This window comes from Hyalella azteca, unplaced genomic scaffold (assembly GCF_000764305.2).
Source record: "Hyalella azteca isolate HAZT.00-mixed unplaced genomic scaffold, Hazt_2.0.2 contig11290, whole genome shotgun sequence".
In the NCBI taxonomy this organism is placed as follows: domain Eukaryota; kingdom Metazoa; phylum Arthropoda; class Malacostraca; order Amphipoda; family Hyalellidae; genus Hyalella; species Hyalella azteca.
The window spans coordinates 1,115-73,203 of NW_025941291.1; the positions used below are offsets into that span (position 1 = coordinate 1,115).

The 72,089-nt window shown below is 36.8% G+C and overlaps 4 protein-coding genes and 1 long non-coding RNA gene across 5 annotated transcripts; 1 reads left to right on the forward strand and 4 right to left on the reverse strand.

The window, feature by feature from the left end:
• Positions 1-3,560: 3,560 nt before the first annotated feature.
• On the forward strand, positions 3,561-38,279 carry LOC108667468 (the record flags this gene model as incomplete). The annotated part of the gene is given in 3 exon segments (XM_018154491.1): positions 3,561-3,617; positions 35,348-35,426; positions 36,808-38,279. Coding segments are annotated over 3 exon segments (302 nt in total), but the record flags the coding sequence as incomplete, so codon positions are not given.
• On the reverse strand, positions 38,271-43,256 carry LOC108667467 (adhesion G-protein coupled receptor D1-like). Its single transcript, XM_018154490.1, has 5 exons — positions 43,018-43,256; positions 42,591-42,814; positions 42,194-42,315; positions 41,660-41,859; positions 38,271-40,727 (listed from the first exon to the last, which is right to left on the reverse strand). Exons 1-5 carry the CDS (start codon positions 43,219-43,221, stop codon positions 40,677-40,679), a joined length of 801 nt encoding a protein of 266 aa, XP_018009979.1. The 5' UTR covers positions 43,222-43,256; the 3' UTR covers positions 38,271-40,676.
• Positions 43,257-45,052: 1,796 nt separating this feature from the next.
• On the reverse strand, positions 45,053-46,407 carry LOC108667466. Its single transcript, XR_001930556.2, has 3 exons — positions 46,377-46,407; positions 45,550-45,712; positions 45,053-45,137 (listed from the first exon to the last, which is right to left on the reverse strand). It is a non-coding gene; the product is annotated as an uncharacterized LOC108667466 (long non-coding RNA).
• A 1,928-nt stretch (positions 46,408-48,335) lies between these two features.
• LOC108667465 (adhesion G-protein coupled receptor D1-like) lies at positions 48,336-49,841 on the reverse strand. The gene is made up of 2 exons (XM_018154489.2): positions 49,618-49,841; positions 48,336-49,386 (listed from the first exon to the last, which is right to left on the reverse strand). Exons 1-2 carry the CDS (start codon positions 49,837-49,839, stop codon positions 49,291-49,293), a joined length of 318 nt encoding a protein of 105 aa, XP_018009978.1. The 5' UTR covers positions 49,840-49,841; the 3' UTR covers positions 48,336-49,290.
• A 1,138-nt stretch (positions 49,842-50,979) lies between these two features.
• Positions 50,980-54,315, reverse strand: LOC108667464 (adhesion G-protein coupled receptor D1). Its single transcript, XM_018154488.2, has 4 exons — positions 54,087-54,315; positions 53,373-53,494; positions 52,022-52,221; positions 50,980-51,790 (listed from the first exon to the last, which is right to left on the reverse strand). Exons 1-4 carry the CDS (start codon positions 54,254-54,256, stop codon positions 51,695-51,697), a joined length of 588 nt encoding a protein of 195 aa, XP_018009977.1. The 5' UTR covers positions 54,257-54,315; the 3' UTR covers positions 50,980-51,694.
• Positions 54,316-72,089: the final 17,774 nt, after the last annotated feature.

The window sequence follows — 72,089 nt, forward strand, 5'->3', positions numbered from 1 at the left end:
TATTTTTACGTTGCCTTTAGATTACTTCGATTAGAAACGCTTACATCCTGAGACATGAGGCAGAATGTTACACTTCGATAGTTGCAGTTCGATCAAGTTGACGAAATCGCCTCGTACTTCGAAGAGTCTAGACTGAGTTAAACGGGATTGGACGTTCGCTGCTGTTCACTGCACTCGCCCTCTGCTGAAGCGGCATTCACACTAAGCCAATTAGTGGCCACACTCTGATGAAGCGACACTCGAACAAGGCCACAAATTAAATAAGGAGTTAGAAGGAGAATAATAAATTAGAAGAAGTGGTTGGCACCCTGTCTCGTTATTCATCCCACCAACCAAATCACGTTGCAACAATGTTTAATTAACAATGAGCCAACGTCAAATGTCTGATGGGATGCTTTTTTACCAGGTGCTTTCCCCTCAGACCGGAAGGTCATCAGGCCTATAGTGCAAACCAGGGCCGTCAAGAGGGACAACAAGGGAGAGAAGAAAAGAGGACGGGTGGGTACTAGGAACTTAGGTATCTAAATTTAGCATAAACTGAATAACTAATATCCACAACAAACCTTGACTCCAAACACCCCCGCAAAATCAAAATCACCTCAGACGTACTTCACTTTCTAAACGAAGGCAGATACTACCTGCGTGGGTCCACTAGGATGACGTGCGACGATTGACGGCCGAAATGATGGCAGATGTGCGTAAGTTGCGGTCCACTTAGCCCCGGGACCCAGGCTGAGAATACGACCAGGATCCCCGCCCTTAGGGTTGACGGAAGACTGAGGTGCACCAACCGCCAGAGCAGGATAAATATGCACAAACACGAAATGCGGATTAAAATGAACACTATTGAAATGGAGAAAACTCTACACACGTTACAAACCCACGAAAATCATGCAAACAAGCCCGAGATAAGCATGCAGAGGCTCATATAAAAACGCAATAAGAGAACAATAACATTTCAGTATTAATAAAGTCTATAAATGACAGGGTAATCACGTTAAAAAAAGGCAACGCTGCTGTTATTTGGGATTATGACGAAGGGAAGAAGAGGATGCCCAAAACGAAGCATACAAAAGCAGAGTCTCATTTCCCCAACGAAAGTCATCACCGAATAACGCACATAAAACGGAACAAGCAAGCGATAAGCACGCATAAAAACAGACGTACTTCACTTACTAATCGGAAGCAAGTACTGCTTGCGTGGGTCCACTAACACTGAGATCCTGAGCAACGATTGATGACGGCCCACGTGAGGGCAGATGTGCGGTAGTTGCGGTCCACTGCCCTTCGGGACCCAAGCTGCGAGGACGACCATGCTCCCCGCCCTCATGGTCGACGCTCAGATACGACGGAAGCGTGGTCTGGGTCTGCAGCGTCTTGAACAACAGCAAGGGTCGTACAGAATCAGTCTGCTAGTCATGAGCCAGCTCGATCCTGGGGAGAACAGCTCTTCATAATGCAACTTGATCACTTTAATCGACAGACGCACCTGCACTAACCCGGAATTGTTATGCGCCTTTAACCATTTAATTAACATCTTTTTTTGCAGGCATCTGGAAATAATTAGCGCTTCTAAAATTTATGTCGACAGGTGTTCTTGTGCGCAGCTGGAAGCAACTGCGCTTTGATCACTTTTACCGAGACCATTTCTTGCCCTCAGCAGTTCTCTGGTATTCTTCGCCCCACGGTATCAACATCCAGCGAGACAACAAATAAGGTTTGCCCATCTTTGAACAAGTCTTGGTGCGGCCAAATGGTGGCTTCAAACTTCAGACTTCTTACAAATTCCTCATTGGGACGTCATTGATAAGTTGTCTCCATTGTCGGTTTCTGAAAATTAAGAAAAGTTTTCCTGTAAAAAAAAAGAAATTTGTTCACGGCTATCGTATTTTAGATATTTCGGTATTTCAGATGTGGTTCAATATTTTATCTTAACCTAAGTAAGGTGCCCCCAACTCCATGTTTAACGGCGGCATGTTACTCGGACAGCATTGGGGGCAAGAAATATTCGACGCCTCCCCGTACAATGGACTGCACAAATGCAGCCACGGTAATTAAAGAGAAATTCTTCAACGACGCAGTTCCCGAATAGCTCATTGGCACGTAGAACTGTTGGTCGGCTAGCTACTTTGTTCGTAGCAAAGCGAGTCGTCCGATCTCTTCCAAGCCCCCACCGCGAGCAACAGCCAACCGAAGAGAACAGAAATTGGGGAGCGAGGGACTCGCAGCGTCGGTTTACGTGGCGTACTGAAGTATCATGAATTCCAGGAAATATCGTGGTGAGGTTCCAGGAAACGTTTTATTCATGATATTTTGTATCTAGATAAATGAGATTCTTTCAATTTCATATGGAATATTTTCAACTGTCAAGTATTGCACAGTGGATACACAAAAAAAATTCAATTCCATTCGACATAAGAAACGAATATGTACCATATGCTCCTGATTAGTTGCATCAAGCGTATACTACCTGAATTAATTTGACAAAGATGTTCACGCTGCTAAATGAACTCGTTATCAATGAAGATCACGAGCATGACGAGAGATGTTTAATTTGGGAATTAAAGCAGGTTAGCTCAATATTCTATTCTATCAGATTTGCTGGCGCAAATCATTACTTGCCTTCGGCAGAATGCGAACTTCCGGAACCTCGTTAACAAGTTTTAACATTCGAGAATACAAATTTGTTCACAAATGAATTGGTGCAGCCGTTTTGGTAATTATTCAATTTCTAATTGTTGCATGGTGACTTTAAGCTGTCACCATCAGTTGGCTGCAATCACGGATTTTATATACACCCAAAATTAAATAGTCATCCTCAAATTTTGATCTAGGAGGTGCGTCTCGGCTGTCACCATTACTTGATTTAACCACGGATTTTATGTACACCCAATCATTGCCGCCATCTAATTTTGAGTACGCCTCTCGCCTGCCACCTTCTGTTGATTTAACCACGAATTTTATGTACACACGTCATTGCCGCCATCTAATTTTGAGGATTTGCCTCTTGGCTGCCACCATCTGTTGATTTTAACCAAGGATTTTATGTACACCCCGTCATTGGTTTCATCTAATTTTGAGGAATTGCCTCTCGTCTGCCACCATCTGTTGGGGACGCGCGGTGCAGCAGCAGGAGTGGGCGCAATTGCGGTGCAGAAAAGAGAGCGTGGGAGAGGGCGAGAGAGTTCGGCAAGTGTCGCGGGCACAGTCGGTCTCCAGTCACGTTGCCCTCAGGCCAGTCTTAGGAGTCGCTCGAGTCTTCTAGTCTCACTGTACTCGCAAAGGTCATTACAGATCAGCAGAACTGTTATTGCTTAGCGTCATTCCAATGTTTACATCTGAATAGTGTGTGTTTAGGTTCTTTGTCGAAAATAATAGACAAATAAATTGTTGGTAAAATAGTAGAAGTATGTTCTGAGAGCCCTAAATTCAATTCTCATTTTTTTTGGCCCCACAGATTATAGGAATTAGTTTCTAAATTTCGCACTCATCTGGAACGTAAAACGAATTGTATTCTCTAACAATGGAGGCAGCAAAGATCGTGGCCCTTCTGAATCTGATGGTTCTCGGTCTGGTGATTGCTTCGGTTGTGCACGCGCAGCCGCTCAGCGATGAAGGTTTGTGACTAAAATTAAGATAATTTTAGCTATTTTAAAATCCTATAATAAAATTTGCACTTCAATCATAGTACCTCACTGATTTCATGGTAGTTTTAAGCTACATAAATAAGTTAGATAATACACCGAACATATTTTTATATGTTGATAATATAATATTTTTCTTTACATGTTAGAAATACTGACATCCCAACCATTGGAATAACAAGAGGAAAATTAAGAAATTAAAGCTCAATACAGACTGTCAACTGTTTATTATTTTCTGCACTAGTTTAAATTTTGGATTAATTTTTTACAACCTTCATTATATTGTTGTTTGAAGACTAGCAAATGATAGCAGCCTCTTCGCTCCGGCATCCATGTAAACTATTTTCAACTTGGCTACAGATGTTCCGCTGTTTCCATAGGTTCAGCCCTCAATATTGTTAAAATTTAACAATAATTCTAGAAATAGTATCAGTTTCATTGATTATCCCGAATTTAATCCATCGCTGCTAATGTTTGAAACATGATTTATATTTTTCAAAAATTATATAGGCGATGGAATCGTCCGTGTGTTTATTGAGCAGGGTCGCTAATCAACGTGACTTTTACTACCCAACGTCGTTGTAAATGTTTCGCTAATTACGACACCTTTCAACAGCTAAAATGTACGTTTTTTTCTTGCAGGTATAATTTATCGCATTATAGAAATTTTACTGCTCAATAATGAACGCAATCGATCATTTGACTCCAGATTGCTAAGTCGGATTTGAGGGAATATTACACTTGAATGAAATAGCTTTGAAATCAACTATTTGCATTGTGAGTGCTTATTTTTTATTTCAGTTAATTTCTTATTTCACTTAATAAATGTATAGGTAAATTATCGATTATCGTAAAATCATTCATTATACAGAAATTAATTTTGACAATGAGTCAGAAAAGTCAAGTTTTGGGTCCATTCTGAAAGATAAGCCGACTTACTTAGCCACCGGTTGCGTATCACAAGGTTACCAAAAAATAATCGTTTCATGCTCTTATTTTTAGCGCATTTTCTCATTTATGGAAAAAATGCACTATTGTGCTCGCAATGCCCGTCCGTCCGTCCGTCTGTCCGTCTGTCCGTCCGTGACTTCACGTTTTCGTCGCCGAGAAAATGCGCTCTCTGTCACTTACTGCAGTGAGTACTGAGTTTTATTCTTTCCATTTTCACTTCATTTCCTTCCTTTCTGTTAAGTTCCGAATCATCTCGCGCCACAAAAGAATTGCGGTATCTCACTCCCATTTAAAAACCTAACGGGTTATAACTTTCTAGCTTATCTGGGAGGCGAAGACCAGAAAACCAACGGGTAACATTTGCCAGGATATCTGATCTACTAACGATCCCTGAGGAAAATAATGCCTAAGATATATTTTCCCAGCGAGCGAGATTCCCGAGAAAAATTAACAATTTATGAATCACAGACCGACATGTTGCGAGCGGTTCAGTTGTCACCCATGCCGCTGTAATATTTTTATATATAGTTTATTCTTCTGCATGCAATCGATTCCTAATAACTTATTTAATTTATTGTTGAGGTTTTGGCAGAGATATATAATAGTTACCGTCATAGAAGAACTTAAATATGCTTTAACAAATTTGTTTCGGCGAGAATAAACAAAATCTGAATAAATTCATAACGGACGCAGGGGGCTCAATTTAGCATTATTTTTAATTAAAAACTACGTTTTCAAAAGTCACGGTGTTCTGAGAAAAAAAAATATTGGTCTGGGTCGTTTGTCATATCTATTTAATTATACGATCCTCTCTAAACTTTGTTATAAATTTGATTTTCTTCGCATGTGGCCTTTTAATTTACATTGTTTTTATTGTACGGAAATAACATTAGATTAAACTATAACATGCATAATCCATTTCAAATTATTACTGGATAGAGACTCTCCAGAGTTAATTGAAATGTCTTAACTACACACTCCATCTACTTGCACCTTTCGACCCATACTTCACTGAGTGAGTCGCACTTCAACTATGACAAAAGGATACGTTGCTTTGACCGCGTCTGTTTAGAGTCACACTTCAGTTATACAAGAAGGATACATTACTAATTTAATAAATAACGAATACTTTAGCATGAAATAATATTTTTTAAATTTGGGAACGGTGAATTTATATGCTTCCACAAGAAGCAAATTTTTATGCTTCCTCAGAACGAAGGAATTTCGTCTTCTAGAATGATCTTCGCAATAATCTTAAAATCTAAACCAAACTCTAAACTAACGTCAAATATCTACGTTGAACGGGATCACTTTTAGAATAATAAACTTCTGCCAAACAATATAATTGATGCTCTTCCGTTGTTTCCGAAGATTTACCTTAAATGCACGATCTCAATCCAAAGTGCGTTATGCACGGTCACGTCACGTCTGCTGGGCACAGAATGTCGCTGTCTGGGGACGAGCTAATCCCACTTCGATATTCCATCAAATTTGCATGAGACTTCAATCCAAGATCCTCTGCAAGCCATCGCCAGATTCTGCTAGTAGAGAAACTCGTAAAAACTGTGGAAGGTTTATTGTTTCGTAATGGAAACAACAGGTGGTTTTATAATGTAGATAGTCACGCAGCAATAGATGGTGGGATTATAATAAATGCTCTTGTTGCTTCAAAAAGACTTGTTATGACAGAAAATCTCTAGGTAACAGATAGTGTAGTGGCACCTATTATCTGGCTGCAACAGATGGTTGGATTGTGGCAGCAACAGAAGGTCAGGAGGAAACAGATCTCACTGAAACAGATTGTTTGGCTTCAGCAACAGGTCGGGTAAACAGAACTCGTTAAATCAAATGATCTGACTCTAACATAAGGACTTGTTAAAACTGATCTCAAAGGCCCTGATCTTGCTTAGTGAAGATGAAAATTTGTAGAAATCCGATTATTTCCAAAATCTGTTCTAGATTTAATCCGATTGAAGCCGGAGCTCAGACAACAAGTTCGACTCAGACTTTGGCTCGACAATACCCGAGAGAGACCTCTCGGATTCAGCTAAACCTGAAGCAACCACATTTCTATTGCATTATAAAAGAGCAGTTTCCTTAAAAGATCGATTAGTGTTTTTGAAATTGAGGAGGCAAATGGCTAAAAAAATAACAAAGAAGTTTATTCAAAATTAATTATACACAGAATTATACACAGAATTATACTTGACCCGACATCTTGATTGAATTTTACAATCTATTAGGGCGGACACAAAGTTACTGAGTTAGTTCCTCTGTCTGGCTAAACTCTTTTTTAAAATGCAAGCAAAACTAGAATCGAAATAATCTGGTCTATTTAGGGGCAAAATTTCTTTCCTTTGGCAAGACTTTCATTAAAATAATTGGCGAGATTTCGATTATTTTGGCAAGATTTGTTCCAAATATATTGGTGGAATTTCGATCCCTTAGGCGAAAGTTTGGTCCTCTTGCTAGATTTCTCTCTAAGTTATTGACAAGATTTCAATCCTTTTAAGCCGGATTATCTTAATTATTGTGGAGGCTTAAGAATTTAAACTCGAGATTTTATACGCAATCAGCGCAGGCGCTCAAGCTGAAGCGAATTTTAGCAAATTGTCCTTAAAGCGTTCTTGATAATGGTTTAACAGATAATTGTCATCATCGGTGTCTTATGCCATAGTATTACTCCGATAGTTCGATTTATGAAAAAAGGTAAAAAAATTCATTTATGGAAAAAAGTGCGCTGTTGTGCTCGTCATGTCCGTCCGTTTGTCCGTCCGTCCGTCCGTGACTTCACGTTTTCGTTGACCATAAAATGCGCTCTCTGTCACTCACTGCAGTGAGTACTGAGTTATATTTTTATATCTACTGCCTCTCAACATTGATAATAAAAAAAACATTTTTTCATTCGTTTACGGGTTCATAAAAAACATATTTATTGTTTTTAAGGAATTTTGATATTAAATTGATAATAAAGAAATGATGTCACTTGTTTGCTTAAATCGCAAGTTTACTAAAAATTAAAACGCAATTTAAACAAGTTTTTGTTCCCTTTTGAAATGGTATCTTTTGAAATAAATTATAGACATGAATTGAAAAAAACTATATTTAAAATTACAACTTTCCTTATAGTAAGATAATTCAAAAGATAAAATTGTAAAATTGTTATGTTATATCTCTGAAAGTTAGGTATTTGAAAATTTCTCAATACAGTAGGCTAACATGCATCTATTGAATTTGCCAAAAAATTTTATTTATGGTACGAAATGACTCTTGTTTCTAGACCTACCAACTTTTGTTATCTGTTGATCAATCTACGTCAGTTTCTCCAGTCTATTACTATTAACTAACATTCTGATTTAAGACAGCAATAAGAGAATGTAGTTTAAAAACTGCTCATATTATATATTAAAGACAATTTTTCTCTTGCAAGATACACAAAACAAAAATGTTTGTGTTTGTTAGACAAAAACAAGTCAGGTGTTGAACTTGCAGCAATTCCCATGGTGCCGAGTTAGTTAAATATTGGTTCAGTTGTCCGTGGAGTTTTTGGAAAGTGAGTCGCACAGTCAAACGGCCAGTTTTCTTCAAAAACTCTCACCTGATTCGGCTGCAAAATTAATGAGAAATGTCATGAGGGGATTACGGGTCACATTTAACGACTATTTATATGTTCTTGATGCATGCTTGCATATATATCGTTAAATGCTAAATGAGTTCTACTAGGATAAATTATTAACAATTCGACAATGTGCTGAAATTAATTTATCCGTTATTGGCTGACTTCAAGAATCACGCAAAATGATTTTCCCCGTGACAGTAATTTTCAACTGTGTTAATTCCATTTTCTTTCTTCCCTGTAGAATGCAAAAAAATTCAAATTATTTAATTACCATGAATATCGAGTTGACTACCAGAATTTTGAATCAATACAACCAGGCGTGACATCAGAAACTTGAAGAATTACGAAAGATTTCGGACGGAAGGAACCGACAAATAAAAGCGGCAGAGAGAAGCACCGTGACCTACGATTATAATTGTACGGCGCGATCACGTCAATGCATAGCAAATCTTTACGGTAAATCCGGTACGACCATATTAAGTATACCGCTCGATCACGTCAGTGTATTGCAAATCTTCACGGTAAATCCGGTACGACCACAAGCATACAGTGAGTTCACCTCAATATACTGCAAATCTCTACAGTAATTACTATACGACCATAAGTATACGGTGAGTTCACGTCAATATACTGCAAATCTCTTCAGTAATTCCTATACGAGAGCCGACAGTTGTGCGTGGCCCTCAGCGTGCTTGTTCATCAGACATCTGCCCTTCAGGGCTTGCCTGGTAACTTAGTTAGTCCGAACTTAGATCGTCCGAACAACGAATGAACGAAGAAATAACAAAGATTCCTGCAGTGGCACAACTAGGAAGTCTTTCTCGACTCAGAGATTTTTTCAAATAAAAAATGTGCTGTCAAACAAAATGCAAAATGACATTTCCCTAAATTGCTTAGATTTACTCACAGTGGCATCCAAATGACCTAGAAGCGCATTTTTTTAATGAATTGAATTGTGGGGGCCATCTGCTGTAGGGTCATGGAATTACATACGAAGGCACTAGAGTTCTGTCATTACAAGAATTATTTTGTGATGGTATAATTTGTATAGCTACGCTTCCCTGCCTCAGCTCCGTGCGTCGAACAGCAAAGAGCGTATTCACCTCACAATAAAAATTCTCGCACATTGAGAGAAACAGTGTATAGTGTGCTCCCCTCCAACACAATAATATTTCCCCCAATATCCCAATAATATTATCTCGATATTTTTTGATAAAGCCGAGCTCGTCGATTTCCCCAATAAATATGGCGGAATATTATTTTTATTGTCGATGTTTTTCTGGTGTCAGGAATTTACGACCCGAAGACAGGAGATCAGATGGAGCGCCGTAAATCATGGAAAGTCTCAGGGATGCACCGAATAGCAATCGGGGCAGGCAACGGGAATATCACGGATCCTACGAATACATATTATTATTATTATTTATATTATATTTATTTATTATTAGTGTATTTTTACGAATGGATGAATCGCATGGGATGCATGAATGGCAACGCTTCATCGGAGATCTTTGCCACATTTCATGAATAATTAAGTGGATAAATATTTCTAGAGGCATTTCAATAATAAAAGAGCTAACAATGCGAGATATACAGTGTTGATACACTTACATATATCACGAGGGATTGATTTTAATAGCAAACGGATATCAGCGGAATAAAAAAATGGCTGAGAAGATCTTTCGTCTGTTTACAAACATTTCAGTAACTTCCAAAGATAGCGTTTTTTGCGGTTTCTCTTGCTCTCTCCTAGATTACACGCTCTTCGGTGACTATGCTCAGATACTCTGAGATTATACGCTGTTTAAAGGTCATTTATATCATGTGCAGCCGAGTACATTGACGCACGAAAATCACAACTGAAAGAAAAAATATAATTTGTAGAAAATTCTTTCTGTAAAATAGTTTCTGAAATTCTCAAAATTTATAATTTACTTTGAATTTTTCTTCCCCCTTCTGAGATTGCACTGTGCATTCCCTTCATAGGTCATACTCCGCCCTTAGATTGCCACGAGAGGCCTAAGGGTTGTGGTAGCTTGCTAAAAAATGACAGCGATTTGCATCCTGGTGCCTAACAATACCTAGGTCGATGTGAAAACAGGCCTGCAGGATGAGAACGCTCAGCTTTCAGTGTTTATTTTTATGCCTTCCTAACTTAGCGTTAAAAAATCCATATTTAGATTTTTAGGGCATTTAAATGAGCATTTTCTCGTCACAGGGGCTGGTTGAAAGCTTCGCTTATAGTCTTTGATGACTGGCTATCCTGTTCAAATATCTGGTAATATAACTGCGGTCAAGTAATTTATTTATGAACACATATATGCATAAATTTGTGCTTGTGCTGTGGAGAGCCAAATTGGAAAATAATTGGGCGTATTAGGATTACTCTTATCAAAACCTCGTTCTTTTAAACGTCACGAATGCCTCTAAATCATCTAAAATCATTCACAAAAAACATCTAACATCATTCAAGAATAATCGAGTGAGATATCGAACTTTATTAAATTACAGCTTCGTAAATAAGCCTATCACTCTTCAGAATTCATTTTCAGCCCCAAAAATGAACATATAATTCTTCGAATTGACGAAAAATTTACATTATTAGGCGTAAAAATTCCTAAATACCATGTTGTACATAAATTAAAACCTCAACACGAATGCTATCAAGCTATTCCATGACGACAAACTTTACATAGTTTTCCATAAAAAACAACGGGTATGTTTGGACGCGGCCTGAGTGCGGCGATATGAGCTTCAATTACACGTTGATGACACCGCGCCCGCGAGATGAAGACTTGCTATTGTGTGTGTGTCTGGCACCGCAAACACGACAGTGCTACATTCTGTCCAGTCAGAGTGTGCCAAGCTGTCGATATCGACCCAGGAGGGCAGATTGGTGTTTACATGAGATAAATTTATGTGTATTGGAAGTAAAAATATAATTAATAACTAGAAATGAAAGTATACGCTTCTTCGGATAATTTTGCCCGATTGTGAAATCATTAGAGAGTCAAAAATTTCGCTAAATAATCCACTGAAGAGTGTTCTTAATATTGAGCGGGACTTATTACCTAGGAAATGATAGTAAAATTCAAACATCATTATGATATAACAATAAGATGGTAAAAATCCCTATTTATTTGCAGAAGGAGATGCAAATCCGCAATTCACGATTTTACCATGATCCCCACAAGTAAATTACGCCACTCTCTGTATGTCATCGCAGCCCCGCGCTTATTAAAGCCAGGCTGCCTCACAGCCACTAACTGCATTACGACCAGCCTCGCTGAGGTGCATATGTATTATAAATACGCATCCAAAGACTGGTCGCATACGCGGTCCAAAGACACGTTGCATACGCGGATCAAAGACAAATCGCATACGCGGTCCTAAGACTCGTCGCATACGCGGTCCTAAGACTCGTCAAGGCTGCCTAACAGCCACTAACTGCATTACGACCAGCCTCGCTGAGGTGCATATGTATTATAAATACGCATCCAAAGACTGGTCGCATACGCGGTTCAAAGACACGTTGCATACGCGGTCCAAAGACACGTCGCATACGCGGTCCAGAGACACGTTGCATACGCGGTCCAGAGACACAGGCCGTTCCCCTATATGAGGGGCGATACAAAAAAAAAAACGGACTGCCTGTGTGGTGGGTGAAGTTTTGGTAGTGCCGCATTCTCACTCAATGTCAGTAGCACATGCTACTGACATTCCTATGTTAGTGTTGCTGCCCTAGAAGACCTTGTTCTATTCACGCAATTTTTTTGCAACACTTGTTTTGCGCGCTCCTCATTTTTTGATGATGTCGATTTTCTTGAGCTGTCAAATTTTGTTTTCTGCTGTGAGAAACTGGTAAGAAAATGCTAAAGACAGCCTATACAAAGATGATGCTATTTAGAGAATGCAGGTTTTTTGTATTGGTTTTCTCCCTTCAAGAAAAGGGGAAATGTCTCATGTCCAACCTCGCTCAGGTCGTCTTTCCACTTCCCGCCCTTAAGAAAATTTTGAAAAAAATATGACATAATCCATGGAGTATGGCGTAGAAGTATTGGCAAACTGGCGTAACGGTCCCTAGTGACTTGGAGTTCACTCCAGCGAATTCTGACAAAAGTCTTTGGATTGGCAAATAAAAGTTTAAAAAATCAGCCCGGTTTCTTTCAAGTCCTTCCTCTTACACAACGGCTTGTGACTGCATCCCTGCGTAAAAATCAAACAAAATTTCGTTCAGTTATCAATTTCATCCAAGATATCAATAATCAATTTGGAAATTTGCTAAGTGAGTAACGCAATGTCATCTTCAGTGATGTATTCTTGCCTCTCATAAAAATGAGTGGGCCGGCCGTGCTTTCCGAAAAGTGACCCACTTTTTCCCCCCCAGCAAAAGCAGAGAAAGCACGTAGCACCTTTTGCCGGGTCAAACTGGGTCAGGATGACGCAAACAAGGGCACAAAGTGCATCATTATTCGGACAAAGTCTAACTCATTTCTCCAGTTAGCGTCCCACACGTCGGCTCGTCGCTGCCAAGCAATCGTGTTCAGCAAATCACGGCATTTGTGGAGCTGATAACTCTGCTGCCTACGCCTAGACAAGACATAATTAAACAGCCTTCTGCGGAGGCTGGTTAGTGAATGTGTGCACTCATTGAAGTAAAGAACATCTGTCCGAAAAGTGATGAAATTCTTGCCTTTGTGTAGGTCATCTTGACCTAGTTTGACCCCGTTAGGTCAAATTTAACCTGGGAGTTATATAGTGCTACGTGGAGAAAAGTGCCCTGCTATTAGACAATATAACCTATGAATTTTCTCGCCTGTTGTGTTCGAGGATACATTTCAAATATGAAGGGCTGCTGAGCAGACTACAGGCCCCTCCATTTTGTATCAAGAGGCACAAGACGTGACTCAGCAAATTAAAAGTGGCCGCCGAGCAGTGGCAGATGGGAAATATTTGTGATTGTATTAATCAGAGGATGTTAGTGGGTAATTTAGGTTTCGTGGCAGTCGCTGGTAATTCTAGTAACCTTTCAACTTTTTCCACATTGTAACTCAATTTAATTTAAATTTTCTCGAATCCGCCGATTTAAATGCCGTTGCATTATCAGGTAAAGAGTTTTAAGTATACTTTTGTTTGCGTACTACTATTAAACAATTAATGATTATAAAAAGACGAGATTGAGAATTATTCCTTGGTAGCGGTATTACAAATGTAATGCAGTTGACTAACATGAAAATTCAAAGCGAATTTCACGTTAAATTAGCTTTCTTCCCGAAATAAACAAGATAATTTGAACAAACTCGAACCTTGTAACGGAAACCAGTGTTGACGTCGCTAACGAGCTCGGCGAATGTTCCTGCAGAGCCTGGAGGCTGTCATCACCTCCTGCAGAGTCTGGAGGCTGTCATTACCTCATCCTCGAAGTTGAGCTCGTAAATTGGGTCCCAGACGCGCTCAAGATTATACGTCGCTGTTTGTGCGTATTGGTTCAACGCTTTGTTAACGAAATCATTCGTAATTCAACCTTCTGTTTATGGACTTATTACCCGTAGAAGATTCTATGCGTATAACAAAATTATATTCACCTCATGCGCTCTGAGATTATTGGCACATCCCTTTGTTAACGAAATCATTCGTAATTCAACCTTCTGTTTATGGACTTATTATCCATAGAAGATGCTATGCGTACAGCGAAATTATATACACCTTATGCGCTCTGAGATTATTGGCACATCCCTTTGTTAACGAGATCATTCGTAACTCTAAGCATTTTATATGGATTCATTAACCGTCATCAATGCTATCTGCATAGCTAAATTATAATTCACCGTTTGTGCTTAGAGATTATTAGTTCAACCTACAGACTACGGAATCATTAACCGTCGTCAGTGCTATTCCTATCGTGAAATTATGCTGAAACGTTTTTACTTAGTGATTATTAGTTCAACCATATGTATACGGGTTCATTGATCGTTGTCAATGCTATGCGTATCAAAGAGAAGTTACATCAGTAACCGCAGCGGTAAAAGCTAGTCGTTAGACAATTTAGTAAGGCTGAAATAAATAATTGAACAACACTTCTGGAAACGCAGAATTTATGAAGTCGATTCTAAAATTGACTAGTGATGACAATGTATATTCTTAATCGTTTATGCTGAGCTTGCTAAATTAAAGAGAAAAAAAATCTACTCGTATCATGTACGTGCACGGCGACCGCAACTCGTATCCTGTACGAGCACGGCGACCGCAACTCGTCTCCTGTACGTGCACGGCGACTGCAACTCGTATAGTGTACGTACACGGCGACCGCAACTCGTATCCTGTACGTGCACGGCGACAGCAACTCGTCTCCTGTACGTGCACGGCGACCGCAACTCGTATCCTGTACGTGCACGGCGACCGCAACTCGTATCCTGTACGAGCACGGCGACCGCAACTCGTATCCTGTACGAGCACGGCGACCGCAACTCGTATCCTGTACGTGGTCGACCGCTTCGCGTGCTCGCATCCGGCGCTGAATGTCACGGGGTCGTTGGCAGTAAAGGGCCGACGAATTGCTCTGCCATAGGAGTCAAGATCTCGAGTTACCGCCGTTCCCGAGCTCTGGTTGCTGCAGGTCTCCAGAAACAGTTCAGCGGGATCCGTTTCTCCAAACGGATTTACTTTATCCCCCGTTTCTCGAAATGATACCACCATCACCATCGAAAAACGAATGTTCATTATCCCCCGTTTCTCACAACAGAGCCGCTTTATCCTCCGTTTCTCAAAATGAATCCGTCTTATCTTATTCTCCTTTTCTCAAAATGAATCCGTGTGATCTTCCGTTTCCCTGAACGAATCTAGTTTATCCTCCGTTCCTGCACACGTATTCCCTTTGTCATCCGTTCCTCTAAAAAAATTCGTTTTATCCCTCATTTCTCAAAACTGATCTGCTTTATCCTCCGTTTATCTAAATGGATCCTCCTCATCCTCCGTTTCACTAAAAAGATCCCTTATATCCTCTGTTCCTATAAAGGCCATTACTGAATAAGTGAAAGAAGCATGGAACTTGAGACTCAAGACTCTCAAGTTCCTAAGAAGCTCCCTTGTTCTTTGCTAATGTCCTTCACGCGCGCCGGCGTTTTATCCAACAACATGTTATTCAGCTGCCTAAATTGTGGTAGCTACATAGTATCTTCTCTTGTATGAGCTACAACTATAAATCGATTGTAATATCAATGTACGTAATGCAACATCTCATATAATTATAGTAATTTAAATAGTATTGTTATGCAACTTCTCACATAAGAGCTGCAACTTCTCATGATTGTAAACGAGTAAGAAAATGAAGTTATTGCGCAGTTTCTTATCAAACTTTAAATGCAGTTAATTACATATTTTTTCCTTTGCTTTCTTGGTCGGCGGAGCAAATAGTTTACTAGTTATTACACTGAAAATTGAACGTAAACTTTGATTATTAATGCATTTAGATAATGCAAGATATGAAATTTATATATAATGTAAATTATATTATCCGCAAATAAAATAATATGGCCTAATGCGTCCAGAGGTGAAGCCTGTTACTGGCACAGGCTTCTCATCCGAACACATCAAAGGCTTCTAATTCTCTGACTTTGACCTCCGATAATGCGGACATTCCTTCACAGCACGAGATGTAGGCCTTCACTCATCCTCTACAAGACGAGATGTAGGCCTTCACTCATCCTCTACAAGACGAGATGTAGGCCTCCACTCATCCTCCTCAGAATGCCGCCTTGGATCAGTTGATCCGCTAGCCCGCCTCACTGCCACAGATCTTAGTAATATTGAGAAATTATTACTATAATTAAATAATTATAATCATTATTATTAATTACTGAGAAATTAAACAAAATAATAAATGAGAATTTCATTATAACTATGGTCCAGAGGTGTCCGTTCAACAATACTTGCTAAGTATCATTGACGAGTAGTAAATAGAACGATTTGAAATGCATTCGTGCCCTTTATGTAATACACATTAGCATTAATTCCACAATTTATGACCTCTAAAAAGGAATTGTGTAAACTGCTCTGTATTCAGAGGTGCACGACTGGGGCAATTTTTTCACAGTAGAAAACGTACCCATAGATGCATAGTTGGACGTAACAAATTATTATTGCATGATAACAAAAGGAACTATGAAGCGAGTAAGATAACTAAATCTATCTGGCAATAAATCCGGCACGAGATCCTAACTGGGCAATTAGATACGGTAATGTATTAGGGAGTGAGTCCAAGGTATGGCTTGGGATTCATTAATGTATATCAATGCCATTAATCCTGTGAAAAATCTGCTTCTAATTTATCGCTTATTTTGGATTATTTTGGATAACAAAAAATTTGTTCGTGCATTTTGGACTGAATATTACAGCCATTAATTTATTTTTCTTCTTTTTTATTTTGGGTTCTTAGAGAATCGTATTATGGTAAACAAATGGTTGAGGAACTCATGCAGAATCAACAATTAAACCATGATAATAAGAAAGTATTAGAATAATATTATGAATCGGTTTCGATTGATATCACTGGTGCCAAATNTATTTTGGATTATTTTGGATAACAAAAAATTTGTTCGTGCATTTTGGACTGAATATTACAGCCATTAATTTATTTTTCTTCTTTTTTATTTTGGGTTCTTAGAGAATCGTATAGGCTAATGGTCAAAAAGTAAGGAACTCATGCAGAATCAGCAATTAAATCATGATAATAAGAAAGTATTTGAATAATATTATCAATCTGTTGCGATTGGTATCACTGCCAAATTTCACAATTTATAATCGCCCAACCTTCAAAAAAAATCCGCGTTAGTAGTTGAATTTGAAAATGTCTTTCTTCATTGGTTCATAATATCTTCATTGAAAAAATTTGGAGACCAGCACCAACATCATTTCAGATGCCAAAAATACATGTACAATACATGTAAAAATACATACATGTATATAATTAAAAAAGAAAATTGATAGTATTATATTTTTGATGATACATGTTAAGTTTAGAAACTGCTAATGATGCTTATCTTCTGCAAGTGTTTACAATAAAAAGATGGTGAAATACAGCTGCGTTTTCTGTAATTTTAGGGCCATTTTGAGTCCCTTTCGAGACCCTGTCGATTTCGAGGCTGTGCGTACTGAATTTTTACCTGCTTGTTAATACGAAATTCAGCAATTATAAACTTTATAAAACTCAAAATGGCGACAGTGGAATCAACTCCTTGATTTAGCCCGTTTCTGTAAAGCATAAAAATTCCATCCGAGCTTGATTTTTGTTTGATTCATCTTAGTTTAATTGAAACGTTTTAAATCCCTAAGGTAAGCCTAGCCAGAATGTTATCAGTATTATACAGACGCGTCAATTTATATGGTAATGTCGTGGCTGAAGCCTGCCGAAGCAGATGGAGTTGATTGACGCCGCACGCACATCGGCTTTGTATTAACATTACTAATGCAGGAGCTGCCGCTCGCTCCTCTAAGAACGAAAAGCACCGGCCAGGAATGAAGTCACAGTTTGAAGTTCAAACCTTAATGAAAGTTAAGTCGAACCTTAGGTAGCACCTAAGACCGATTAGTGACAGTGCGGGCTACTACGGCCCATAATTGACAGTGCGTGCCACTGTGACCTATTAGTGGTGGAGCACGGCACTACGGTCCATTAGTGACCATGGTATCATTATGGCATCTCGCCTATCATCTCGCTTTTATGTTAGCATATAAGCTGCCTTGCGCATCCTTAAGTAATGTAAAGCGGCTCAGCTCAGTAGCTTTCTTGAAGCAACGCTGGGGCTTTCTTTGCCGAAAATAATGAAGGAACTACAATGGGTGCAGGTGCGTCTGAGCTGAAGATCTGGTTTACAGTTTGAAGCCCGCATCGTGGAAAGGGGAGACGGGAAGTTTCAGAAGTTTAGAAACTTTGTTCAAGGTTTTTTCTGACCACTGATTGCGCTTGCGGTGTTCCCATCACTTGTAATTCAAAGTGAAATACGAAGCTTTGAGTAAAATTAAAAGATTTTGAAAGAGAAGATGATGATCTGTAAATGGAGTGTTTCATTGCTATATCCAGCCCATAATTCCTGCCGGATAGGAATAAGCAAACGCTTCTAGTATTAGATAGTCGTGCTCCGGAAAAGTGACCAATTCAAGTAATTAAAGATTACCAATACTCCAACGGCGAAATATTTCTTTTTCTGTCAGTGCTTGGAATAAGTGAAATTGGGAGTACCATATCTGCTGTCTCTGAACAAAATGTCAGGTATATAACTATTGTATAAGCGATAATATACCTCTGAGTATTAATGTTAACATAAAAAATTACGACAACGATGTTACTTTTAGTAAGGCGCCATGCAAATTTGAAACATTCCAGTGCTCTGTCGAAATATCCAAGCGGCATTTCCAAAGCGTAATTTTATTCGAGAAGCTTGCTTGGAATGTTGGGCAGAAGAATTCTCTTACATCCCACAAAGAATGTTTGAGGAACGGTTTTGAAATGTTACCTTAAATATTTATGATATCTCACCTGAAGATGATTTCATATCTTATGACAAAAATTTTGATACCATGTACAAATCTTGAAGAAATGCGTCAAAATAATTCTTTCCTGATCACGGCTCGTTGAACGTGCAGGACACACTATGTACATGTCTCTCGGTCTCGCGCTGTCGCGTCCTTTTTACCGGAGACTGTTTTAAAATAAGGTAATTCCATGGCGTCGTTTGCGGACCTTCTTTATGAAGTCTGGCGAAGACGTTATGCCAGTTTATGGCTTCTTGGCACCGAAGGCAAATTTATATTCTTTTTATCTCAGTTGTCAGCGGGCACTGGCCACCCGAGCGCGAAGAAAGCGGACCGTGATTGATAGAATGTGAAATAGGAGGCTTGGAACTATTGGCGAACCTGGATAGTTTGGAAAGTAAATCGCACTAAACGAAGTTTGCCATGTGAGATTTAGAACAAATATACCCAACGAGTGATTTTCTTATCATAAGTAAGTTTTTGAATTTTGATGTTAATACAAGTGAGTTATTTTGTTATTGTGGTGTGTTATTAGTGCTGATTAGGATTACAACACAAGTTTGTGATTGAGAGTTTCGGCACGATTACTCATTGCGTTAGCCAATATTGTACTTAAATAGTGATTATATTTTGTGAAGCCTATGATCGAATATTTTGTTTCATGACGCTGGAGCGAACGAACTACAAGTATTGTAAGAAGGTGAAGCAAGAATTTCATAGTATAGAAAAGTTTTCACTGGATTAAACGGAAGACCTCGTGAAGTATTTGGCATCATTGAATATCGATTGCCTGTCACAGCACTTTTGTTCTTTGAAGAGTTTTCCCATTGATAAAACAGTTTTCCAATCGTACCTTTTACGCAACAAAGAATATCGAAAGCCCGAAATTTCACGAAATTTTGGTCGAAGTGGTCGAAAGTTTTGACAATATTACAAAAGTTGAGCGGTTTAAGATGTTTATGCAGAGTTGATATATTATAAAGTTAGCTCTGAGCAGTGCGGCCTGACTTGCTTAGCTGAAGTTATTTGCAAAGCAAACTTGTGCCTGAAGCACGTAAAAGGTCAATAAAAGTTATAGTTATGTGATGATGTTAACAGCCACAAGATGCGTTAACATATATATTGAGTAGGAATATCGTTACATAACAAGGCGTTACATAACAGCGTGTACATAATTTCACATTGTACCTTATTTCGGCAAAAAAGAGTTCATTAAAATGATAGCAAAGTCACCATTAGCTATATGTTATACTAGTCATAATTTTATCTGTAACATACATCTTGCTTTTATGAAACACCAAGCAAAATAAAATTGGCATGACTTGAAGCCTTATTGATTCAAAGCTTCACGATTTAAAACATTCGTGATTGAATGCCTTCTTTATATAAGGCCTACTTGAATAAAATCCTCCCCGATTTTATGACTTCTTGATTCAAAATCTCTCTTTAGCGAAAAAAAAAACATTTTAAAAATCATTTCTCGCTTTAAAGTCATCTTTTACAGACTCGTCGTCGCAGTCGTCAACAAGTCACTGGGGCAGCTTTTATAAGCTTTTATAGAGAAGGGCGGCCTCAATATTTCACAATATCTTTGACGCGACCAACTTCCCTTGTGAAATTTAAACGAACTGCTCTGACATCAAGCGCTCCAATGTCATGACCGCTGCCATCAAGCTCTGCATTATTTTAGCCTCTCACTTTATAACATAAAATTACTCCCTTTGATTTTATGACCTTCAACGACATGATATCTGGCATAAGAACCTCCAATATCATGACCTCCGATGTCGTGAACTTGAACATCAGTACATCTAATAACATGGTTTCTGACATTTTGACCTCCGATTTCATGACCTTTGACTTCATGACCTCTGACTTCATGACCTCTAGCCTTCATGACCTCTGAATTCACGACCTCTAACTTCATGACCTCCGACATCATGACCTCTGACTCTAATATCATGACCTCTGTCTTCATGACCTTTGACTTCATGACCTCTGACTTCATGACCTCTGACTTCATGACCTCTGACTTCATGACCTCTGACTTCATGACGTCTGACTTCATGACCTCTGACTTCATGACCTCTGACTTCATGACCTCCGACTTCATGACCTCTGACTTCATGACCTCTGATGTCATGAACTTCAGCATCAAGACCTTCAAAATCCTGATCTCTTTCGTCACCGGTGACAGGCCAGACGTAGCCCAATTTACTACGTCAATGCTCCTATGCTGAAATATGAGCTCAGACTTCATTAAAGTTTCCGTCAATTTTACAATAGCGGATGAGTTGATGCAACCAACAGTCGGGAGTCATGAAATTCTGTTGAAGAATTTGTTTTGATACTTTTCATGTTTACCGGCTATCTGATGTCAGATTATGAAATTAAAAATTATTTCATCTAAAGTGCTGCTAACAACGTAAAAGTTGCAAAAAACTTAAATTGATGTATTATCAATATATTATTTCATTGTAATGTTTAGAATTAGCGTTTCGAAAAAACGTGTTCAAGTAGTTTGCAAATGTGATCACACGTACATCATTAGATAGAGCATTAAATAATTGGCTGGAAATTCCGAAGTGCACTCAGCTCATTTGCTGAGGCAGAATGGAGAAGTGATTTTCAACTACAACAAGAAAAAACTTTAATTATTTTTTGTTCAAATTGATTGTGTAAATCCAATTTCGTAGCGAATTCAATATCAAAATTGAATTTCAAATTTAAATCTGAAATTCTGTATTCTCCACCGAAATGATTTACTTTATTCTAAGATAGAAAGCAATTTAAGTTTTTTAATATTATTCCACGAAGAATTCCTTTTATGAATTTTCCCCCAAATTTGAGTGTTTGCTATAAATTACACATCGTATTTTCATGAATTAGTTTTTTATTCAAATCAGTATCGCGTCAAAATTTATTTTTATAGTTTGATTTCAGTGCTGATGAAGTTTTTCTATTTTTTTTCCACTGATATTTTTAGATTATTTGTTTACAGAGATGTTTTCAACAGGTAAAAGACACAATGGAAACGTTGGTTCTGTAACTTCATTACACTTTCTACAAATTTGTTAAAAATTTGCTGAAACTGCATTTATCTTCTTCAATTTTCATAATTAATTTCAAGAAATACTTGAGTTGCATGAGACAATTTAGGAAGCTGAGAACTATTCTGGATATAAATTATTTAAATTAAAAATATCGCAGTGAAACCAGTAGATATTTTTAAATAATTACCGACCCCGTATAAATTCTCATGAATTTCTCAAGTATTTCTTACGATTTGCACACTAATTAAAGAGGCAAAAATAATATCAAAAGATTTGGATTCTATAGGGACTTTGTGGAGTCACTATATTTTTATTTTTAGGTGTGATTCCTATGTAAATATAACAATGGAATCCTCATAAAATATAAAATCGTAATTTACTTATGTTATCGAGAAGGATTCTTCGTGAAATATCCATTTGAAATACTACCAAGAAATCTTCAGTAAATATCATATACATATTAGGCTCCGTAATAGGTTAGGCTAATATTTTATTTGGTCTTGTGAAAGGCACTATCGTATTTCTTTTCCGAGATATGAAAATGGGAGGGATTTAAAGGCTGAATAAATAAATTGGCCAGGGCCACGAAAGCAGCCGGCATAATTATGAGGCTTTGTGGCCTTTATAATATAAGGCGAACTCTCAAGCTCTGACCTGACCGAATGTAAAATTTTACATTTATAAAAGTCCAATGATATTTAATTTAAGAGGGATGAGTGCAATGGATAGTAAGATAATACAAATTATGGATATTCGCTGAAATTTTTTCTGAATAGAACCACGTGACCTATTTATAATTAAACAAAAGTTACACTTCACCAATTTTTGTTATTTGTAATTATTTAGAATAGTCTTTACAAAGATTTCTTTCAATTTGTATTTTGAATTTATTTTGCTTTTTTTCGGTAGACTATACCAATATAATAATTTTTGTCTAGAGCCACGAATTTTAATAGTTAATTATGGCACCAGAATTAGTGCTCTAGAATTACTGGTATAACAGTTCTAGAATCGAGCGATATTGCAATGCTGATATCAACCATTCTCTCGTAAAGGTTCAGTGGCCATCGATGCACCGCCCAAGATATATTCATGACGCAGTCATTCTCAAGCAATGCGGCGGTGAAGACAATACGGTATTGTATGATCTTCTCCAGTTATGTTAACCCTAGCAATCACGCTACAATGCCAGAAATGTTCTTACTGGCAATAACAAATACCAATAGCCTTTGGGAAGTGGCATTGCATTCAGATGGTCCCTTCAGTTGGTTTCCTCTAATGGTTCTTTCAGATGGTTCGCGCAGATGGTTCCCTTAGATGGTTCATTCAGAGGGTCCCCTCAGTAGGTTTCCTCTAATGGTTCCCTCAGATGGTCCCTCTTTAGTTTCCCTCATATGGTTCCCTCAGTAGGTTTCCTCTAATGGTTCTTTCAGATGGTTCGCGCAGATGGTTCCCTCAGATGGTTCATTCAGATGGTCCCCTCAGTAGGTTTCCTCTAATGGTTCCCTCAGATGGTCCCTCAGTAGGTTCCCTCAGATGGTTCCTCAGTAGGTTCCCTCTTATGGTTCCCTCAGTAGGTTTCCTCTAATGGTTCTTTCAGATGGTCCCTCAGTAAGTTCCCTCTTATGGTTCTCTCAGTAGGTTTCCTCTAATGGTTCTTTCAGATGGTTCGCGCAGATGGTTCTCTCAGATGGTTCCCTCAGATGGTCCCTCAGTAGGTTTCCTCTAATGGTTCCTTCAGATGGTTCCCTCAGATGGTCCCTCAATAGGTTTCCTCTAATGGTCCCCTCAGATGGTTCATTCAGATGGCCCCCTCAGATGGTTCCCTCAGATGTCATCCGGCCATGTGACGTCAATATTAACAGACGACCGCCTCTGACATGTGAGGGGATTTGAAGGGGCTTGCTGACCAAATCCTGAGTGGGCGTTCAAGAGGAGGGCAAAATCAGTCAACTTCTGCTGTTCGCACTCGGTAATGCATTTATTATTGTAATAAAAATAAAGGTGTGATCAAAAAATATCTGGAAGTTACATAAAAATTAATTTTGAACTTAAAGTTATTTTGCGAAAAAAAATTAGAAGCATTCAGTTTAATTATTTTAAAATGCTTGTATGGCACCAAAAGTTATTTTTCTAAACAGTTTGGGTACCCATACGAGTAAAATCTTCTCCCTATGTGTACGAAGCTCCTGTTTTTTTTTCTATGGGATCTTCTTAGCGTTTAATATGCCTGAGCCTGGGAAGCATGTGGACGGTAGCACATATTGATATTCCAGAAGGTGGCGCAACGTGGCTTATGAAAGAAAAATATACGTGGGGCTTGGGGAGCTTTCAGTGCAGAACGTGATGAGAATCTGCTACTGCATCATCCATGTACATGATAATAATAATAATATTAATAATAATAATAATAATAAAATAACCGTATTAGTGCTGTTATATGTCTTCTAAATGACGCAGTATCAATGATAAAAACTCCTACAACGTCATCAGCTCGCAATCCTTTTGAGTGAGGATGCAACCAGGATGATATCTAAATAATATGAACGTCTTTCCTAAGCTTCTTCATGCGAGATTAATGGCATTATGATATGATTGTGGCGTCAGTGTACCAGCTCTTGTGGCTCCTGTAATACCAAAATATTTCGAACACCAGAGACATATTAGAAAAAAAATTGTAATCCACAGTACAGATTAATGCAGTTGTGTTGTGTTTGAGGCAAAATCCTGCAACGAGAAGAAATGAAGTTTGCAAACATTAAATTTCCCCAGACTAAATTTCCAATTAATTGCTCGATTATTATTGTTAATTCGATTTTAAGACGAAGAGAAGGTGAAAATATAAAATGAAAAGTCAATAAAACGCTTTCAAAAAATCCAAAAAAGTAAAAATAAAGAAGCAATTTGGGCAAGTGTGCGGAGTTTAGCGTGCAGATACAAGCTGCTGTGTCGAGTCGCGTCACGTTTTGTTAGCAAAATAAAAGTTTGTTATCACATTTTAAATGATTATTTAAGACTTTTTGACTTCGTGTGAGCAGGCTCAAAGATTGCTCATTTTTAAATAGAAAATTGCATTTGAATTTGGAATTCGATGCATTTCTATTCAGGAATAATACGTTATATTGAAATAAATAAGAATAACTGAACTTTTTCACTTCATTCGATTTGACATGTTGGCAATCCATAGATAAAGTTCCTAATCATGAGCCAATCCATCCAATCAAAAGCTCACGTTCAAAACTAATCCTGTCAGGTAAGGAAGTGAAAACAAAATTATTGGCAACTTCCAAGACGTGAGCTTGTGGATCATTCTTGAGTGTCCAACCCCATTACGGAGAAATTCCTGTAAAGTCTATCCTTTTATCGAGTAAATCATCATATTGAATATAACTCACTTATTATATAGAGCATATTATCTTATCATGTAATAGCAATCAAAAATCCATCAAAGGTCCTTTTTCCGATAACGTCTCGTTTCGGCTCGATGGATGTCTTCGTTTGCGATTATGAGAGAGTGTAATTGCGGTTATGATGCCTTCAACGTCATGAACAAATCTTCGATAAGGAACTGAGGCGGACCAATATTCTACCCCAACATCTGCGGAAGATCGAGGAAAACCTTCGCTCGGGTGTCTAGATTTCCTCACGTTGGATATTTTGTCGATCGGAATGAATTAGTAAGACCTTTTACTAGGGGATATTTGAACTCGTTTGATCTCTCGTCTATGGAAAATTATTTAGGATGACCTCCTCTCAATTAACTATTTTCGTAGTTTTCATATTTGATTAATCGTGATGGTTTATTAGGGTTAGTTTAAGAGTGTATACTCTTGTCGTAAATGATCAGTCTCGCAAAAAATTACACTGGGTAGTCGCGAACAATTTTTGCAACTGCTAATTTTTTTTTATTTCGTGTGCACGTGAACATAAGCAAAAGTTAACTTTAGAAATTAATTTGTTATAGAACAGACATATCTGGATATTAATAATGGAATAATTGATGTTACAGGGCAAACCAAGGAAACATAAAATTATGATTTATATTGTATCATTTATTAATTGAAAAAGATTTGATTAAAGTACTTATGACAAACTAGCCGACTTAGTAAATAAATTATAGCTAGTTACTATTACAACGCAATTTACTTCGTAACTTTCTCATTGCAGACGAACATTTCCCTTCTGTAGATGCTTGTTTAAATATATTTCATTCTTTACGGGGCAACTGATACAATTTTGTTGATTTTTGTTTCTAAACTGAGCACAAAACTTCGCTCCCACGCCAATTGCTCAAAAAAACGTTTCCTTGTTTCAATTCCGAGCATTTTGTCGCCGCTCCATTTTGTGTAACTTTTTGTCGAGGACTTCACGGGCTGTGACACGCAATCCCCAGTTCTTGTCGAGCAGTCCACTAAAATTTGTCCAATTTAGGTGACACATCTGCCGAGATCTGGCTAGGACTTAAAAATAATTTAGAATCAGCGAAAGTTGTGGCTTTTAAAAAAATTTATTCATCAGAAAAAGAAATATTTTTTAAAAACCGTGTGGCGATGAGGCTTTTAATGGAGTTGCTTTTTGCGCGGAGGTAAATTTGCATGCGGAGTGCCTACTTCAAAGCGCTCTAAGAATTAAGGTTGTGCGTTAAGGTGACATCACTTATGCTCTCCGAAACATGAGCCTTGTTTACACATACTCTTTCTGTCGAAAAACCCATCGGGACTTTTAAATAAAAAATTATTGGAGTAACTCCTGACTGCTAATAACCCTTGTAATCAGATGACTTAATATAAATACAGACAGAGGTTCCGATGGTATCAGGCAAAATCTTGAGGCTTTGAAAATATATTTTTTCTTTATGATAGTCTAACTTGCCTGTATTTTTCAAAGGAAGCTTATATCTTGCTTAGCTTAATGCACGTTAGTAATTTCGAGTAGAACATTGCTCAGTCAGTAATTTAAAAAAAAAAAATAATTTAGTATCATGCTCGCAGAAAAGTTTCCACCGAAACAATAGGGTAAGATAAAATATATTCTTTAAAAGTCTCGTTAATAGTACCACTATAAATGCACGATCTTTAACAGCAAACGTTCATAATCCCTCTGAATGAAATAATCAGCTTAAATTTTCAGGAATATGCAAACATTTTCACGGCTTCATTATGGGAGGAAGATTCAGAAATCGATTGAGCGGTTCAAAGGATTCAGCGATCTGCTCAGAATTCTGATCCAGGATTTAATCTCCTTGCCGATCCAGGGCTGGTCTGTTTGCCTGCAGGTCCTCCCCAGATTGCTTCAAATTACTGAAGCAAACTCTAGAATCTGCTAGGGTATTTTTCGCATGCCCTCTTTGGAATTATTGGAACATTAAAATTTTTGCGTGTATACCGAGGACGATTATTTATTCAGGGTTGTTGATGGAGATTTGAGGAGTTTGATAGGAGTTTGATTGATCGTTTTCATTTAATGATGCCGAACTCCTACATCTCAAGATAACTTGCTTGCTTACTTGCCTTCGGCCTGAGATAATGACAAGATTAAAATAAATCTACCTCTTAATGGGAGTTTCCGCGGCCTAATGATGTTTTCGGAACATAAATTCTCTAACAAGATGGGTTGCTCATATCTGCAAAACAACAAGATGAAGCTTTCGATAAATTGCAAAGCCATTAATTAAAGTTTCAAATACTCGTAACTCCTAAGATTATTTCTGATAGTTTAAGCTGCGCTAGGTTATAAAGTCAAAAGCAAACCGTGAACTGAACTGATTGTGTGAACTGAGAGAAGAATGGCAGATGAGAAAGTCTGTTGAATATGAATGCGAGCAATGAATCACTATGAATTATTAGCTGTATTATTTATACCGCCACTTTTGATAGTCATGCAGCTACCTACTTGTGATTTCAGCTTCTTAGTAATTCATGCATCGGTAATATAATGGTACGTCAGCGTAATTTTCATGCAAAATAAACGTATTACGTCATTAGTTTGATGTTAATGTTATAATAATATTTGGCAAAAAACGTCGCTACATTTAAGACGCATTGTTGTCGTACACTGATGCAGTATTTTCTACTGAGCTGCGACGGAAGTAAACAATTATTGTACTTCAATATATTCAGTGCAATTAATTATATCTTTGATTATTGCAACAGTATTTTGCTTTGTTGATGCAGAGTGAAGTATTTTCATGTAGGTCTTCCTACAATTATTAATTGCTTCGGAAGATTATTAGTCAAATGATTTACCATTTTTTCTCGTCACCTTAATTCGATTCGTTCCTGATAATAGAAATAAATTTTTAGTTATTCTAATGGTAGTTGAACGATAATAAACCACAACGAGTGTATTTCATGATTTTAAGAATGAATTTCAAAAAGAACTATTTCACACAAGACAATTATTTGGAGACAAAATTGAATATGACTGAATGTTAGAGAATGACTTCCTGAAAGACGCTTTCCCTTTTTCCGCACAACTTGCGCTGCCTTGTCCATCAAATTAGGCAAAAAATATCGAAATATCGTATCATTTGGCTTAAATTCCCATCTTAATCATGTTCGAATTAAGAAATAGATCATTAATTTCTACGCGAAAAAATATACGTTGTTTATTTGGACTTATTTATTGATTTTTCTGTCATATTTTGATGAAAGCTGCATTACTCCAACCTTGAATTATATTCCGAAAGTTTGTGAAGCTCTCAGAAGAAGCAACTTTCATTGATGCACGGCGCATCACCTTATCATTCTCCTCAACATCTTCAAAGACCACACGCTTGGAACTCCCTGCACGGCAGCAAAACTTACTGAAGTACTGCGGAGACCTCGCTAGCAGTTAGAAAAGTTCAAGATGGTTCCAGGTGTCGGGCTTCCCATTACAAAGAAAAGCATCATGTGAATTTTGAGAGGAAACTTGAGCTGAGCTCTAAAAATAATTATTGCTTTCAAAGCACTTCATGACTTTAACTCGATATTCACTCATCATTTTGAACTCGTTGCTGACAATAGCGAATGATTCTCGCCACTCAAAAAAATTCAAGGTGCAAATTCATTCATGCATTCACATACCACGTGATTCATTAGGAGAATTCATCTGGCTAATGAATTGTAGTTATAATAACAGATAATTTTTCACGTGTAAACGAAACTTATTATCGTTTATTTTATTTTAATGGTCGAGAAATTACCTATATATCATGAATAAATAATGAGCGACCTTCATTTCATTTAACTAGCGAGATAGCAGGAAATGAAAACCTCCAAAACATTTTGAACATTTCTTTATTCATAAAAAATTAGCTTTAATATTAGTCGCTGGTTTTGAACGAAGCTCAGGCCTAGTCGAGAGCAAATGAATTAATATTGACAATTATTGCATTGCGCGTCAAAGAAGTTTTTGGCGAACTCCATATTGCCTTATAACAGGCAAATAATCATGAGATGAGTATTTAAATTACATGCCCTTGCCTAACAACAGATAAATAGTCATAACCTTAGTCTATAGTAAACTCTCTATTGCCTTACAAAAGTGAATTAATCATGAGATGAGTATTTAAATTACCTGCCCTTGCCTCGCAACAGGCAAATAGTCACAAGCTCAATCTTCAGAGAACTCCTTATGGCCTGTAAACAGATCAGAAGCTTAGTCTTTAAGTAAACCATCCTTGCCTGATATCAGATAAATAATCATAAGTTGGTCTCTAATGAACCTGTTTCTGTCTCACAAGTGAATAATCTTACACTTACCCATATAAATAACCTGCTCCTGCCTCACAACATGGTGAATAATCTTACAATTATTCCATATAAATAACCTGCTCTTGTCTCACAACATGTGAATAATCTTACAATTATTCCATATAAATAACCTGCTCCTGCCTCACAACAGGTGAATAATCTTACAATTATTCAATATAAATAACCTGCTCCTGTTTCACAACAGGTGAATAATCTCACGCTTATTCCATAAAAACCTGCTCCTGCCTGACAAAAGGGATATATTTTTTCTCGTTTTTTTAATTTTCTTCTTTATTTCTGCCACTAATTTGCCGGGATTAGGCGAGACTGCCACAACTTCGACCAGCCAAAAGCCGTACATTTTACGGCCAAACTCCGACAGATTAGAGCAGTTTTACGAGCATGACTTGCGCGGGTATGAAGCGTGACTGTCGGAGACGCAGCGACAAATATCAATACGGTAAATAAGTTTGAGTTAGAAAAGAATTATCACCAGCAGACTATGAGATTTCTCTCACCACATGTCATTATGTTAGGCTAAATTAATCGTATTTTGAAAGTAAATCTACTCAAGGTATAGCATGTAATTCTTTAATAACTACAAATCTATATATGTAAATAGCTGCTTTCATTATAAAGTAGTTTCCTAATCTATGGAGATACTTTTGATATTCCGGTTTATTAACTAGTCACTCAGAACTGAAGGTGGGCGACTTCTTCACGGGATATCAAATAAGGGAGCAGATATTAACGTAACAAATGAAGTCGTTAGTAGCAGAATTTATGTGATATTTCAATTTGGGTTCAGACTGAACTTGCAGCTTAATAAATTGATGCGGTAGTTTGTGAGTTTTCAAACTTTTAAACGACATTCGAAAACTTGGGTCGTTTTGAGCCTCACGATTCAAACTTAGCGCGAATATTATTTAAGTTGAAATATTAAGCTCTGTAATAAAACAAATAATGACGTTTATTGTTTAATATATTGATAGCTCAAAGGGGAAAAATTTCCTGCGCGGATTGCGAGAACATTTAAACCTTAAAATTTGACAGTTTTCTATTTAGTTTGTGTAATTGTTTCGCTTCAGAACTATTAAAATTTAGCAATACTGCCTTCTCGATCTATTAGTCTTTATTTAGTGTGAATTCAAACACTTCTGATGTACGGAGAACACGGATAAGATTTATCACACGACCCTGTATTTTTTAAGAAAAAATCAACACATGAACAAAAGGACTTTAAGTGGCAGGATTTAAACTTCTTTTTGAGGCTCAAAAGCCTGCCATTCTCCTAAACACAGCATTGCATCGTAAATTTATATAATGAACTTTAAATAATTGTTCATTCTTCTTAGGAACTATTTTCGTGTGAACGTTTCCGAAAATCTGCCTCGTCTCATTATCCATACTATTCTTCTTGACGACTCCTAAAAGATTATTATTGATTCTGTATAATGAACAACGGAGAAAGCAATCAGATATTAAAATTTGGCCTCATTGTTTGTAGAGTTCAGTGGACCGTTATCGGTCTTGGGCTCGGTATAGAGGCTCTATCGTATACAGAATAGACACTGACTTCTACAATGGACTTGGTCAGGCGTGAGTTCAACTTTTTCAGAACTTCTCTTTAACTTCGCTTCTTGTTGTTTGTTTGTCTGCTACAAATTTTATAATCGAGATTTAACTCATTTCTACCTGTCCAAACGATCTGAAATTTTGCAAACTTAGGTAAAGTCGGAGACAAAGCTTGAATCAATTGACAGTATAAATAATTTTAAAAATTAGAACTTATTTAATATTATAAAGAAAAAATAGAAATATATTTTATATATTTAAAAATAAAATATATTCATTGTACAGGTGTAAAATCGGAGACACTGGCCTCTTTAGAAGTGTTGTCTTTAATAAACAATTTTTAAACCCATATTATTCAGAACTTCTGACGAAGTATGATTAGTGAAATAGTGTCGGCAGAAGTCCAGTGAAGGCTGTATTGTGAAGATATTCTCTCACCGAATTATGAAATGAATCATTTCACAAACATAACATTTTTACAAATATAATGTTTATTTTAATCAGAATATTTAGAAGTGCAGTTAATGAATGTTAGTTTGAGAACGAAATTTTATATCTGAAGTATTTAATCAAAATGCCTCGTATTTCAAACTCAAAAACATTATGCCAGTTTTCGCCATAAAAGATGCATTTAACCGAACAATTTCGACTCTTCAGAGTTCTCAAGACTGGACGAGATTATTCAGATTTACACCGCTTATATCGAAGCCGTCTTCGAGGAGTCTGTCATGTAAAGTGTTGGCTTAGGTTAAAGCGGCCGCGGCAATATTGTTAGGGACCGCCTTGAGATATAATTTCATATAGCTAGGCTACGGGTTTTGTCATTTTTCTTTTTGAGTCAACTAGTACGTCACCTCGTGTAAATCCGTCATGTAACTTGTCATTGCTAAGTGATCCAACACAGAGAGGGGCTCCGAACTTAGAAAATCCGAAGAAGTGAAAAGCAAAGGCCAAAAAAGCAAGCGGTTTATAGTTTTGTAATTTGTTTTCTTGTATATATCGCTCTTTTGTTATTATAGTTCTCAACTTATCAGTTTGTATTCATCCTTTTTTATTTTGCGATCATTGGCCAAGTGTTCGGGGTCAGAGAATGTTTATTTACTGATTAGCCACCAACAATATTCAGGGCTTATTCAGTATAATTAGGAAGAATTTGTGAAGCGCAAAGAAATTGTAGTTTTTATACATCTATGTGCAAAAAATGAATTGAGAAGTCGATTTGAAATAATGAATATTGTTTCAGGAAACATCAGCTATCAAATTTGGAAACGAATAGATTGATTTTTGCCCAATGCGTTGCCTTATTTGAAATGCATCTCAAAGACACACCATAATGATGAACTGAGAATTTTATACCACAAATAAAATCTGCAATGAGGCAACAATCTGTTCTGTTCGCTTAATCGCCTGCTTACATATCAAAAGTTCATACAATTGTAACGCTGTAACTTTAATGGGACGATAACCAAACTCCGCGACGTTATTCGCATAGCTGGGCAAACTCAGCTTCGCAAACTGCCAGGAGTTTACAACCTGGTTCTCGTTATACCAGGAACTTCCCTACAAACACAGGCACTATGTGAATAAATTAAAAAAGTTTTTCATGGAAAAGAAAATTTAATCCGCATCCGTGTTTAATTGTATGGAAAGTTTAACGTTTCATGAGTCTTTGGTCTCAGTATTAATAGAGAAAAGGGAGTCAACAGTTTTAACATATTCAGTTTCAGTTTGTGTAAATTACTTCTCAGTGTTTTATTGCAGTACTTTTCATTTTGGTGAAATTTTAAACGCTTGCGGAGTTTTAGGTAAGGGGCCCTAAAAGAGGCTCTAAAAATCTTGACGGACAAATAACTGGGTCACGATGAACCACCTAATGATAAAAGTGCATCACTATTTAATCGTTGTCACTCTCATTTCTCTGAGTGAAGGAATGATCGAAACTGATCGAAAGAAAAGCCTAAACTCCGTTTTAGGCTCTTCTTTCGATCAGTTTCGATCATTCCTTCACTCAGCGAAATGAGAGTGACAACGATTAAATAGTGATGCACTTTTATCATCAGGTGGGTCATCGTGACCCAGTTATTTGTCCGTCAAGATATTGTATCAGTATTACGTGCAAAAAATGTGTGTAATTGCTTGGACAACATGACCCAATAAATTGTTTGCGTGTCAACTGGAGAATACATTGGTTTCATCGGCATTACCATGTTCACATGTGTATGAATTTTGAAATTTATGAGACAACAGTAATTCTGTATCAACAGTTGTTTAAGACTATAATTCGACATATTGCTAAGAATAATTTTAAAACATTGCCTCCAATTGCCGGGTCAACCAGTCCTTTTTACGCAAAAATAATATTTGAGTTACATGAATATATGATCTGTTTACTTCAAGAATGGAAGAAGAGCTTTCATGCTGCACAATAAATTTTGAATTTCATTTTTTTTTGGTATTCTCCGTTTGCAATTTAGCACGATCAGATTCCCGAGGTCTCGCCCACGAACTTATGAAGCCAAAATTTTGTGATAAAATTTAAAATTGGGTCAACTATTTTTACTCACGAATTTCCATTTTTGATTCAAGCTTGATTGCTGCACTGATAATCAATTAATTTATAACAACTTCTAATTCCCCTCGGCTACTGTGGAAAGAAGTTCCCAGCTTACTAATGTAACGCAACGACTTTTTAATGCGGTTTGCTCGCGATTGCGCAATCGAAATCTGCGAGTAAAGATTGTCAGGAGCTGTGAACGACGCAAGTAATTTCCGCACCCGAGGAAAAAGAGCTGATGACGACTTTTAGGACGCGGTTATGTGTGCAGTCTTTACGCTTGTGGTAATTTTACGGTAATATTGCGGTAATTTGAACAAGTCTCTATTCACAGCCAGATTTGAACGTCAAGGATTTGGTGGGAGTGTGAGCCTAGCTTGATACTAGTGGGCTTTTCGTTTTTTTAAAGAAAGCTCTTGGATTTTTGTCTCTTTACGATTTTGCAGATGAGCACTTATATTAATGCATTAATTTCTAATAAAATTGAAACTTAGCTGCACTATTTAAGCAGCTGGGACGGAAAATACCTTCTTAAATCTTTTATATATAATTTTTCATCTGAATGCTTGAGAGTTTTAAATTATTCTACGAGTTGAAATGTTGGTTCACAGCAAATTAAGTTAAAGTTCAAACAGATGTCGAGGAGAGGAAGTTGCGACATTGAACTTGTCGTCCCAACGCCCGACTGAACTTAGCTAAGTTGCTGGTCAAATTCAACAGTCTTGGTTGCACTCATGCAACAACCTTGATGTAGAGACGTAGCAACAACTGGCATAATTTTTTATTGAGTGATCTTATTTAGTTGCTATCTCATATTTATATTTGCGAAAAGTAATATTCAAAAGTGATATCGATGAGTTGGATAGCAAATTACAATATGTAACCGTCGAGGTATCAAACAATACAATATTTAACATTCGATTTACAATTAACATTCCAAACACTTAAATGAATATCGCCCTTATACATTCAGAAACAAATAAATTGAATAATACAATAAAAATTGTCTATTGCAATGCTCCGCAGGGTACAAACCAAATTATGGTATTAAAATCATTACCGATTTTCAAAATATTAATTAATTTGGTAAAAGTGTATTCGGTTGCCGAATAAAGTTTCAATATCAATAAATTAAAAAATTTTAATTAAATTGACATAAATGTACAAACGGTATTCGATTACATATGTTTTCTGTTTTCTCAACTAAGACACAATTACGACGGAATTACTCGTTTGTGCGACTGCATATTGCTGAATAAAGGTTTTGCGTAGCACAAATTTGATGTTTTAAAACTTCTATAAGGATGATTCGCATTATCAGTCGAGCTCGTTTTAGTCGGCACTTGATCTATTTGAGCCATGTTTTAGGCGTAATTTCAATAACTTACTTCTAAATGTCATTTAAAAAAATACTTCAGTTCGTTATTAACGATTACACTACAAATTTCAAATCAGTCAAATTTGTTTGTTCTTAGTGAATTCAAGATTTTATCTGGTGGAAAAATTTTCTCCTCTAAGTAGTTCTATAATTATTTTTATTAGTAATAAATATGTACCGAGTACAAAATTATCGACGTATTATGTTACGCTTGAATGCTCGAAAGTTACGTAATGCTTGATGAAGTTGAATGAAACATTAGGCAGTTGATTGTTTGAAATATTTTAAATCATCACGACGATTACAGACCCAGAGAACAACGCCCTGGCTCTGGACGACTACACTCAACTGCTGGAGCGTCTGCTGGCGCGTCCTCAGGCTGACAAGTGAGTGCCGTCAGATATTAAATTTTACTTTAAAGTAAAGATAAGATAAATACTTTCTAACATTATTTATTTTTCGCCTCAGCGTGCTATATCATAATAACAGCGTATATTGAGCCTCAACATGCTATATCGTAATAACCGCGTATATTGAGCCTCAACATGTTATATCGTAATAACCGCGTATATTGAGCCTTAACATGCTATATCGTAATGATGTCGTAGATTGCGATTTAAATTGTTATATCGTTCTCTTTAATAGTGTTTTATTATAAAATAATTGCTATATATAACGTTCCAAATCATGTTGTAAATTATCACAGCGTTATAATTTTGTAAATATTCTATAAATGGTTGTATTGTTATAAAATTTTGCATCGGTCTTTGCATTTCCTTCATTTTGCCGACCCAACACAGCTCCTATTAAAATAACTGGCACCTGAAGAATTTGCACACAACATCAAATTGTGGAAAAGATAACAAATGAACTGGCAGTTCCTCAATTTATGTCACTAGTTCCTTATTTCAAGTTGAATTATTGTTTTTGTATCCTCATAGCAGACATTTCATATTTCCTTGCACCATTGAATAAATATATCAAATTCGGAAATTTTTATCCCTAGATTAGCATTGGCAAAATTTGTTTGTCTCTGACGCATTGTCACTAAAGCTCTGCTTTGCCTATGGATCTTCAAAATTAAGTTCCTTTCGTGTGATTTTGAAGACTCGGAGCCTATTTTTGGTCATTTTCTTGTCAAGCTCACATTTTTAAACTGAACTTGCGTTACTTATCCCTAAATTGTTTTGTATTATTAGCTCTCCTGTATTGTTAATTTTTTATAAATGGGCGATTTATAGCCCAATCATATGAGATAGAAATTTTGCCTCTCAATACTTAGTATATTTATCCCATTCATCCCCTTAAAATAATTTTTTTAAGTCTTGGCTTCATTGCAGTTGTCACTACATGACATAGCATTCTATCGAACTTGGATCCAATTTCAATCTTTATTTATTTTACGTTGTTTTTAAAGATGAACTATAGGTTTCTAGATTAATTTCGTTATAAATTTTAGCTGTTCTGCTGCATCCCTTTAATGTTGTTTAATGCTTTTCCTATTAGAAGTTTTACGAATGGTAGAGAACAAGCTTAAAATGGCACACCTTATTTCGGCTCACTATCACGCGTTAACCATAAGCACTTGCTTTCTGTTTATCTTTCACCCAGCCGAACGATAACATGCAAAATCATCACGCACAATTTCTCAGTCCGTTGAATAATATATCCCATTATTTCATGGATACAACAAACCAAACATCAAGTGTTTTTACAACTTTTGAGTTGATTGTTTTTAAACTTTCTGCTGGTGTTCTGTTTGTTCAGACGATCGTCTATGATTCACCTGTTCAGGAGATCTTGCATCCGCCGCATGAGCTCCTGCGACCATCGTCCCAGCGACTGCTGCTACAACAGCACATGTCGCTGTAACCTCTGGGGCAGCAACTGCCGGTGTCAGCGAGCTGGACTCTTCAAGAATTGGGGAAAATAAACGTCATGATGTCATCTGCAACACGGCGCGAGGCACGGTATATTAATAAACGTCTTGATGTCATCTGCAACACGGCGCGAGGCACGGTCTATGTCTAAGCGTGTAGACCGGGTCTCTATTTCGGCGATGTGTCCTCTTCCAAGTATCTATCATTTCGATAATTCATCCGTATTTTCCAATTACCTATAGACCAGCATTTCAATAATTAGACTTGCTATGATTCACGAATTTTTTTTTTTCGATCTTTAGTTCAAGGACATTCACTGTCATGCCTGATATTAAATTTCCGACGGACTTATCGCCCCAGAAAAGAGCCTCGATCACAAAGCAGGTTCGTGTCTCACCACTGCTAGAAACTCCCCTCACTGGAAGGATGATAAGCGATAAAACTCTTAATTGCCTATCGTATTTTCTCCCCTCAATAACATCAAGGATACAATAGCAATTCTGTTCATTGATCGAAACAATCGGTACATTTTCATATCTTTTTTCGCATTGAAACACTACATTTTTGAAAAGTTTTAACCGGTCGCTTCCAGTTCAATTCCCAGATTATCACTTTGATCTTTTCGCTTAACAACTACACCGTAAAATTATTTATTTATCAGCGAACTACGAAGCTCCTTATCTTGCACATTATCAAGAGTTTAATGAATGTTGGAAGTTCTAACACTAACTTTTACTTAATGTTGAATGACGTCTTCAATTATTTATAGCTCATAAGCTTCTTCAAATGATCTCGATGTTTACAATCCATCATATTAAAGCCCGATGATTACAAATTCGGAACATATAACATAGAAATTCTTCCATATTGGTACGAGCCAATTATTCGTGTTCTTCCATGAATAGATTGCAGTAAGCGAAATAGATACATTGATGTTTAGAGGAGAGAGCTGACTCTAGAAGACATTATTACTCTACATTTTGCCTAAATTGAGATTTTTGCGAGGCGCTAGAAATTATTTGATTGATACGATATCGAAGTTAAAAATTAAAAACTTAAAATATTAAAGCAGATTTGCCAACCGAAATCCAGCCTCTGATTTCCATTTGGCAATGCTGGTCCACTTTGGTAATGCACGTAATAATTTCAATGCCGAAATAAATTGGATCTCCAAAGTTAAATTTGAAAATATCTTCAGATATAACTTGGTCAAACGTGTTGACGAAAGTTGCCAGTTGATTGGATGTTTTCCAGCCGAACAGCCAACCAGCGCGGCGACATGCGCTCGACGCTAGCATGTAGAGTCAGCTTCCTTCTCACTAGTTTTAAGAAGAGACAAAAAACGAACAATCAAGTTCATATCTGTGTTTACTTATCCTCTTTTATATTACTTAATACAATTTATATTCGTGCGAGTTTCGTCATAAGATTGTATAATGGAATATAGTACGTAATTAATTTTGTTCCAGCAATCCATGCATCATAGTCAGCTAAACACTGCCTGTAAATGTAGATTAAATATCATTCTAAAAGGATTTTATCAGATTATATAAAAGAAATATAGGATTATTACTGAACAGGAGAAATTTTAAGGTCCGCTCATCTCTAGATTGTGCCATCATAGGTGTGCATAAAAAAATATTCTAAACACAACATGGCATTACTGATGAATAAACACCTGTCGAGCTTCGTCGCTACACTAGGGCCATAACCATCGTGTGAGAACTGATCGGCAGGTTACGAATCTAGAATTTAGTGACAAAAGTGCAATTTGTGATCATATTTACGTGACAACTTGTGCACGCTTTTCAAATTAAGGCAAAGGTCATGCTTTGTGAAACTGATGCTTTGAGGTCATCTATTAACTCCTGTGAAATGCATATATAGGCTCTGGTATGACTTATTCTACTTAAGCTATTATCACATTCTTGCCTTCAGTCTCGAGCATCCAAGGCTTCGAGGTTACTTACAATTAAATTTTAGAGAAAAAATGCCATGCTACCTAAAAGTATCAATGACGTCAACGTTAATAAGGATTATTTTAATGGAATATACATTACATATCTATTTATAATTGTACGTGAATAAAACAAAAACAATTATCAACAAAGTGTGCTGATAATTATACTGAGCAATAGTTACACTCATAGTGCATAGTTTATTAAGGAGAGAATAAAAAAAATTATACAAGATGCTAAAAACCTTCGATACAGTCATTTGTGAAGTGATTTCATTGAGATATAATATTAGATTATCAAGAAAGCCTGGCCTAAAGAATGTAGCTAAAATGTGACACTGAAGACATAAACAACTGCCGACGCAAGATGGCTCACAATTTCTAAAAGTTTACCAAATATAAGGCTCTTCGCTCTCGTCGATATGAACAAATAGTTCTAAATTACGGTCAAACATGATGTAGGCAATAGCTTGGATTAAACACTCTAATTAATGTAGCATAAATCACACAGTTAATTTTAAATTTAATTCTATTTCATTCCTCGAACGGCTAATCTAATACTGTTTTATATGTCAGTCGCAGTCTATGATCAGAACGATCTTTTCATGCACCAAACTGAATCTAAGTTTTTAAGTAGCGTTTAAATGGAGTTGAAGCTTTTTTTTATTGATCGAACGCCTCAGTTCATATTTTAGACCAGTATTATACTGCTTTAATTGGCAAGTGACAAGTTAAGCGAAGTATTTACTGATGGCGACTCAAGTGACGTTGACAGGTGTTACTGTTATATAATTTGAAGGCGATTACTGAGAGCTTTTGCCAGAGCAACGCTACTTCATAGGCAATAAATCATATCATCGAACACAACTCAACTAAAATTTGGTTGCATTATGTTCTCGTTTTCATGGCTTAAGACTTTATGTTCTAGAGAAATAATTTATACTATTGGTTTGCATAAAGTGCAAATTACCCAAGAATTGGAATGTGATTCAATTAATATAAACATTTTCGTTAGAAATACAGCAAACACTTAGAGCGTATTTCTCCCTTTTAAGTTAAAACGTGGGACATGAGCTCTGAAAATTTGATTTATTGAAAGCATGTACAAAGAAGTAGAACATATGCATTTGGAACGCTGTAATCTGAAAACTACGACGCTGTAATCTAAAAACATTAAATTCACTTCTCAATGGTCCTAAAAGTTTTATGTGCAATTCTAACGCCTTAAATACAAAGCTAGAAATTTTGTCATGGACAAGGATGTGAGGACAATTTGTAGGAGAAATAACATTACGGGTGACACTGAATGCGTTATTCTCGTGTCTAAGCACTGCTGGGACATTATACGTTAGAAGCATACAATGCACGTGAACATTAACATTAACATTAGATAATAGAAATAGCAAAATTTTCCGTGCAAGGCACGTTACGACCATATTTCTTATCGCTTCGAGTTACTGATACATAAGTGGAACAGCGTACCTGGTGACATTGTTGTTGTCCGAGTAAGAACGCGTTCAAGAACAAACTGGACAAAGCTATTAAAAAGTAAATTTTCAGTATTTGAAATGACTAGCATCCTACGGCTAGTAAAGTCAAATCATAATGTATAACCAACGTCAGTTGAAAATCTCTGTCCATAAGAACAGTCGTTAGATAAGTGAACAAGTCACGAAAAGTCCAATAGGCGACAGGCATTAACAGGCCCATTTCATCAACGCCGAAGATTCTATGCTATGCTATGTTGATAATATCTTCTAAGCTTTCAGGAAGTTAGACACTTCGTCACCTCGAATTCATTAGACGCCACCTCGCAGGTTCTTGACAGCCTTGCTCAGTTTCTCCCTGACCTGAAGAGTTGGGAGATGAAACAGATAAGATATGGAGGTAATTGTCAAATGGAGAAGACGTATTTTGGGAAATGCAGGAAAGCAGTATAAAATTGCCTATGAGAGTTATTTTTAGCCTTCAATAAAACTTGAATTATGAAGAAAATTGTAACTATGAAAATAAGAGATATATATATGTTAATATAAGTAAATTAGAAACGTTAATAAAGTGACGCGAGTTTGCATCAGATGAAAAAAATGGTACGTTTCAAAAATATATTTGTGGTGTTTATCGTAAGTAAATATAAATTGAGTTATAAGTAATATTGAATGGATGGTAGGGCAGAAATTGAAATATGCTTTATATTAACTGATGACGAAAAGAAAACGGTGGTTTAATAATTGCTAAATTTTATTCGTTTTTTTGCATGGAGAAAAATATTGCAATGTCATGCAAGTCCAAGTAAAAATTTGGGATATATTTATCCGATATTTTATAAAAAAATACTTTATAAATATTGGATCTCATCAGGAAATATATCACCTTAGAAATGAAACTTTATACATATATCGCGGGCGTGGCAGCATTACGATTAAAACCATTTAAAAGCAAGACGATAAATAAATTTTAACAACAGCGAGCGAGAAACAAGTTGATCCAAATTTGACTTAATTTACATTAAAATAACTCAAAAATTTGTTAAATTCAGGAATATTTTATTTGCGACTTGTTTGTAGCTAAGAAACAATAGAAAGAAATTAACTTTCATATGAATGATCGGCAGTAGGATGAGAAGACCATTACCTGCTGGTTGTTACTGCAGTGGAATGAGAAGACCATTACCTGCTGGTTGTTACTGCAGTGGAATGAGAAGACCATTACCTGCTGGTTGTTACTGCAGTGGAATGAGAAGACCGTTACCTGCTGGTTGTTGAAATGAGAAGACCATTACCTGCTGGTTGTTGCTGCAGTGGAATGAGAAGATCAAGAAGCCCAGGATGCCGTTCATGACGGAGAAGATGGAGTAGAGGTAGAGGTTCTGTTCGTACTCGGCGAGAGTGCCCAGTATCCAGTGAGCGTAGACCATGGGCATGATGATCAGGTTGGTGCGTTGCGAGAACCGGGCGCTCGTCAACTGTTTTTTGTCCATGCCTGAATACATATTTAATACATGTATTACTACATATTTAGTGCATATCATAAAATATATATTTAGTACTTATCTTAATGCCTATTTAATACATATCATAATATATAGTATACATATTTCATACATATTTTATTCGGTATCTTAATACATATTTAAAAAAAAACTAATATAAGTGGTAATATTCTCGACACTATTTTTTGAGATAGTGTTGCAAACTACACAAAATTATCCGATGCTCAAATTAAATACTGCCTTTGTACGGTCATTAAAGACCAAATGATATATATTAAGGATATAAAAAATTAGAGAATGCTAAAACTAACCAATCTTTAGTACCTGAGAGAGGTTTGTACTCAGCATTGCCAGCAGCTTCGATGAGTGTAAAGGTCAAGATCATGATTACGATGACCGGCAACTGCTGAGCGATCAGAACTCCGGTATCCATCCTCAGCCAACAGCTGCAACAGTAAACAAAACGCGTACTATCACGTAACAAAACCTATTTCCTCTACTTCTTCAGTACCGTAAAAATGTTTCTGATTTATCCTTTGATTATTTAATTAATTAGTTTTGGAATGTTTATTTTATCATGGTTTATATCCCACTCACTGATAAGCTGCTCCATAATGCGCCCACTCACTGATAAGCTGCACCGTAATGCGCCCACTCACTGATAAGCTGCACCGTAATGCGCCCACTCACTGATAAGCTGCACCGTAATGCGCCCACTCACTGATAAGCTGCACCGTAATGCGCCCACTCGAAGCCCACGCTGACGCCCACGATGAACACCGCCACGCCCCAGCCGATGGCGAGGTTGACTTTGCGGTCAAAAAGTCCATCTTTCTTGACGACGTAGGCGACGAGAGTGTACATGTGGACGGCCTCCAGCATCATGAACATGAAGCACGCCAGGAAGAACAGGTGCAGTGCGATTGAGACGATCTTGCAACCTATCTGTCGACGGTCCAGTAAAATTCAGTGAGAGTTTTTCGTTCCATGGTAAAGCAGGTCAATTTCAGTTATGTTTCAGTAAATTACATCATCAGCAGCACAATTATATTCCTTAAATTGCAGGTAAATGGAACGGGTAAGCCATTTTCAGAGCATAACTGTTTATACTAAAACTTGAAATTTGGAATTTTCTTGAGTTATCATACCTCATTTTCCCCGGGAGTTGAAGGAAAAATCAGGACGAGATGTCCGGCGAGGATTGCGATCTCCATGTTCATCTGAATGACCCTGTCGATGGTGAAGACACGAAGCACCAGGAACAGAATGAGCGTGAGCGTCACGAAGAAGATGAGCACAGAGGACGCGCCCTTCGAGAGCACCGTGGCAACCACCTTCTGCTCAGCCGCCATAGTTGGGATGGGGCGTGCCGTTGGGGGTGTAGGTTCAGGTCCTGAATATTGCAACTCGGATTGGTATATGAGCATGAAAGCATTTATTATTTTTCATAGTTAACAACATACTTTAATTTTAAAACTATGAACAGAAACTAATGATCATAATGATAATTACATATATAAACATGGATCTGTTGACAGGAGAAAACATCATCTATAACATGGATCTGTTGACAGAATGAACACGATGCAAAACATGTCTGGTGACACATATGAAAATGATAATTGATGTATAACAAGGATCTGAAAACCATGGTGTATAACATTGATCTGCTTAAACATGAAATGTTCAGGTCGAAAACTCTCGTATAGATAATCTGAAATTAAAAAATAATGCTGCTTTTAGCATCAAAGTGAAATGGAGTGATATCACATAGGCTTTTCATCTCAATTAATACGTGGTTTTAACTTAATATGCTGAATGTTGGTAGCCTATTCACACAAATTTTTAACCTAAGCTCGAACAATAAAATATAATCGTGGAATAATAATTATTAGATTAAATTCGTATTGTCGGATCGTAGACAAGCTGTATTATTATCATCATCTCCAAGAATTATATTTCTTTAGTGTTGGATTAGTAGTCAAATTTATTCAGAGTTTCCCACAATCACTAACACACTGCAGAATTTTATTTCGAAATTCCAGAAATCTAGAAATATTCTCAAATTCTACTGCCAACTGATAACCAACATAATAACAACCATAAATACTATTCTCAATAAAAATGAAACTTAGGTATGATTTTAGACACATTGCGATCAACATATAAGAAGTAAAATAAATTACACTTTCACTCATAACTAAACTTACTCGGGCACGTCTTCTTGTTCCACGTACTGCAGTTCTTTACTTGCATTTTCATCGTGTCCTCGACCGCACAGTAACTGGGGTCGTAATTGGTGCAGTTCGCTGTGCGATTCATTGTTCCAAAGTCACACTCCCCCGTACAGTTAGTCCATTCATTCCATTCTGGGTTCATGCCTAGTAAGAAATTAAATAATGTTAATATTTTACTAAATTATTTCTGAACTGGGTAATCTGACACACGATAACTCTTAAAAAAATTTTACTTCCTATATTGGGTTTCTGATTGGTTGAAAAATTTCCATTGTTTCATCCAAGGCTCTAAAAGAAAACGAAGAAAAGTAACTGCTGAACGGTACAAAAATATGAATGAATTTAAAACCACCTACGTATACACAATTTATATGAGTACGAAGTTATCGTTGCAAAGAGATTTTGAATTAACTATTTTCATTTTTTATTGTAAAATCTTCCTTACATATTTCATGTGATGTGTGTTCATAGATTTCTTCAATTATGATTGTAAACTTACTGCAACTAAATTTGAATGATGGAATCTGTGCATATGGACATAAATTTGCTATATTGCAAGCTGATGAATGGGAGTTTTCACATAAAATTTCAATTGGTAAGAAAATATAATGAAAAATAGCTCTGTGCCATTCCCCAAAATCGAAAATATGTAAACTCACTCCAACATGACTGTGGGTTGCAAACTTGATTCGAAATTTCCTGGTCGGCGGGCTGATTGGTTCTGTTGAGACACCTCAGTCCGGCACCTTCTGGAGCAGGATTAGTACACGTACGAATTTGCAATCTCAGTCCACCGCCGCAAGACTTCGAGCACGGCGTGGCGAGAAGTGACCAATCCGTCCACTTGCCGTCCACATCTGCGAAGCAATGTTACTCATCAATGTTAGTCATTAATGTTGTTCATTAATGTTACTCAGTACACCGCCCAGTATCTGCGAAGCACGTACGAATTTGCAATCTCAGTCCACCGCCGCAAGACTTCGAGCACGGCGTGGCGAGAAGTGACCAATCCGTCCACTTGCCGTCCACATCTGCATGTTGTTCATTAATTTTACTCAGTACACTGCCCAGTATCTGCGAAGCAATGTTACTCATCAATGTTAGTCATTAATGTTGTTCATTAATTTTACTGCATTTACCGCTGTCCACATATGCTAGGAACAGTCATGTTTACATCTGTGAAGCAACGTTACATGTTTCAAGGCAAACTGTAAAAGCTGATGCTGACAACGATACAAAAATCTCTGAAATGATCGCATAATTTGGGACAATATAATCTTGCAAATTATCTATATTAAAGGTCACAATAATGCCTAATGATGTCTCACTATTACTTAACCTAACGATCGAATGTCTCACATATCATAACATTTCTTATTATTTTGTCATTTGAGCAACGAAGGAAAATTATTTTGTAAAATCTTGCAATAAATCGTAACCAACTTTGTGCAGCCTCAGCGGACGAGATGACGGAGAAAATCGCCCAGAACGACAAGGCGATCCCGAATTTGTGAAGCCTCGTCAGGGGCGCCATGGCGACGACGTCAGGAAGATTTATCGTGAGAAGACTCGCGACAGTTGAGACGATTGCCTCGTCAAACAATTTCTGCAACAAAAAGTCAAAATTTCTGCCTAAAAGTCAAAAGGTGTTATATTTTCCTGAGTGAAGGTTTCAAATTCATTAGGAAATATTTTCCAGATTCATGTGGGAAAATATTTGGAATGCGTATTGTAATTAATTATCTAATGTTATCAAGAGGTGAAAAAGTTTATTCTCTCGTGAATTTGGAAGAACAGTGAAAACTTTGGAATCGCTGATTCAGATGATGTCAACGAAATATCGCTTTCAGTCAGAAAATAGACAAGTGGAACATGACCTTGTATTTTACACAAATTCGAGAAATACCCTAAAATATAAAAATGAATTTTAATTATAATTTCACAAAACAATACGTTATTTTTTTTAAATGATCGTCCAAACCATTAATAACTGGATATGTTGTAAAAGATTTAACTTATGTTTTATATATTGGGTGCAATGTGCATACAGTACACTGTGTTTTATGCATTCGTATAGAATGAGAGGCAATCAAAAGTGCGCATACTGTGAAGAAGCAAAAATTGGCTTTCGCTTCAATAATTTTCCTGAAATTTTTGGAAATCCCTCAATAATACCATGGCTAGATTTAATTACACGTTAACCATTTTATCTTGGCGATAAATTTTACTTGAATTTGGCATTTTTGTACTAAAATTTCCTATAAGCTCACAAGCCTTAAGTTCGTCGCAGGGGCCGCTCAGACGTACTGCTGCCGGTCGACCCTGGAACTTGGAGCTCCCGGGCGTCAAGGCTACAGAACAACATCCATGAGACTTACACGACAACCACATCGTTACTAACCAACACTGCCTTCTCTCATTGATCTGCGTCGGGGAGAGAAGGTCATTGCTTAAATTTTTTTTTCTGCATATGAATGCTGTGAGAAATTTAGCTTTTCAACAAAGAAAACTAAACAGTTTTTCCATCTTAAGCTAAAAGGCATGAATTCCGACCGTTTTTCAACTAATTTTCCTATAAAAGAAATGAAACGCGTCCTTTATCCTAAAATATATTCTTTCACAGGTAGAAAGAAATATTCCTTGGCGTTAAAAACGTTCTAAAAAGTATCATGAGCATCTAATTAATAAAAAATGTAATCATGACTGAAAATTGAAAGCCAAAATTTATCGCCGTCATAATCGGAAAAATAGTTTAATTGATAGAACAGTTCATAAATAAGTAAGATTTGCCTTACACACACGTCACGCAATTATACGTATATCTAATTATCTAGATTCTTTTCACTCAGCAGCTGTTCACTGAGGTGAATGATTACGGTCAGATTTTAATTCCATTTGCACTATACATTGTTAGGGAAACCGAGTCCAGAATAATTGTGCTTGAAATTTGTTTTATGTATATTGCCTCATATATTGTAAAGCTTGAACGGACGTATGTAGCAAGTTAGGCTCTGACAAAAAAAATTGAAAATAGAAAATTAAAATTCATGTAAATCGCTGTGAATCATTTATTTTAATTAATTATGTTATTTTCATGTTCATACCTTTTTCAATACGAATTAGGAAATGCATCATTGTTTATTATTAACACGTTTTTCTTTACTCAGCTTCGCGTTTGTTTGTTGTTAACATTGACAACGAAAATTAGCCCACTTCAAATTGCTCTTGAGATCTGAAATTCGGCATGCAGGCTATTTTTGCCTAACAATTTCAGATACAATCATAAAAACTATCTATTAGAGACCTAAATTAGCTTAATTGAGTAAAGTATACAGTATATATACTATATATATATATAGTATGACGAATTAAAATTCATGTAAATCGCTGTGAATCATTTATTTTAATTAATTATGTTATTTTCATGTTCATACCTTTTTCAATACGAATTAGGAAATGCATTATTGTTTATTTTGTTCTATGTTTTGACTCCAACTCCGGTTGTCTAGGAAGAATTCCAAATTTATAGAGCAAGTGTTAAAAATTGATGTTCCAAAGTAGACCAACGCATTCATTATTTAGCCTACTTGCCTGACCGGTGCGACATAATGACAATAAGTGATGTTTATCAGTAACCACGCAACCCTGCGCGATCGTGTAGACTTACTTGGAGTTTCAATATGACCCCAATATCATATTAAACGTAATTATTAACGGATTTCATCGAAGATTGATTAGTTGAATCAACGTTCGTATCAGCATGTGTGACTGAAAATTTCTTCCAATTGTCCGCTTTACGAGTTAAAAATTACGAATCATTGACTAATTCTGAAGAAATTTAGTATCTTCGTGAAAAATTGTCCGTTTCAATAGCGCGTTCTTCCAAACTCTCCGGAGTTTTTAACATTCAAATGAAATTTTAAAAATTTTATGTCACTCACTTAGGTTGTGCAAAAATCATAAAATATTTATTAACACTGCGAGCCACTCAGCTAATGAAGACCGTTCGTATATTTTTTTATTCGCAATAATAGCAGTTAGTATTGTGATATGAACCTTAATTGGGAATAAAGACGGGTTAGTGATGGTTTAAAATGCCTACTGTGAAGAGACATGCTTAAACCTCACTAAACTTAATTGCATTTAAATTATTTACATTTGTCCAAAAATGTCGGAACATCAATAACAAAGAGAAACAGGACTTTTCCAAGGAATAATGAAAACTATCATTGCAGAAACTGTATATTTTTGTCAATCATTTCGTGTCACATAATAACCAGTTGAAGCAAATAACTCACTCAGCAAGTGTCCTGCTTAAATTTATTGAGTTACATATTGAAGTAAATTACATCTAAGAAGCTAATTTATGGCTGCTCTCCAATAACCCAAATTCTGTCATAATCACTGGCGTAGATTTCATTCTGACGCAATTGAAGGAATTGTTAAAATTACAACTAAGATCTTTTTTGTTTATTATTTAAGTCACTTCAGCGTGGGTTTAAGAGAAATATTAATAAGAAGAATTAGTCGCGGATCTTCGCCAGTTCGCAGGTTTCTGAGGAAGTCGATCGGCTGAGTTAAACGGCCCCCGTAATTCGATCGGCAGTTAGAGTGTGGGAAGAGTTTTTAACACTTAAAACGATGAAAAAATATTCGAGGATTCAAATATAAATACTTGAATAAGTACAATCAGTTGATCAATTCCACCTGTAGCGGTGATGTCGTTAATGAAACACGTACCAGCGATCGGATATGGACTATTGTATGGAAACGATTGGTATTTCGGTGCTGATTTCGCTGCTAAAATAACATATAATATTAATGCAGTCTGTGCTAATAATAAATTTGTGCTAGTTAAGTGCTAGTTAATAATAAGAAGTTGTTTCTAATAAAGTTACGTATGAAACAAGATATAGACAAATTGAAAAGATCGGAACATAGATTATTATTTGAAACAGATAATTGCAACAGGCTAATATAGACAAACTGATATGCTAAATACCTTTTATCACAAAGTTAGATCAACCCATTAACGTTTGTAGAGTTCCAAGTTGATCAATAAGTTCGCAATGTGCTGAGTTATGTTATATAGTAGCTACTGAAATATCAACCCAATGGTGTATAATCATAAAACCATTGATTTTGGAATATTTTACGATGGTATATCCTGAAATGTTTTTGAGATTACGGATTGGGAGGTGGGCTCACAGTCGTCAGAGGCTTAGTGTTTGTTTTCTTGCCTCTTATCTTGCTCCAGATATCCTTCATGCGGTTACGAACCTGGTAAATAAGAAATTATTTCAAGTTTTCTCTACAGCATATGGGTGTAAAGTGTTTGTATATAAACTAAAATGCATGTACCTAACATTGTGTCCGCGAGTAAACAAACTTTGTAGGAAATTTAGTTTAGTTAGTTTAGTTCTGTTGAAGTTCAGAGAATATTTTTTATTAACAATTTTCTCATTGTTTCTAAATTTCATAACTATACCACTGCAGGATGAAATTGATTACCTTCTCATTGTTGCTGCAATGAAAGACCATGACGAGCACACCCAGCACCGAGTTGAGGATGGAGAAGATGGAGTACAGTGCCAGGTTCTGTTGGTACTCCGACATGACGCCCAGCAGCCAATGGAAATACACGAGCGGCAGCAGCAACAGGTTCGTTCGCTGCGAGAACTTGGCGCTCATCATCTGTTGCGAGTTCACGTCTGGCAGTAGATAAGAATTCATTTAAATAATATTTCAGCAGGTTTAAATCACTCGATATAAGATGCAATATGTCTTGAAGTAACCACTTGAACAGCATCGACGAGGTAACGATATTGAACTTTCTAAGTTCCTTACCAAATTTTCAGTAATTCCCAGCCACCGCAGTTATTCAGCTCCCATATTTTATCTTGTCTTATGAAATAACAGAGGGTTAGTAAATCATTTCGTATTATGAGATAGCAAAGCTCCGATATTATCGTTTGAGGAGAGAACTAAAGGTCATTATATAATCTTGTCTGATGAGAGAAAAAAGCGTCTATATCACCTAGTACATCAAAAATACAAACCGTCGTCGGAATTGAATATTCAGATGAGTTGAAAATTGAGCTATGAGCCAAGTACTTCGGCTGCTGATTTATTATCCAGGAGCCATATTTTCAAAACTCGCTAAGTGAACGTAACTCCTTAGGCACTATTTTCTTGTCTATGATTGGTGGATTTGGCTTGAAAGGCCGTCGATGATTGGCGGATGAACTTACGAGTTCTTAACTTTTTTTGAAAGTATGGGCCCAGGATAGTATAGTTTAAATTTTTTGTGTTATTGCAACCTTAGTTGCCATGAAAACATATGAATGCTTAGGATGAATGAAGAATAAGCTTACAAAGTAGATATCAAGATATTAATAATTTGAATGAAACTCAGCCTTCTATGGCATCCGCAAACGTGGGAAATGGTCATTAAAAAACAGAAGATTCAAGATGGATAATGTTGTGAACGCAACATTTGCTTTAGAATAGTAGTTTAATTCCGTGGTCTTGCTGAACATTTTCGCTCATTAGTCACCTGTCGGCTGCGCAGTACAGACCAAACTTTATTCAGGAACGAATTTTGGTGAGCTTAGTTCTCTTGTTTGAATATTTCTTTGCCGCTTAGAAAGCCTTGGTTATTTACTGTAATGTTTAATATTTGCGAATATTGTTTATATATTCAATGACCTTTTGTTTGTTTTAGTTTGAATTTTTTGTATTTGTACTGGTTTCTTTCCAGAAACAGTGTCATCTGGGATTATGAAGAAAAAGAAAGTAACCTGATGCACGCGTATTCAATTAATCCTGCCTTAGATAAAAGTTGCGCTGAAAAGCACTAAATAGTCCATGTTTATTATTTAAGTCACTTCAGCGTGGGTTTAAGAGAAATATTAATATGAAGAATTAGTCGCGGATCTTCGCCAGTTCGCGGGTTTCTGAGGAAGTCGATCGGCTGAGTTAAACGGCCCCCGTAATTCGATCGGCAGTTAGAGTGTGGGAAGAGTTTTTAACACTTAAAACGATGAAAAAATATTCGAGGATTCAAATATAAATACTTGAATAAGTACAATCAGTTGATCAATTCCACCTGTAGCGGTGATGTCGTTAATGAAACACGTACCAGCGATCGGATATGGACTATTGTATGGAAACGATTGGTATTTCGGTGCTGATTTCGCTGCTAAAATAACATATAATATTAATGCAGTCTGTGCTAATAATAAATTTGTGCTAGTTAAGTGCTAGTTAATGATAGGAAGTTTTTTCTAATAAAGTTACGTTTGCAACAAGATATAGACAAATTGAAAAGATCGAAACATAACAGATTATTATTTGAAACAGATAATTGCAACAGGCTAATATAGACAAACTGATATGCTAAATACCTTTTATCACAAAGTTAGATCAACCCATTAACGTTTGTAGAGTTCCAAGTTGATCAATAAGTTCGCAATGTGCTGAGTTATGTTATATAGTAGCTACTGAAATATCAACCCAATGGTGTATAATCATAAAACCATTGATTTTGGAATATTTTACGATGGTATATCCTGAAATGTTTTTGAGATTACGGATTGGGAGGTGGGCTCACAGTCGTCAGAGGCTTAGTGTTTGTTTTCTTGCCTCTTATCTTGCTCCAGATATCCTTCATGCGGTTACGAACCTGGTAAATAAGAAATTATTTCAAGTTTTCTCTACAGCATATGGGTGTAAAGTGTTTGTATATAAACTAAAATGCATGTACCTAACATTGTGTCCGCGAGTAAACAAACTTTGTAGGAAATTTAGTTTAGTTAGTTTAGTTCTGTTGAAGTTCAGAGAATATTTTTTATTAACAATTTTCTCATTGTTTCTAAATTTCATAACTATACCACTGCAGGATGAAATTGATTACCTTCTCATTGTTGCTGCAATGAAAGACCATGACGAGCACACCCAGCACCGAGTTGAGGATGGAGAAGATGGAGTACAGTGCCAGGTTCTGTTGGTACTCCGACATGACGCCCAGCAGCCAATGGAAATACACGAGCGGCAGCAGCAACAGGTTCGTTCGCTGCGAGAACTTGGCGCTCATCATCTGTTGCGAGTTCACGTCTGGCAGTAGATAAGAATTCATTTAAATAATATTTCAGCAGGTTTAAATCACTCGATATAAGATGCAATATGTCTTGAAGTAACCACTTGAACAGCATCGACGAGGTAACGATATTGAACTTTCTAAGTTCCTTACCAAATTTTCAGTAATTCCCAGCCACCGCAGTTATTCAGCTCCCATATTTTATCTTGTCTTATGAAATAACAGAGGGTTAGTAAATCATTTCGTATTATGAGATAGCAAAGCTCCGATATTATCGTTTGAGGAGAGAACTAAAGGTCATTATATAATCTTGTCTGATGAGAGAAAAAAGCGTCTATATCACCTAGTACATCAAAAATACAAACCGTCGTCGGAATTGAATATTCAGATGAGTTGAAAATTGAGCTATGAGCCAAGTACTTCGGCTGCTGATTTATTATCCAGGAGCCATATTTTCAAAACTCGCTAAGTGAACGTAACTCCTTAGGCACTATTTTCTTGTCTATGATTGGTGGATTTGGCTTGAAAGGCCGTCGATGATTGGCGGATGAACTTACGAGTTCTTAACTTTTTTTGAAAGTATGGGCCCAGGATAGTATAGTTTAAATTTTTTGTGTTATTGCAACCTTAGTTGCCATGAAAACATATGAATGCTTAGGATGAATGAAGAATAAGCTTACAAAGTAGATATCAAGATATTAATAATTTGAATGAAACTCAGCCTTCTATGGCATCCGCAAACGTGGGAAATGGTCATTAAAAAGACAAAAGATTCAAGATGGGTAAGGTACCAGTATCCTGTTCTAATTTCAATGCCTTTTTTTCTCTATGACTTATAAATTCTTCTTCGTGATGAAAAACGATTAAAACTATTGATTGAGCTATAAAAACTTGACTATTAAAACCATACATATAATTTTAAAAAAACTATTACATAGGTTAAAAAATATACGGAGTAGAACTCAAATATTCTTACTGAGGACTGAGGTATTTTGTTAAGAGCTCATCAGTAATCAGTTATCATATATAATAGCTTATATGGGCATTCACATGGAAGCATTCTGTATTTTTTCTCAAAATTTGCAATATGTTCTTGTTATGATTTTTTTATGCTCCTGCGTGACTGCGTGAATAAAGAATATATTCTCCCAAGAAATAATGTACTCACCATTCAACTGTTTGTAGTCGGACAGCCCGGCAGCCTCAGTGAGGGTGAGCATGATTATCATCAACGCGTAGATGGGGCACTGCTGCGCCCAGTTGATGCCTTGGTCCATTTGTAACCAGCAGCTGGGAGATTAATAAAATTCAATTGGAGATTTCTTTTAATTTAAAAATTAAAAACTAAATTCTGAAGATCAAATTTGTAGGTAGGAATTTCAATTTTTCAGGTCAGATTAAACCAAATCCGACAAGATATTATATAGCAGGTCAAAAAGCTAATAGATACCTAATTAATATAGTATGAGGAGAAGTTTCGAATCTCTTATTTTTCAACGGAGAATTGAACCCTCATGATTATCACTTATCACTCATAATAATATATATATATCACCAAAAAAGCTCGTCAGGAAGCTACATCATCACGGGTGGAAAAACAGATTTATAAAAAAGTTATTTCTTTACAGACAAATAACGCTAAAGCAACATTCAAACATATTAAATTCAACTACTAAACGTTGAATCAACGTTGATTCAACATAATATGCCCACACTCACCAAACTTTATCAAATAAAGATTTACTTTTTGTCCTTGTGTGATTCATTTTGTTCCAAATTGGTTTGCTGTTTATTCGTGCTATGAGTTTTACAGTATATTACTAAGGAAAAAATATGACATATGCATTATGAGTGCATGGTGTATTTCAAAGGGTAAACTTACTGGTAGACTCCACCGTAGTTGTGGAACTCAAAGCACATGGTGAAGAGCACCACGAAGGCAGGCACCCCCCATCCCAGTAGCAGGTTTTGTGCGGGGGTGAACATGCCGTCTGTTTTGACGACGGAGCCAACGAGAGAGTACATGTGCAGGCTCTCCAGCATCATGAACATGAACACAGCCGTGAAGAAAAAGTGCAGCGCGATCGATACCACTCGGCACAACAGCTGGACAATACACGCTCCGTCGATGAGCGCGTATCCCATCGTGCAGGAACACACAGGGTTGCTGTGCGTCGAGTTTGACATGTTCACGCACACCGAGTATTTGGGACACACGTACGTCTTGCAAGGATCTGTTGACATATTTATTGAAGAACAACGTAAAATGAGCGACAATGCTTAGCACGCTAAACGATTTATTACAAAAGAGTCTATGACATATTTATTGGAAATCAACTTAAAATGAGCGACAATGTTTACCATGCTTAACGAATTATTACAAAAAAGTCTGTTGAGATATTTATTGGAAAACAACATAAAATGAGCGACAATGTTTGTCACACTTAACAATGATAAAGATTATTGGTCAAAAAACAAAAATGTGGTGTTTGAATGGCGACCATTCTCAAGTTACAAATTTTGATTGAACATTTTTGATTTTGATATGGGACTGTTTATATTTGTTCTCGAGTCTTTACACGAGATCCATTAAAATTTAAACTATATCTCGTGCGGTTAAAGTTTGAATGACATTATCTATTAATATGTGAAAATGTTATGATATACGTGACCATTGAATGGATTCAATAATAAAGCATTCAAAGTGAACATGACCACTTCTAATATCAACACATCAGAAGTTCTAAAGGTCACTTCTGATTTCCTGTAAAGTTTTTTAGATTCTATTCATAGAAGAATATAATTTTTTTAAAATTCTTTACGTAAGAAATATTCACGTACCAGGACAGGTTTTGGGGTCCCAGGTATTGCATTCGATTGTCTTGACTTGCTTCTGATCGCCGGTACAGATTTGGTCCCCGCACATGGCATACGCGTGCTGTAGCCCTACACTGCAGTTAGCACTGCATGCGGTCAGGTTACTCCATTGTTGAGCTGCAGTGGAAATGTGGAAGAGAGCTTTAATCTTATTCGAAATATAAGGTATTTTCAAATGTTGTTTTATATTTTAAATTCAAACTGTAAATTTCAACACTTAAATTTTATTTACAATTATTTTGGATCACACAAACGCAGGGATTACCCCAATAATGATTCATGTTGATCGATATTAGTAAATCAAACATATTTTTCTTTAGAAATAATTAAATAGAAATTAGGTGACGCTAATAAACTCATGAATAAACATCGGCCCATTTCAGCACAGTTGGCTTCAGCTCCTGTTAATTTGAATGAGTTTATATACAATCGTTTGTGAAGCTGCCCACGACAGATTTAACTGAAGCGAGAATTTCCAAAAAAAAGATGCAGAATAATCTGCAGCACCCAATTTTAAACACCTATGATTAAATTCGGGAGATTTTATGAGAAATCCTATAAACGTTTTGGCGCACAGTGCGCAAAACATTCCTGAAAAAATAACTCTGATAACACTTTCGAAACAGCATACTAATGTTTTGAGATTATTGCTTGCCTCAATTGAAAAATTCTTTGAATCTGCTGCTGCTACTAGCATTTTGCTACTAGAATTCATTAAATTATACGCATCGTCCTTCATTTCTTATCAATGAACTCTGATCTAATGTACTTATCACTTTAAGCTCTTAGAAAAACTTGCTTACTCCAGCAGGCCTCAGTGTTGCAAGGCACTGTACGGGTCTCGGTGTCACTTAAAGTGCCGTTCATTGCAATGCACTTGGCACCAGCGCCCTCAGGGGCAGGGTTAGTGCACGTCCTGATTTGTAACTGCGTTCCATTCCCGCAGGTTTTTGTGCAAGTCGACATGACCTTTGACCATTCTGTCCAGCCCCCGTCTCTAACTGTTGAAGGAATATATAATTCTAAATGTTCGCGTATCTATACATGTTCACGTCTGAAATAAACGTTAAAGCTCATTAAAAATTAGCAGTATGTTAGTTCCGGCTATTCGTTGGCTATTCATGTTCCACCAACGCGCAGCACAGACTGTTATTTATCGTGAGGTAATTAGCGACTTCAATTAAGACCGCCAGAAATAATAATTACTCGTTAGCATTGAGTTCCTCATTTATCTTCACAAATTAAACAGTATATATTTCGGTGCACTGAAATTTGTTCGGTGATTACGAGTTCTGTGATCTCAGTTTGTTTTGTTTAGCCACATGGCTGAGGCAGTCTGTTAAATTTTAGGGATAGCAGACTTTATCCTTACATACAACGTCCAGTTGATCAAAGCTTTCACTACGAAACAAACGAAGCAAGATTAATAAAGCATTTTTAAATGAAAAATTAACCAAAATGAACATATTCCTTAAGATTTTGATGTTTATATTAATCGCTAATATTTACTTTCTTTTTTATCTTATCGCATATTATCTTATACGTTAACTACTCATATTATAATTACATAATATATTATGTCTTTTATTTCACAATATTATTATGCATATTATAATAATATATATAATTTTGTAATTATTTTATCATTTATATATACAGATTTTAGGCAACACGGTATTACTGCTGTATACAAGATTGTAAAATGTTATACTGTACATATTACACCATATTATAATTTTTCGCTCACTACTTCATGAATTGATTTTCGCCTCAAAATCCTGTTCACATATTTGTTAGAAATTTAATTGAACCAGTATAGTAATGACACAAATTTCATATATATTTCGAAAAAATATGCAAAATCTCTCTACTTCGTTCGTTAATGAAATTTCATCTAATAAATTTCATCTAATAAGTCATTTATATTACTTGAAAATTTGTTTATTTAAAAATATTGCTTGTTTAATAATATTACTTACTTATTGCATTGCAGGGAGCGATCGCTGCGGAGTACAGCAACGCAAGCGCTGCCCAGGTCGCACACTTGACATATGGCGACGTCATTTTCAAGATTCATTAGTTATATTGCAATATTATTTAAAGCTTTATTATTATTTTATTTTGGAGTCAGGAAATGAATGGAGTCACTTAAATTCTCCTGTTGGCGACAAGATGTAAATGAACTTTATTACATTTCATTTATTCCTGACGATTGGAAAAGCGCAATTTATGAGAACGCTGTTTATAAATGACAATCTATAACTTATTCAAGTCTAATAAACTCACCCCCAACTTGAAAAACTATCAATTCTCAGTAATTTGTAATAATATAAACACTTACAAAAATGAATGACGCATTGTCAAAATATCAATACACAATTTGCCTTTGTGTGCGTCATTCTTGTCCATTTTGGCCTGAAATTCTGACGTATGAGTGCAACGAGTAGAAAGAGTGGCACTATTAGGACACTATGACCAATCCATTTATCTGAGTGAAGAATTCATAAATTTTTAAGCGAAATATTCACTTGCATATATTAAATTAGGCGTTTTTAAAGTAAAGTTAATTGCAACACTTTGGAATTCGAAAAAGTATCAGATCCACTCCAAGCGTAACATGTTAGAAACGTAAAAATTGTTGTTTCTAATCAAAGTAATTCATATTGAACTCAATAGGAGGAACATATCCTTAGCAGGATTCTTTCAACTTATGCAATTATAATATCGGACAATATATAATAGAAAAAATTAGAAAAATTTCTATGATAATGGAACTGCGGGACCTGGTCTAGTTCTGACCATGAGCAGCACTGCCGAGCTGGTCCACCTAGTGAACGATGGAGGCCTTCAGTAACCATGCAACCTGTGCCACAACATCGCTTTGTGCCCGCCACGTCAAGGCAACCTGTGGTAAACAGACCTGCAATGCACGGCACTGCAGGTCGCCTGTCGCTTATACTATGACTTTTTTATGTACCCCAACTACAGTAGATTTCCTGTATACATGACTTGTGTGCAATTTTACCTCTATAAGTTACTGTATATATTAAACGCACTTTTGAGTCTATACTTGTTGCAAGTTTTTCAGTTTACTCTTTTTATTTATTTGTTATAATTATCGTTATATTTTGCCGCAAGCTGAGTGACTAAGTAATTCTCCGAAAATTACGAATAAAATTCGATTCAGCAGCACAGTTGCTCGACACAATCAAAAAGTCACTCTGTAGTTAGTAAACTCATCATTTTCACTTTTACTTCTTCTTGGGGAAGAAAGAAATATGATGAAACGTGTGAATAACTATCAAAATTTTGGTTAATTTGGAGACTTAAAATGTTCACCGTCACCGGTTTGAAAGATCACCGCAGATTACCAGGTTTCAGCGCTATGTACTAGATGAATACCGTGGCCACGACTGCAGAGGGAAGAAAAAATTTATGTGTTTTTTCTTCAGAATTTTTAAAACAACGCATTCTGCTGTTGAAGCAATCAATCCATAGATGAAGTAGTAATTATTATTATGTAAGTATTAGTATTATTCTCTTAGAAATTAGGATAAACCAGCCAATGACTGGTAGTGAATCATCGTTGAATTTTTTTAAAATTCTTGTAGCTCCTGTAATCCTTGAAATTTTTATAAATTGGCAGCATTAAAAATCTTTCAGCCGTCAATAATTATGAATTAAAATAATGTTAATGGTAAACGTCACATAACAATATAATAATTATATTAATATTAACTCAACCAACCGTTATTAGGCTCATTTCGTATCTTGGCATTGAGTATTCATTGCACAATAACCTCATTTAAGATAAATACTGAAGAGTATGAACTGTTATCGCAGTCTTGTTTAATAACCGAAATTAATTTTAATGTTCATAATTGTTTATTTCACATATATTTATAAATTGTATTATTTACAATGAAAATAAATTTGTTAAGAAACAGAAGAAATTATCAAAGAAAATAGTTACTCATTTTGATCCTAAACACAGAGCTAGCTTTGCTCATAGCCCATACAATTCACTGGTGACCCGAGAGTGACGTTAAATAACAACTTAAATCAGCTTATTAAAAATCAGTCTAACAACATAATTTACCCGCTTGTAAAATTTCAGGATTTTTTTGATATTTTTTATAATTATGTTGCAAAAAACCAGCGTGAGGGCCAGAAGCAAACGTCAAACTCTTGACGTCACATCGGTGAAGAGATCGATCGGACTTCGTCGAGCCCGCACCCGTTGCCCGGGAAGAATGTTCGTCTATATTTGAATGGTTCATAACAATTGTGCGGCACATATGCCTGAGTGTGTATGTTTCCGATAAATAAAATGATAAAAATATGTTCCAATAAATATGTTATGATGAAATTGCTGCTGAGTTTCGATGTAACATTGGATTGAAGCATTTGGTAATTAAACTAATACTGATTATAATTTATGGTTCATATAATTACAGAGTTGAAATGATCATTTATATTATTATATTTATTATCAGCACTTTCTTTCTTATTAAAATGCCAAATTATTTTCTATGAAGAGGAAGAATTGCGCTTATTTCTATAAGAAATGGATTTAGCGTTTTATTTTACGTTGAATTTCAACGACAATTATTTTTATTATAGGCGTTATATTTCCAGAAAAATGACTTCTCTGAAAAGTTTTTTCTCATTCAAATTATTATTGTCATATATGAAGACAATTTATTTCATATAAGATTAGATAGTACATAATAAGTTTCTAAATTGGCTAGTAGAAATTCTATTTTCTCCTATCTCTCATTTTATGGCATCAAATTTTTTTAATACTTAGAATACAAAATTTTCTGGAAGTTCTCCGTAATTCAAGTTCGAAAGCCGGTCCTGGTTAGTTAACTACGTGAGATTTCCTTCCTTTAATAAGTCCTGTTGAAAAGACAATAGATGAAATTGATACTCTGATAAACAACAGTAACGCAATATCATTGGAACAATTTCAACGAATTTAACAGATCCATTCACTGTTTCACCCCGCAATAATTTTCATCTGAGAAGACGCGACCAGGCAACTGAACAAAGAAGACGTGGACCTCCCGGTGCAATTGACATTGGCAGGAAGGCCTCTAGCTGATTAAAGCCAAGGGCTTATTAAATTAATGACACCGTGCATGTCGTCAGCAAAATGTCTCCTTGTAAAGTGACCGCGCGCCCGAGGCCTGGTGAGGGAGATAAGAGGTCGTGGCTGAGGGGCGCTTGGTGTAATGATCATGGGACCACTGAGGGACGCGGCAGCTCTTGGTTGTGGTGCCTGAGAGACGCGGCAGCTCTTGGTTGTGTGGCCTCAGGGACGCGGCAGCTCTTGGTTGTGGTGGCTGAGGGACGTGTCAGCTCTTGGTTGTGGTGCCTGAAGGACGCGGCAGCTCTTGGTTGTGGTGGCTGAGGGACGCGGCAGCTCTTGGTTGTGGTGGCTGAGGGACGCGACAGCTCTTGGTTGTGGTGCCTGAGGGACGCGAAACCATGACTTATTTATTTCTAGTATAGGCCGTGAACGTAAGTGTGGGCGAAAGTGAAAGTTTTTTTTTGTATTTGCAACAAGTTTCAGGAATTTGCAAAATTATGGTTTGTTTAAAATATAAAAAATGCTTACCGTACAGCCATTTCTTAAGAACCGTTATTCACGAAGACGCCCCGAGGCACACAGAAAGTCAACAATCATATGGAGGAAGTAAAATTTATTTTTTGGGAAGATTAGATTACTATCGCTAAAAAAATTGGGAGGGTCAAAGAATTTATTTTGCATTGAATTAGAAATGCCCGTAGAAAATTAAATAATACAATAAAACACGAGCATTTTTTAATTGCTTTAAAACTATTATTAACTTCTCGGAAGCGACTATGTTTTCTTATGCATGGAATGCTTTATGTGGATTTCATTTAAAGTTATGAAATAAAAATTCAATTGGGAAAAGAAACGTTGCTTGACATTTTCGGAAGCTGTTTCAAATTCAGACTTATGTATACCAACGAGATAGAGGAAAACAGCATATAGAGAATCTTAATCATCTTTAAACTATAATCTCATTTTGCAGCACCGTGATGCTGACCTCCGTGGTAGCAAAACTCATTTTTCTCTTTTAAAGGTTTTTACGTTGGAAACTATTTATGTTGGCGCCCCGTAAATCACTCAGAGGATGAATGGTGTCCTAGCAGCGTCAGGTACAAGGCATAAGAGGTAGGATAACAAACTAAATTGATGTCCTTCACACACATTTTGCGGTTGCTATCCTTTACATTGTACGTAAATAATATCGTATTTAGCTCATTGTAACAGTTTTTTAAGATTGAACCATTTTTAGTATCCCTTATTTTTTAGCATTTCTACTATTTATCTTGTCCTAAATTAATTAGATTTGATTTATGGTTTCGAAAAATTCGTTCGATAGCGCCGACATCTGATGAGAATGTTCCAAAAAATACGTTGCTGGCGCCCTCTCCTATGCTTTGCATTTTGCACTGCAAAAAATGAGTAGTAATTAATAATATCATCCATGCAACAAATCCAATTAATTTTTTCAACATCAATGGACATTTCACTTACGTAATATTTTTAGAACAAACAGGAGGTTTATTTACCGCATGTTGCCGTTCCTCAGCAGACACGAAGAGTTGAGATAACATCAAATTTTATTGTAAATAATTTCAAGCAGTATAACTTCTCTGTCTCATTATAGAGGGCCAAAAAATGTATCTCAGAAAAATCATTAAATAGAAATTACCAATATAACTAACCGGTTCTATTAATATCTTCTGACTATAACTTAACTTGCCCGCTTGAAGATTTTCTAACACTTCATTTCATTCCTACCTCTCAGTACTAGTTTTCATTCAGCAAACATAACAGCTCAAAAATGTTTACGGTTCTATAGATTTATGCAAGCCATGATTATGGTCTCAAATCTAGCGATCTTGTCAACTTCGGTGACCACGTCATAAAAAACTATTTGCTTCGTCACAGATGCATCAGCCATTAGTGCGCCAGGTTTCAAAGTAAATTCATCAAGTTACGACAGAAAAGAATGACTTAAGTTCGTCGCTGAACTTAGGATTACAGCCTCAAATTGGGAGAGGCTCATGCGAAGGTGAGGCGCGTTGTTCTGGAGATTTTCGAGTGCTGGCTTCCAGCCTCTCAGCCTCGAGCAGGCAATATATAAGCTGGACGAATTGCCTCATTGGCACGTCGACGCCTGAAATTGCGCCGTCAGCAATAAAAATTGATCCCACATGCCGTGATCATGAGGCGAAAAAAGAGATTATGTCTCCGGCTAAAAATACTACTGGCCGTAAGGTCTGTTCCAAGGCAATGAAAGAGTTGAAAATTCTTTCGGCTGATTCTATAAAATATTAAACGGTATGTTATAGCAATGAAGATCTTCTACTACTTATACTACTAAACCGTAAACGATGTTTTGTAGCAATAAAAAGAGTTAAAAATTCCATCTACATGTTTTAAGTAACTGCAAGCATTCTATATTAAAATCCATTTTTTCTTTTAAAATCGGCTGAAATATCGTGATCAGCGGGTCAAATAAATTGGGTGATATAAAAATGAAATCTGCTAAGTATTAAAGAAAGGAGTTCAAACTGCTGGCTGCAGATACAGTATCACTGGACCGTATACACGCATTTTTCCGTCGTGAAATTGAGTTCAAAATGCCCGTCTACAGTCTGCAGGATTTTTCTCGTATGCAATTCATGTAGTCGAACGATTACGTACAAGATGAATTAATATGAATTAGATAACAGAGTAAACGGCAAGAAAATTCACTATTTAATCAATGACAACGTTTTGACCAGCTTCATCGTCACATCAAAAATGTATTAATCCTATTAGAATGATCTGAACGATTAATTTTCATGATATAAGTAGAAACCTAAGTTAACCAATCACAGGCTCAATAACTTTAAAAAAGAATTATTACCAATTCCGAGCAAATATGAACAATTTGAGCGTTTTTCGAACGTGATTTTTATTAATAAATATGCAAGTATACCGAAATCTTAAAATATGCAGCACCGAAAGAAAGAAAATGAATTTTTTTAATTTCTCTCGGACACCGAGCGTCACACTTTTTGATGTGAGGGCGTACAGCTAAATGGGGTGGGTTTTTAAAATTATTTACCAACAATACAACATACCAGTAAAATTGGATGATTATGAGTTTCTATTCCACAAGCTTAGCTTCAGAAGAAGTATAGGCGTAATACGAAAGACAATGAATCGTTTTCCATTAAAACCCTCAGCAATAACAATATCTTGAAATAACTTTTTGACATACACCTTAGTTTGAGCAAGCGCAAGGTTCGAACAAAAACAAAATGGAGTGATATTTCTACGCTAAATTTCGAATCCAGAATGCACAGCGAGAAAGCTGTGTCAAATTCCGAAGCCAGTAAAGACTCTGTATCTTATAACTCTGCATAGACATGGGGAAAAAATGAACGGCTACGAATATTACAGAATCCTGAATGCTGTTCTACCGCCTGAATAACATACAATCAATGTCTACAAACGTTCGTGACATTCAGCTCTATCGATAAATTGTACGATTGGCACTGAAAAAAGTTTGAATTAAATGACTGTTAGATATTTGGTTAATAAAATTACTACAGATGCTCAATATTTAGTATCAGCTCTCATCCAGTATTTTTCCTACGTTAACATACTGATGCGCTCAGATCATTAACAATTATTACAATATAACTCGTCGTGAGGTATCACATGAGACAATCTTGTCTAACTAATGCCACGCCTGCATGGTGCAGGCACTTATCATTGGCTTGATTACTTTCTGTTACGTTCAGTGCTGTAGAATCACCGGCACGCTTCAGACTTGTTACGTCGGGCCATCATCACGGACATGATCGAGAAAATTGGCCCCGTGAACTGGCGACAAAAGTAGACACTCCCACGACGTCTGCAGTTCAGTGCTTGGGTTCAAACAGACTAGAGTTCCTGAAGTCGAGCTGCTCACGTGTTTATATTATTTCATTTCTTAATATTTATTGGAAAGTGACAAGAAATCGAGCGTCTGTATTTCAGGATTCAATCATCTATAATACTTTCAGAAGTTCCTTATTCCCTTTCTCAACACCGAGGTTCCATTTTAATCATTGTAAGAAGTTTGCTGATTCCGGAAATTATTCATGTTGAATTCATATAAATTTCCTGTGATAGTCCAGTGAAACGACCAATATCTACCGGATAAACGTGCATTATAAGGTCATTGGAAAGTCGGGAAAATGTCGGTTATTCAAAACTGTTTTGCGAAACTTCCGCCCAACGGAAAATAGTCATCAATTTGTATCGATATTAACTCAAATATTTATAGAAACATGCATTAATACACAAATTTATTGAAATACATTGTATGACTGGAAATATAAACAATCGTTTTGTGAATTGATGCTGTCGGAAGAAGGATGGCTTTTATAGGATTTGGGCACAGAAGCAGTAAATAGAAAGTAAAGGAAAATGAATAATGCAAAAAATTTTGATCTCAGGAGATCTGAATTTACCAAATATGCAGGGTAGTTCAGCATTGCTCGTATAGGTTATTTTGAGCTTTCGATTCTGCGTTAGCGCATAAACAAGCATACAAATTGATAAACCGAATACATTGAATGTTGCAAAAATAGTATTTTTGACACCATTTTGTTATTAGGATATGACCCTCGTGATTTAAATTTAATGTTTATCTGTATTTATTTGTGACTCAATTTTAATGATTATACATCGACTCTATGTAATTATAGAAACAACTGCTCTTATATTGCCATCCATGCCTAGCTGAATCATATTGTTAAAAAATTTGAACTTTTGAACATTTCCTACTAAGTAAAAAAATGTTGCTTGCATAAGCAGTGACGTTCAAAGTTAGGAAGAAAATATTTTCATTGCATTATTATTAAGTTGAAATTTTATTGAATATTTCAAAAGCTCCAGCACTTCCTCCCTTACCATAGCAGAACAGTTTATGCGCAGCCTGCACTCGGTCATTTGCTACTCCAAACAGGGCGTAATGCAAGGATTAAAATACTTATTAAATACAGTTTAGAGTCACAGAACTAACTGCGCGCAACGTTTCATGATCAATCAAGTTCGCTTAAGTTCGTAGATGACATCGAATAATATCGTAACATCCAGTTATCTATCGTAACTCCAGTTATAATATCGTAACATTATATCAAGACATCCAGTACATATATATATATATATTTTATTTTTTTCTTGTTACGAACTCAAGCTATTGTCAGATGCCAGAAATCGTGAGTTTTAGCTAAGAGGCTGCGTATGCTAATTAGCTGCAGGTGACAGTTGCAAGTCACGCAATGGTGCCATCCTCTATAGACGGAGTGGTAGAGAGGGTGAGTGGTAGCTACCAGCTACTGCTCCTGTTGTTGCTCCTCATCAACTTGATGCATGTTAGCATCAACTCCGGCATCATCGAGCATCATCTCACCACACCCGACCATCACTGTAAGGTAAGATGACAAAGACCTGCAACATTTTCATTACTCAAATTACCGGTAGTCCAGACAAGTAATTCTTCTAATTCATTAAATACGGGATTAAATTCAAATAGCGATCGCTGACGTCCAATTTAGATCATTATTAATGGCGTATTAAACCATCTCGGTTGTTCATCAAGTCTTGAAATTTTAGATATAGGATTAAGTTGTTTGCAAAAAAATTATACTGACAACAGTGGAGACTTAATATGACAAATTTCCATAAATCGTTTGGAATTGTATTTCGAGCACCATTCCAAAGAGGTGTCGGCATTGAAGAAATAGGCCATAATTGTTAAATTATGAATTGGTTTAGTGTAATGATGTAGAAAGTAGATAAGAAAAAGATGAATGTATGAACCGTCAAACTAAGTAAAAGTCTCTACAACATCTCAAATATGTATTAATAAATAAAAAAAAATAATTAAAAGATCGATCGGCTGCGCTTCTATGGTTCTTACCAACAAATTTTTACATAATCGTAAAACCGACTATAAATAGCGTTTGCTCAATTTTAACACTAGAACAGCATCAAAAATTTGAAAAAAAAAATTCTAGACTTACTTTCTATTCTGCCGTCAATGCATATAATAATGATGTGGAATTTATTAGTTACTTAATAAGAAAGATCACCCTGAAACGCAGAAAGTTTGTTTTCTAACTTTCACAGAAAAATTATTTTATTGTAAACTGTTGTAACATTTCTTGCAGAATTATCACACATCAGATATTTTTTCATGAAAACCAGAAAGAAGGTTATTCAAGTAATTTATCTAAGTAATTTAAGTTTGTAATTCATCTTTATTAGGTTAAATTTACCTTTATTTTATAGGCGATAATTTTGAGGCATATAAGAGATTGAAAAATCACTGCTTTGTGCATTTTTTGTTTTGTGTGCATTTGTATAGGTCTGACATGGACAACGGCTGCATATTACTCCCCTAAAACTTAGGTGCAAATTATAATTTAATTAAAAATATATGTAAATATCGAAAAAGCTTTACTGGACGTTTTTATTGACTAATTCTTATTACTCAAAGATATCTTTCCTGCACAAAAAATTGAGTTAGAGCTGATTTATGTATACAAGGAGTCTACCCTTCATTTATTTATTATATTAATTTCAAAGTAAATTTTTTTAATTTTCCACACACCTTCAGTTGCCTGAAGGCTGGGCAGAGGAAGTTTGGCTGCCTACCGCCGCCGTGTCAGCTTCAAAATTAATTTCTCGACTTCATGCCGATCAAACCGAAGCGCTTCAAAGCTACGCGGACCCAAAAATAATAAAATCAAGACAACCAGATTTATCGAGCACGAGAGATGTCAGCTTATCTAAGTCGACCCAATCCATGGAGACTTTTCCTTCCGTTGGTTTAGAAACGTCAACAAGAAGGCTCAGGACAAGTAATGCCACAACAACAACAACGGTCAGCAACAAAGGCTCTGCTGGCCAAGACCTACCAAATATCAATAGGAGTCCTAGAGCAGCCATGCTAGGGCGTTATCAAGAAGGAATGTCAAGAGAAACAAATCATATTAAAAGAATATACCATGGAGATGAAAAAATAATTTCTTATCTGAAACCCAACCGATTTTCAGAAAGTCCGTTTTTAAATTTGATAATAAATTTGAAGACTTCTAATGTCTTCAAGAGATGCAGAAAAAACACGAGTCCAGAGTTTTTGTCGCACGAATATCGGAACCGAAGAAATTGGCTACAAAATTCAAGGAAAAACACAAAAGAATTGCCGCAATTCTTTCATCGGGGAACTGTACGTAAATATTCTTCTTACTCTGGGCACAGAGATGCTTTTCGATTAGCCTTAATGAAAACTCAAAATTTTGGTCCAATTAATAATGCTCTAAATAAAAAATGGCCAACTCCCAAGGAACCACGGGTTGAAATGATAAACAATTTACATAGAGATTTGCGCAAGCGGACAACTCGCTCATTGCTAGAAGATTCCTTCTATCTCGCACCCTCAAGCGGAAATTATTCCCGACAACGGGGGAAATTGTTGAAAGAAATTAACCAGAATTTCTGGTCCTTCCAGAAGAACCGATCCCGTAGCGGCATTAGAATGATAAACAGCGCTTATTCATTTGAAATCATCCCAAATAAAAGTCAGGACCATAATATACTGTCAGATTTCATACAAAATAAAAATTCACCGGGAAATTATCAATACAATGACGCCGTCGTAGATGCATCGATTCCTGGAAAGGCGGAAAAAAATCCTGACCGGCAGACCTATAATCTTCTTATTACTCCGCTGCACGACTTCACTGAAAGAAAATTCGTCAAATTGCTTCCAAATTCAAACCAAACTTACGAATTTCATCGCATCAATGATAAAAGTGGAGAATTTCCTCAAGAAAATATCGAAGATATTCATTGGTCAACTTCGCTTCTTGAAAAGTCGCTTGTCAGCGACCGCACGACGTATGCCGCGTGTGAGATGTACGTTGACGCGCACGATAGACACAAGGGAACGAAACCTTGCGTTTATGGCTACGTCTTCCAACTACACGACGCTGAGTGGAGCATCACTGCAGAGGTGAGCATCACTGCAGAGGTGAGCATCACTGCAGAGGTGAGCATCACTGCAGAGGTGAGCATCACTGCAGAGGTGAGCATGGCTCAAAATCCAAATTTGTATTCTGTCAACCATCTAGTGATAAAATATTTCATTGGATAAGTGAAATATTTGAATTCGCGAAATAAAAGTATTCAAAAAACCTTGGGCCTAAGTTATTTTGACGAATTTTGAACGCCACGGGACGTTAGGGAGTCTAAATGCTTCAGTTTCCATGTTGACTTCTAGCCACACGGAATTAAAATTCACATAAAATTCACCCCAGTAACTTTTCTTCGTATAATGAGCTGTATAGAGTAGTTCAAGTTGACAGAGGCAAACTTTAATGATTTCCTTCAAATACGCAATATTTTGTCTCGTCGCCATCTTTGACAAGTGTCCGAAAAATTCTGAGGACTGGCGATGAGATACGGAATGTTTCACTGATCAAAGGGTGAAGCTAGGAGCGACTTCTCCAAATGAAGATGAGATGTGCATTAGAAGTATTTGCTTTGAACTTAGCGAATGATCTATTAAGAAATGTTGCTCCAAAAACTGAAAATGAACCGAATGTACAAAGATAACTTTGTGCATCTTTGCCCCTTCCTCATCGAATAAAAAAAAAGTATATTGATTATTATGGATGAATTGTAGTCGGTTGAATTTACTCCTTCCACATGCAAACTCAAATATCTTTCCTATTTACCCGTTATAATTATTTTTGAACTAACATTTTATTTCAAAGTGTATATTAAATAAAGAGAAGATATAATAACGCCTTCGTTACCGAGAAATTTCAGGCTAATAACTTTGCTAAAAGCAACATAAAATTTGAATTTTCTGCTAAATTATTGACAAATTTTTCATGTCCAGTGGGGGCTTGTGTGCGAGCGGGCGTGGCTGCGCCCATGGCTGCTGACCGTCACCCACTGTGGGGGAGTCCTGGGTGCCCTCAGTGGGGGACTGCTGGCTGACAGGTGAGTGGTCAGTGGGGGACTGCTGGCTGACAGGTGAGTGGTCAGTGGGGGACTGCTGGCTGACAGGTGAGTGGTCAGTGGGGGACTGCTGGCTGACAGGTGAGTGGTCAGTGGGGGACTGCTGGCTGACAGGTGAGTGGTCAGTGGGGGACTGCTGGCTGACAGGTGAGTGGTCAGTGGGGGACTGCTGGCTGACAGGTGAGTGGTCAGTGGGGGACTGCTGGCTGACAGGTGAGTGGTCAGTGGGGGACTGCTGGCTGACAGGTGAGTGGTCAGTGGGGGACTGCTGGCTGACAGGTGAGTGGTCAGTGGGGGACTGCTGGCTGACAGGTGAGTGGTCAGTGGGGGACTGCTGGCTGACAGGTGAGTGGTCAGTGGGGGACTGCTGGCTGACAGNCCCAGGCCACGATGGATCGCCGCCTCTGATTATCGTTCATCCGCCCTCATTTGGTCCACCTGATGCACGATGCTGTTGCTTGCTTCTCGCCGCTGGTAGTGTTGCAGGGGAGGTCGATCTGGGATTGTGCCCAGGAAAACGTCCAGTTGTCTCTTGCAGGTCTCCAGGGTGAACTCCCCCTCTCTTAGATCCATTAGGACGTTCAACAGCCTTGGCCTTGCCACGGAAAGTGATCCTTCCCGCATGGATTGAAATCTGACTGCGGATCTGTTAAGTAATGGGGGGATCTTGCACAGTCTCCCCTTTCTCTCGTTGTGATAAATGTCTTAATCCTGAAGGTCTCGCTCTCGAAGTTTGGCACCATTCCGGTTATCATTTTCCACGTGTACAGAATGACATACCTCTTCCGTCTCCTCTGCAGTGAGGCAGTTCTTCCTGCAGGTGATGAGGCGCCTGCAGCAGTTCTTCTACAGGTTCTCAGCTCTGCAATTCAAGTTTTATGTTAATCCCGAGTGTATAAGGCGTTCTGATCTTAAATGAGTAGTAGAACAGGGCTGAATAAATTCGAAACTAAAGAATAGACAGATAATTAGTGCGTATTCAGGAAGATAAAATGGGTTCCATGATGCAGGATCATTTGAATTTCCGTCTGACTGAGGTAAAAGTTCGACCTTAATACGATAGATATAATTTATGATAAAGCTGTAAACGAAGAGGATATTATTAATTATCCAATAATAAAAATATTATTTAGTTACCTTACAATTAATCCTAGAATGTAGTTTGAAGTCCAGCCTTTAACACTCCGGCAGGTGGTGTGGGTGGTGTTTGAAGTACAGACTTTAACACCCGGCAGGTGGTATGGATGGTGTTTGAAGTCCAGACTTTAACACCCCGGCAGGTGGTGTGGGTGGTGTTTGAAGTACAGCCTTNGCAGAAGCTAACCTTGAAATGAGTTTTCTCATGCAGGCAAGAAATTGATCAATAACCAGACTCGTGCTGCATGAAAGCAGAAAAGCAACCACTGGAAATATACTCCTCGTTTAGATATTTTGGGCAGTGAAAAAGATAATTTCCATTAAAGCAAGAACTTTCCACTGAAAAGATATTGTTCCTAGGGTGTAAACTAATAGCTAAAAGAGAATTACTGCTTGCAGGGTTGATGGCTATAACAACTGAAAAATTACTTTGAAAAGGATGATAAGGATCTTTGAATACTCTGAAAAAGATGATAACCTTGATAATATAATATTGAATTATAAATGATACTTTTCTAAAAATTTATGATAACAAAAATAGGGATACTATTCTTAGGGTGGAAAGAAACCAATAAAAATTCATGGTTCATAGGGTGATCCCGGAGTCGATTCGTTGGTTACTGACGAGCGGGAAGTCGAGTCGCGCGGTTGCGGAGTCAGACCGAACTGCGCGCTACAACCGGCGCCGGTTACCGCCCTCAACCGAGGCTCACCTCGGCAACCTGGCGACCGCAGCGGCGCGGCACGGCAGGAGCCGGCACGGCGCACTGGCCGTGATGCTGCTGGGGGCGAGACTGCGCAAGGGCGTCATGGCTCTACTCTGGATCTGGTTCGCTTTCTGTCACATTTTATTCATTATTTTAGCTTATTTTTCGAGTTTTATAGAAGGAGAGCTGATAAATTTCCTTAGAATTGCAACTTTCCTTATAATTGCAACTTATTTTTCATCTTGAAGTTCTTCGTTGCCAGGAAGTGATCATTTGCTATAATAGATTTTTACCCAATATTATTCCAAATTTGCTGACTTATTAGTAAACATTTATTTTCAATAAGGATACTGCCACAGGTTCTTCATGTCGGCGATGGAGGCGACGTTGTACCACTCCGTCGTGAGCGCCCCACAGCAGGACCACACGTCCTTCCTCAGGATGCGGCCCCTCGACTGGACCGCAGACGCAGGAGACAAAGGGAACAGCCTCCTACGTCAGCTACACAGCGACGTCTGGGTGCTCAGAGTCACTATTGTCGCAGCCACCAGGTTATTGACTAACACATTTCTTCACGTGTCATATTGAATAATTTATACATATTGTCTAATTTATTCATATTGACTAATGCATAATGAATAATAAACAAATGAGTAAAATTTGTGTTTTATATGCACGCAACTGTGTCTTTTATCCTGTTATAATTGATCGTAATTAAACAATCATTCACGCGTAATTTTTTGTATAGGCAATGTATATCAGGTGAGCTCGTCAATTCAGTGTGAGATTTGATTCATTTTGTAGGTAATTATTTGAATCAATTCTTTTTTAAGCCCTAACGTTGACTATGCTTGAAAATAATAGTAAGTATCTAGAAACTGTGAATTAAATTTGAATTAAATGTCGCTGATTTTGAGTTTTTTAGATGAAGGACGCGCTTTACGTAATCTAAATTTACCAACAGCACGAATCATATTAGTAAAAAAATATTAGTGTAATTAATATTTACAAAATATAATATGAAATTTAATTCAAACATACAGAATAT

What these genes read in the sequence shown, in the direction of transcription:
- LOC108667467 (XM_018154490.1), bottom strand. Translation starts at nt 43,221, where the DNA reads ATGGCGGCTGAGCAGAAGGTGGTTGCCACGGTGCTCTCGAAGGGCGCG. An exon ending in CATTACGGTGCAGCTTATCA is followed by an intron (nt 42,316 to 42,590) that starts GTGAGTGGGCGC and finishes TTACTGTTGCAG; the next exon opens with CTGTTGGCTGAGGATGGATA. An exon ending in ACTGCAGCAACAACCAGCAG is followed by an intron (nt 40,728 to 41,659) that starts GTAATGGTCTTC and finishes CCAACTCTTCAG; the next exon opens with GTCAGGGAGAAACTGAGCAA.
- LOC108667465 (XM_018154489.2), bottom strand. Translation starts at nt 49,839, where the DNA reads ATGAATTCTTATCTACTGCCAGACGTGAACTCGCAACAGATGATGAGC. An exon ending in ATTGCAGCAACAATGAGAAG is followed by an intron (nt 49,387 to 49,617) that starts GTAATCAATTTC and finishes CTTATTTACCAG; the next exon opens with GTTCGTAACCGCATGAAGGA.
- LOC108667464 (XM_018154488.2), bottom strand. Translation starts at nt 54,256, where the DNA reads ATGTTCATGATGCTGGAGAGCCTGCACATGTACTCTCTCGTTGGCTCC. An exon ending in AACTACGGTGGAGTCTACCA is followed by an intron (nt 53,495 to 54,086) that starts GTAAGTTTACCC and finishes TTAATCTCCCAG; the next exon opens with CTGCTGGTTACAAATGGACC. An exon ending in CGACTACAAACAGTTGAATG is followed by an intron (nt 52,222 to 53,372) that starts GTGAGTACATTA and finishes ATCTACTGCCAG; the next exon opens with ACGTGAACTCGCAACAGATG.